Source organism: Monodon monoceros, unplaced genomic scaffold (genome assembly GCF_005190385.1).
Source record: "Monodon monoceros isolate NGI ecotype Baffin Bay Population unplaced genomic scaffold, NGI_Narwhal_1 Super_Scaffold_18, whole genome shotgun sequence".
In the NCBI taxonomy this organism is placed as follows: domain Eukaryota; kingdom Metazoa; phylum Chordata; class Mammalia; order Artiodactyla; family Monodontidae; genus Monodon; species Monodon monoceros.
In genome coordinates this window covers 134,831,263-134,903,351 of record NW_021703774.1, presented here as the reverse complement: position 1 = coordinate 134,903,351, position 72,089 = coordinate 134,831,263, and the positions used below count along the sequence as shown (strand labels likewise).

Below are 72,089 nucleotides of genomic sequence, written 5' to 3'. Positions count from 1 at the left end.
AGCAAAGACTCAGATGTATAAAACAGTATGTGCATATGGCGGGGAACAGTAAGTAGCTTGTATTTTCAGAGTGTTCATTCAACAATTATTTCTTAAACACCTACTTTGTGGCAGGAACTGGTTACAGGAGTAACCAAGGCAGACCCATTTCTTTCTTGCTGTATTAGTTTACGAGGGCTGCCATAACAAGGTACCATAGACTGGATGGCTTGAAAACAAAAATTATTTCTTGGGGTTCTGGAGGCTAGAAGTCTGGGATGGAAGTGTTGGCAGGATTGGTTTCTTCTGCGGCCTCTCTCCTTGGCTAGTGATGGCCATTTTCTCACTGTCTTCCTATGGTCTTCTCTCTGTATGTGTCTCTGCCCTAATCTCCCCCTCTTATATGGATACCAGTCATATTGCATTAGGGCCCACCGTAATGATCTTGTTTTAACTTAATTGCCTCTTTCAGAATCCTATCTCCAAATACAGTCACATTCAGAAGTACTGGCGGTTAGAACTTCAGCATATGAATTTGGGGGCACACAGTTTAGCTCATAACACTCTCAGGGGGTTTACATTCTAATGTGTGTTGGGTTTGAGGGGCAAAAAATGACTATACCAATAAACAAACTTTAGATAATTTTAGGTAATGATAAGTACTGTGAAGAAAGTAAAAACAAGATAACAGCATAGAAATTGACCATTCATCATTATATATCTGTATATTATAGCAAATATGTAAATATTTGTTTTTTTCAGCAATGTTGTTGGAAGACCTTTTCTGAGCCAGGATTTGGGTTTGTTGCGGGGGATCAAAAGTTCCCTCAGACATGATCCTTGCCCTTAAGCAGTTCACAGTGTAGTAGCAGAAACCTATGTGCACACAAGAAAACATAGGAGACCGCATAGTGGGAGCTTAGTGGTTCATCACTAACGCTCGAGCTGTTTCAGCTGGGCGAGAAGGGGTGGTGGTGGTGGGATACTCACTGGCATCATGTGGGAATGCCAGGGCCTTTAGGCTCCACCCAATGGGGAAAATCCATTTCCATCTTGGGTCCCAGGGATAAATTTCTTTTGTCACCAAAGGGAGTAGAATAAAACATTCTCTGATGATGGCAACCCAGGCTCAAGGTGGGGTGTCCTGACTCTTCTCTGCACCCAAGGCCAGGTAGACATAGAAGGCCAGGTCAGGGAGGACTGGCCAAGTACCAGCTGGGTTAATTCATCATTAGCAGTAGGCATTTACTCTGGGCACCATGGTGGATAAAGGCTTGTGTTTACAGTGAACCTTGAACAAGCTCTGAAGCAGAGACTGAAAACACAGATCCCCTAGGAAGTGGCTGTGTCAGCCCAGATCACTAGACAAGAGCAGTAAGGGGAACTTAAGTTCTCCTAAGGAGAATTGCAGAAAGCAGGTGGTACAAGGGGAGGAGGCCATGGGGGTCAAACCGAGCCTGGGGAGGAAGCTCACTGATTCCCTAAGGAGGAGGAGCAAAGCCTCCATCAGTTGTTCAGGCTGGTGACGCACCAAGTTTAAAGTGCCTCAGAATCTCTTGGAGATGATGGAGCCGCACTTGGCAGCATTCAGTAGGGGGTGTCTGCGTGGAACCCGGGAACCATCATTTTGAACAAGCTGCCCACCCCCCCATGTTTAGGATGTAGGTAGGTGGATTGCTGACCACACTATGAGGAATTCTGAATTATTAAATACAAAAAGGACTTAAATTAACTGTATGATAAATTTTATATAGTGTTCTATGAGTAGTTTAGTCATTCTCACTTTAGTCTTTTAGGGCACAAAAGTCCCTAGTTAAAGCAGCTGTGCAAATTTTGTGATATATAAATATGTGCCCATACCAGGTAGACCTTGCCTGACAATCTCAGTTACTATTCTCCTGCCTGGAGTGGGCAAAATCAGATTTAAGTTCCCGTTCAGACTGCTGACTTGTGGGGTGCCCGAGGAGCAGACCAGGGGTGACATGACCATGTTGCTAAAGTTCCCAAAACAACTGGAAGAGAGAGGGAGGAGACAGTGTATGTTGTTTCAATATGATTGCTCATAACATTTATTGAGTGCACGCTATGTGCCAGACACTTGAATTCCCCCAGAAGCAGACACTCCTGAAATGAAGACTTGTAAGGCAAGCAGTTTAATTGGGTAATGATCCTAAGAAACACCCACAGGGAAGTGAACAGGAAAGGGAAGGAAACCAGTAAGGAGTTACTGTGGACAGCTGGAGCCGTCTCACTGGGGTCCTCTGGGGTAGGGGGACCAACTAACCCACTTTACCTGGGGTCAAGAGGTTTGCTGAGGTGAGGGGCTTTCAGTGCAAAATCCAGGGAAGTCCCAGGTAAATCCAGATGCACTGGTCACCCAATCTGGGAGTCAGCGTATCCCACATGCCTAAGTTATCCGGACTTAGGTGAGGAAACTGAACTATTTTTTATCCGCCGACTTACCATCTGATTGGTCAGGGATGATGCAGTTTCTCGATTCCCAACCTAGAAAGGCAGTTTTTCCTTTACGGCTCCTGAGAAGTCGCGAGAGCTGAGTAAACCAGCCTGCTGACTGGTGCAGACACCAGAGTGGTTCTCACATTGCACCACTGCCCACCTTTGCTTGCCTTGCTTTGCTTTTTCTTCACTCTCGCTGTCTGGGCTTCACTTCCCGAGTAAAGCAACAACACTGTACGTAATCCTTGCCTCAGGCTCTGCTTTCTAGAGAAGTTGGTCTAATTTGGCTGAATTATGGGAGACCTGAGTTCAAGTCTCAGTTACTTGGCTGACTTGCTCCGTCACTTTGGATAGTTAATTTTTCTCTTCTGGACCTCAGTTTTCCTACCTCCAAATGAGGAGTTGGAACTATGTGATCTCTGAGGTCCTTCCCAGTCCTCATGTTCTCTGATCTTATAAGGTTCCCCTAAAAGAGCCTTGTGAGTTCCCTGCTAAGCACTAAGCTGCAAACTCATTTCAACTCAGTCATATTTTTTCCCCATCACTGTTAATGCATCTTGGTTTCCTGGGCAATTTTTATTTAAAAGAAAAAAGGAGAGCAGGAGAGAGAAAGTTTGGAAACTCATAGCCCCTATGCCCCAAGGAGGTTTTCCTAAAACAATCTCTCTCTCTCTCTCTCTTTTTTTTTTTTTTTTTTGGTGGGGGCAGGGGAAGACTTACTTTGCAAGGAAATTCAGTCATTCTAAAATGGCCTTTGAAACCAAAGACTATGGAAAAGTTGAAGGAAAAGCACAAAGTGATTGGGGATAAATAGTTCCATATGAGTTACTGGATATAATATTCCTCCTTGTACGACTCAGTGCTGGGTGAAAGCAGACACTGCATGCTTGGTGTGTGCTAACAGACGTGTGTTTAGGTTTAATGGGATTTTAGAAGGGTCAAGAATTCCCCCAAAGAGTACTTGCGCCACTCTGCTCCCTGAGGGTCACGAGAAGCCACTCAAAATCTCACCTCCTTTTTGTTGCCAGGCCTTAAAGGTTTTATTCACTTCTTTCTATGGTAAGCAATTTGGAAAAGTCAGAGGGTGGACAATAATAATGATAATAATAAGTAATAATATTAATAATAATATAATCAATACTGTTTATCGAATGTGTTGTGCATTAACTCATTTGGGTTTCACAAAGTGAGAAGTTCAGTAACTTGTCCAAAGTCACATGGTGGTGGAGGGGAAAGTGAACTTGGATCTGTTAGGCCCCAAAGTCTGTGCTGTGGTCACCTGTGAAATGTGAAGTGGGGCTGTGAATTGGGCAGTGGATTGGACCAGAGCCTTTTAGGTAGCTTCCAATTTGATGTTTGCTTCTTTGGGTAGTAGAGAATTAAACAGCTATTACGGGCCAGGCCTTGTGGTTGCAAAGAGGAATCAAATATATCTCTGGACTTCTGGGAGCTGACACTCTAATAAGGAAGATAAGGTTTGTCACAGATGGGTCATTTATATTTTAGACACAGATAATTACCATCCAGCAGACAGGGGTGAATGAAAGGCCAGGGACAATTACAAGGAATACTGAGAGGCAGCATGCTGCATTGGCAAGAGCCTTGGCTCTGGGGTTAGATCATGGTTAGAAATCTGGTTCTACTATTTCCTAGCTGTGTGACCTCTAGCAAGTTACTTAACCTCTCTGGGCCTCAGGCTTAAGAAAGTTATATTGTTTGAACAGGACTTTGAAGTTTGTACAAGATTTGAGCATATGGAAATATAAAGGAAAGAAACACATTAAAACTAATAGAGTTGTAAGATTATGAGTGATTTCTTTAAACATTTTTTTCTATGTAGGGGGACAAAAAACACACACAAAAACAACGGCAAGTATTTATGAATTCTAGGGTTGGCAGGCAGAATTGATTTTAATTTTGGAGGGAGGTTTCTTTATTGTTTAGGAGGAACATTGAAATAGGCTTTTGATTTTGGAGCAGCATGGCCAGAAGCTAGTCTGGAAGGAGAGCTTGAAGCAAAGGGAGTGGGTGGTAAATTGTTCTGCGTTATCAGCTAGAAGGTGCCGTTTTCCTGGGTACAGGGCAACATCATGATGGTGCCTGTAGTAGAGAGTGACTATTGTTTGAGAAATCAAACAATTTCCTTTCCTATTGGGCACAAGTTGTCCTGTGTTTCCCAGCCTTTTTTGCAATGAGACACGGCCACATGTTCCATCTAATGGAATAAGGGTGGAAGTTTCACATGCCACTTGCAGGACTGGCCACAAAAATCTTCCTCACATGATTCCTTCTCTTGCCCTGTCTGCAGACTGGATGTTGATGCCCAGGGCAAACTGGCAACCACACAGAGAAGACGGCAGATCCTCTGAGCCTGAGTCCCTGAATGACTCTGTGGTGCATAGCTCCATGGGCCCCTGCCCTCTCCCTGACTGGACTTTGTAAGGGTAGATGGAAGTATCCTTTTAAGCCTGTGGAATGTCAGAGTTTTGCTCTAAAAGTAGATAGTGTTATCTCAACTAGTATAATAACATATTTTGGGCATCTCCAGCAGTGCCCAGAGGGAGAGGATTGGGGCTCTGGAACCCAGAGAAGAGGAGGTGAGAGGGAGTTCTCTATTATGAAGTTAGCCCAGACAGAGCAAAATGATGCCCTGCTTTGGCTGAGGATGGAGGTCCATTATGTTGGCTAAGGATGTTGGTCTTCGGAGTCAGCGTCAACTGGGATTCATTTTTCCATTTTGCTTTCCTGTTTTGTAGTGCCCTTGTAGTCCCCTCAGGACTTGAGTAGAGTTGGTCAAACACTAAGTTCTAGTGTCACCTGTGCTTTTGGGAATTAAGAGAAGATCAATGTCTAGGTGTGGGAAGACCAGGGAAGATGCAATGTCAGCTTGGGAAAGCTCGAATGGGCAGAATTGAATGGTAGAGAAGTTTGGAGCAGAGGTCTGGAGAGAGAGGTGGCTACCAAGAGAGGAAAAGCTATCCTGGATCCTCAGAGGTACCTGGTGGTGATGTGGGTGGAGTTTGCTTTTGCCCCTACAATTACTCAAGTTGAGGTTTTTACTGTGTTATGGCTGCTTAGATTCTGAAGGGGCTCTTTAGATATCTCTTTACTGGGGAACTCTGGGATACTTGAGCTGCTTGTATTTTTAAAGTTTTCTTCAATGATTATTATTTTTTATAAAGGGGAAAAAAAAACATGCTGAAAGAACATAAAAGAAAGCAATGAAAATGAAAGGATCTAGCATCCAGCATTAGGTCTAACAGTATGTGCTCAGTCAGTGGTGGCCTCCTCTATTCTAATGTTCATCATCAATTTATTATTTTTTATTTTTTTGAAGTATAGTTGATTTACAATATTGTATTAGTTTCTGGCGTACAACAAAATGATTCAGTTATAGATAGATATATATATATATATACACACATTCTTTTTCATCTTCTTTTCCATTATGGTCTATCACAGGATATTTAATATACTTCCCTGTGCTATACAGTAGGACCTTGTTGTTTATCCATTCTATATATAATAGTTTGCATCTGCTAATCCCAAACTCCCAATCCATTCCTCTCCCACCCCCCTCCCTCTTGGCAACCACAAGTCTCTTCTCTAAAAATATGGAACATTTCATGAATTTGTGCGTTATCCTTGTGCAGGGGCCGTTCTAATCTTCTCTGTATCGTTCCAATTTTAGTACATGTGCTGCCGAAGCGGACACCATCATCAGTTAAATCATAACTTCTTGGAAGGAGGAACCTGGCACTATTTTACTTGATTATTGTTGTCCATTGATCATCAGATACATTCTGATTTTAGAAACATTGACATGTGAAAAAGTGTGCCTCTGGGACTTAAGAAAGTAACCCAGGATAGTGATCTGCTTCCTGGTGTTATAGCCACTAATTCTCCTGGGGTGGAGAAGGTTTCCCCAATGGTTGCTCTGAAATAGTTAATGTAATAAAAATCCAACTGTTTAGATCAAATCACTGTCTTTGCTCTTGTGTTTAGAGTAAACACCAGTTTATTTATCACCAGTGCTTGAGTCGTGATTTATCAGCAGAGCTTGTATGGGTTCCTGGAAGTGGTATGATCCTGGTCTTGTTCACATACTCCGGTTCCTTACTTCCCCCCAAGAGGCAGGATCTGGGCTGGCATGGCAGATTTCCCTGAAAAACAAAGGGGCCCAGATAATCTCTTGTTCTGATGTCACATGATGTGAACTGGACACCAGCAACTTGGCCTGAACTTAGCTGAAATGGTGGAGGGTGGAACTCAAAACCAGCAGAGGCAGCATCTCATGAGGACCTACTGTGTGCCATGGTGTGAGGTGCTTACTTTTGTGGTCTTATTTAATCCTTGCAACAACTCTATGGGATGGTACCATGAGTATCCCATGTCGCACAGTTAGGAAAGCCAACATTCAGAGAGGTTAAGTCACTTGTACACAAGGTGACGTGGTTAGGGACAAACCCTGGTTATTCTAATTCCAGAGCCAATGCCCTTGACCACTTGTCCATGAAAGACATTGGAAATAGCTGGATATGTGCTGCCCAGAGATAAGAAAAGTCTCAGAGGGGATGTAATTGCTGTCTTCAAATCTCTGGGAGGCAGAGCGATGAACTAAAAAGATTACAGGGCCGGAGAGACTGGAAGCATCCCTAGAGGCACGCAGCTAATAAATGGTAGAGCCAGAATTGTAACCAGGGCTGTTTTAAGATTTATTTCTGCATCCATAAAAAGGAAAAGAACAACTACTTCAGCGAGTTGCTGGAGGATTAAATGAAGCAACATTTGGAAACTATATAGGCCTGACACTTAGTAAGTGCTCAGTAAATGTTTAATTCCCACCTCACCCATTTCCTTTTTCCCAAAAGAATTGATGTGTGGAAGAAGAATTTTGTTATGTGGTCCCCACAGTCTAAAAAGTAGAGGTTTCAGAGAGTCAGGGTGAATTTTCAGTTCAATTCAACAAGTGTTTATTAGACACCTACTAAATGTCAGACCTTGAACTGGGCATGCAGATGACTGGGGATTCAGAGACAAGACGTGGGCCCTGCCCTCAAGGAGTTTCCAGCCTACATTGGAGGCTAAGATGAGCTAGGCCTCAATGAGCATTGTAGAGTATTTCTCATTCTGTGAGAGTACCACAGTGGGGCAAGCAGCATGGGGAGGTAGTTTCCTGGGTTCTGGAGGTACATATGCAGTGGCTGGATAAACAGTTGGCCGTCAGGGAGCTCCTGCCACCAAAGGCTCCAGCCGACATACATCACTGACTGATCATGCCATGCTCTTCTGCTGGGCCTAGACAGGTCCCCAGAAGCCTTTTCGATAATCTCTTTTAAGCAGCTTGAGGCAGGGGGCACGGGCCTGAGAGGCAACTTGAGTGTCAATCCTGCTCTAGAATAGGTGCCCAGTGGAGGCTGGTGTATGAAGACCCCACTGAGGGCACTAGTTGCTGGGGAGATGGAAACGTGAATAGCAAGTGCTCTGAGCGTGGATGCCCCTCCAACTAGAGACAAAAAGGACTTGCTCCCTCGCTTTATTCAGGTCTCTGCTCAAGTGTCACCTCCTCAGAGAAGTCCTCCCTGACTGCCCCTCCCTGCCACTCTCTGTCCCCATCTCACATGCTTTTTCATGTGTTCCCCAATCTAATGAATGGGTTGCCTGATTGACTGTTTAACTAGAATCATCAGTTCCATAGGGCAGGGGGCTTATCTGTTTAGTTCACTGTGGACTGTCTGGCACATTTGTGAAAACTGGGAAATCCAAACCCACTTCCCTGCTGTGTTGGGAGGATTAAATGAGGTAACATTTTGAAAACGTATAGTTCCTGACACGTAGTAAGTAGATGCTCAATAATTGCAGATTCATTCCCTTTTCTCTTTTCCTTAAGAGACTATTCTGAGTCTCGACCAGGTTTTCTATTACTGAATGAATAAGTGTGCCTCAGTTTCCTTATCTTTATTTTATTTATTTTTTAACATTTCTATCATAGTATCGTTGCTTTACAATGGTGTGTTAGTTTCTGCTGTATCACAAAGTGAATCAGCTATATATACATATTTCCCCATATCCCCTCCCTCTTGCGTCTCCCTCCCACCCTCCCTACCCCACCCCTCTAGGTGGTCACAAAGCACCAACATCTACCTCATGGTTATGGTAAAGATGAACTAAGATGAAGAGTGGAAGGCTTTAGCACAGGACAGCACTCCCAGAACACGGTGAGTTCTCAGTCAAGGTGAACAATGGGAGGTGTGGGGCTGTGGGACGCGAGGCAGGAAGCTGTTCAGCTCTGCTTCAAGGGAAGAGGGGAGTTGGGAACAGTGACTCTGATGAATCCCCGCCTGTCCCCAGTGTCAACATGGGTCTTAAAGCACCATAAGTGAATGATATACAAGTGATGGAATGAATCCGATTCAGGAGCAAACTGTAGTTCTCACCCAGGGCTCCTGGGCAGATTCTGAGTTCCAAAATTCAAATTGTGGGACGTCCCTGGCGGTCCAGCGGTTAAGACTCCGCACTTCCACTGCCGGGGGCGCAGGTTCGATCCCTGGTCAGGGAAATAAGATCCCACATGCCGTGTGGGGCGGCCAAAAAAAAAAAAATATATATATATTTGAATCGTCACTTTCCACAGCTTAGTGACCACTGACTAGGCCCTGGGACTAGCTGCTCTGCCTTGTCCCCTGCTTCCCAGACAGAGAGGTTCTGTCCGCTGAGAACCAGATGCAGAAATGTAAACTAAGAGGCTCAGTGCACTGAAGTGGTGACGGCGGAGCCAGGAACGGGGGCGGGGGGTGGGAGCATGTGCCAACCCTCGGCTGACACGTGACCTTGAGGCTGCTGGGACCACACACATGCTTCCCGGGTATTGCCTGAAAACTGGGAGGGGCGCAGGGGGAAAGAGCAATGACCTGAGGGACAGGAAAACAGAGGATTACGGTACGGTTTGATCAGGGCTCCAGATGACGTGGGTGGCGTGGAGTAGGGACCGCGTCCCTGCCGGTCCTAGTCATTGGCACTACGTTCGGCTCCATGTGGCTCAGGCAGGGGGGCTGCTTGCCCTTCCTGAAGGGCGCCTTCAGCCTCAACCCTGAGGCTGGGCTTCTTGTCTGTCTGCTTTGAGTTTGTGAGCTCTTTGGGGAGAGGCCCTGTGTTTTCTCTCTGTGGTCCCTGCGACAACTTCCATGGGGTCGTGCAGGCCCGGGATAGGCCTCCCTCTCCCTTTTTAAGTGCATCCCTCACTGCTCCGCATCCTGTGCCCCGAATGTCAACTAACCAGACCACCGTTGAGTCCCAGGCAGCAGTCCATCCGGGCGTTTCCTTGTCTGGTGTAGCCTCGTGGAAAGAGTGTGAGCTTTGGAGCCGGAGAGACCCGTTCCCATGCCTGTCGAGCCCTCACCTGTAAAACGGGGAGGCGCTCTCGCAGGGTTGCTGTAGACAGTAATCATGCTGTATCTAGATCAGCCGAACTTAGTCTTCACTACGTCTTAGTAATTATTATTGCTTTAAGTAAAATATCAATTTTTATTTAAAACTAAAGTAAATCCTTCAGTATATTAAGCGTGACATTCAAGTTCAAAAAACACATGGCAATCACGACATGCAAAGCAATCTAGAAAAGGTTTTGTAAAAGCCTGAAATGTTCAGCATCCCACAGGTAGAGCGTTTGGGCACAGTATCTGGTGCCGAGCACAGCCCCTAAAGGCTCTGTCACCGGAGCAGACACACGGGGACGTGCCACAGAATACCGACACTGCAGTTTGTCCTCTTTCCGAGTCCCTTTTAAAGGCCTTGGCTGTTGTGCAGGGGCTGCAGGGCTGTCCCAGGCTCCTAGTCTCCAGGCCCCAAAGATGAAGGTGTGACTCGTCTCAGCTGTCTCACCTCAGCCCCTGTGGAAGCGAATGGTGACGTGATGAACTGGAAGCAACACCATCTTTGTTCCGTTGGGGCCACGTGCCACCCGGATTTTCACTGTGGACGCTATTATTTTCAGCACTGTTTTCTTCAATGTGGTTATCTGTGCGCCTGGATGGGACATTAGGAATTCTTTTAGACATCAGTTTGTCTGCTGTGTTTATCCCATAATCAGAGTAAAATTGATTAGTTGAAAGACTGTGTTCCTTGTGACTGTTCCTCACCCACCTGGGGTCCTCGGGGTTGGGGGACGCTGGGAGCCGTGGACACCAGCCGCTCGCTGGGCTGCCGTGGCTGTGTAGGCCATGGAGCAGCATGGGGCAGTGGGTGTGGGCAGTGATTCTGGGTCACCCCCTTGTCTGTGTTGTGCTGAAGCGGAAGCTGTTCAAAATCTGCATCTGGGAGGGTTGTACTAACAGCCACTGGAACCCAGGAAAACCTCTCTGTGCTTCTCTGAGCCCCACCAATGACTGTTAGCCGCGAGGTTTAGCATTTGACAAACATGTACTGACCTCCGCGCAAAAAGGTCAATTTCTGTTCCAGGAACTGCCTCTCATAAGTTCCCCTTCAATGCCTTTTCCCACAAAATCCCCACGGCCTTGGACTAGCCATCTGCTTTCTCGGTTTCTGTAGAAGTACTACCCATCCTTTAAGATCCAGATGTCACCTCTTCTTGGTAGATGGGTGGTCTCTTCTCTTGCTCTCTTAGCACCCTGGGTGCTTGTTCAGTGTGGGAGTGTCCATATTTATGAAGTTCTTTAAAACAAGGGTCTAATACTATGCCTGGTTTGTAGCATTCCCCCCTTGCCTGGAGTGTTCTCCTTCCCTCCACCCCACCCCTATTCACTGGATTCATGCCTCCTCAGTCTTCAGGTCTCAGCTGTACCATCACTTAATCCAGGAAGCCTTTCTTGACCCCATAGATTAGATGAGACCACCCTCCCCTGTGCCCCCCTCAGCACTCTACCCCTCCCCCGCCGTCATAGCACTTCTCACCATGCTCCACAATGGTCTGTTAAATTCTCTCTCCTCCCCGCTGGGAAGTCAGTCCTGGGCAGACAGAAAACCTGCTTGTCTGGTTTACTGCTATATTCTTAGTGCTATCCAGTGGCCCTCCAGGCTCACCGGAAGCACACGGAGTGAATATTGGACAAGCGAATGAGAAAGTCTGGGTTTAGGTCCCAGGGCTGCCCCTCAGCGGTGTGACCTTGGAAAATGCTTTGAACCACCATTTCTTCTTTGCTGAAGGGATCGGTCATCTCCCAAATCCCTTTCAGCTCGCTTGGACACCCTGCTCTCTTGTGCCCTATTTCACCTGCTGTCTGCAGCTCACGTTCTGGTCCATCCTGAGTGAGTTATGCCCGGAGAACTTCAGGCACTCGCTCACTCGAAGGATTTTACATTCTTTGGAGGAGCTTTCACTCTTCAAATATTATCTTTCTGATGTGGTTCTTGGCAGCGTCATAGATTCCTCCAGCTCACGTGGGTCAGGTCCCTCCATGTGCACAGGCACCTTACCTACTCCCTCAGTTCCTGGCAGTCTTGGCCTCGAGCATTCCCATCAGCGGCCCCAGAAGAGGGTTGGAGCTGCCAGGCCTGGGATGGAGTGTGCTGGGATTCTCATGCAGCCAAGAGGAGGGGAAGCTGTGACTCAGTACTTGTGAAATGTTAACTTGTGGGGTGAGTAAGACCAGACTGCGGCTGTGTGTCTTGGGAAGTGGTGAGTCTAGTTAATTGGAATTGGAGTCAGAAGGCCAAGGTCAGTTCCTGTCACTGCCGCTCCCACTTCCTAACTTTGTCCTCATTAACATGGAATCCCTCTCCTTTCTGAGCCCCAGCTTTTAATCTGTAAAGTGGCTACCTTAACACCCAGCCTCCTCACCCCAGCATGGTTTAGAAGTGTGGAGGGGACACATTTTCATTTTCATGGAATACCTACTATGCGACACGCACTCTACATCTGTTATTTAATTGAATCCTCAGAAGAATTCCATGCCGTTGAGAAATCAGCTCTGGATTTCTTTACAGCAGCAGCATGCCCCCACTCTGTGTTGGAACATTCTTTTCCACCTGGAATATCTTTGCACCTGAGGTTACTAGATGAGGATTCGCTGGTCACACATTTGTTTAATCCCAGTTTCCCCCAAATCAAACAAGACTGCCCAGAGCATTTTCTGGAGCAATGTGTACCTTTGGGATTTTAAGGGAAAGGCTCCAGCCACCCCAGAACACAGCACAGCAGCCTGGAATTGGGCTCCCCGATGCCTGAGTTGTTAGGGCAATGGTCTCTTCAGACAGGACCTCCCAGTCAGCCATGCCTAGTGTCCCCACTTGTGGAATTTTCCTTTCCATCCCTGAGACTCTGAGTTCTGCATGTGTGGAGGTCTCCGTGTCCAAGGGAGATGTTCTTTTATCACGGTGCTCAACAATGGGTCGCTGAGGCTGGAAGCTGAACCACCACCCAGATATTTTCAGTCTCCTTCATGCCCTTGATGAACAGGCAAAAAAGGAAGTTACGGTACTTTTAGGGGGTTAATCCTGATGACCAAGGGGAAATAGGGTTGCTGCTAATGAAATTGAGTAGGGAGGAGTTTATCTGGAATTAAGAAGTTCCTCTGTGGGGCCTTCTACATTTTTTTTTTTTTTTTAAAATTCTGAGGTGTTAAAAAAAAAAAAAAAGAAGGCCACTAAGTCTCTATACGGTAAGACCACCAGTGGCTCAGATCCTTCAGGAATGAGCATTCGATTTGGATCACTCCACAAAGTCAAGATTTCTGACCAGTGGAGATGCTGCCTGAGAGCAGAAAAAACGCAATATTTAACTCTCTCTTTCTCCTTCACTCTTTCTAACTAGGGTTTCATGACGAGTTACTGAAGATATCTGTAAGATTTTTTTTTTTTTTTTTTGCGGTACGCGGGCCTCTCACTGTTGCGGCCTCTCCCGTTGTGGAGCACAGGCTCCGGACGCGCAGGCTCAGCAGCCATGGCTCACGGGCCCAGCCGCTCCGCGACATGTGGGATCCTCCCAGACCGGGGCACGAACCCGTGTACCGAACCCGTGTCCCCTGCATCGGCAGGCGGACTCTCAACCACTGCGCCACCAGGGAAGCCCTGGGCATCATTCTTAAACTGTCCTTGAACTTGTCCTCTGCTGTCCCAACATCTTTGAAATAAACTTCTCTTCTATTTAATCAGCCAGGATCAGCTTCTGATTCTTGCAGCGAGAAAGTCTGAGATACAGAAATTGAAATGATAGTAGTAGTAGTAATATAATAACAATAATAAAAAGAAAACCTTTATCGAGCACCTGCTGTATGCTAGGCACCATATTATATGCTAGGCACCATACTATATGCTAGGAATGCATTATTCCATCTCCTCCTTTCAACAATCCTACATGTTTGGTATATTTTTACTTCTTTGTTTGGTTTTGTTTTTAGTAGCAGAGGTAACCAAAGCTTAGAGAGATTTCAAAATTTGTCCAAAGTCACAGATGAGGAATTTATGTCCACGAAGCTTGAAAGACGGTAGGAAATAAGCCAAGACTACAAAAGAATGTTTTAGGCTTTGTTATGGGAAAATTTAAAACATGCACAAAAAGAGAGAATAGTGTAACAAACCTCTGTGCACCCATCACCCCAGTTTCAGCAAATCATCAATATATACAAGAATATAATATGCTTTATACTATTAGTTTCAGTATAAATGAGCTAACTATATTGAGTTTTCTTGAATGTCATGAGGTTTAAGAGTTTGGAGTTTGAGTTGACTATATATAGGAACAACATTAATTAAAATTTATAGTAAGTTTTCTAACTATATAAAATTTAAAATATATGTCAAAATATCATTAAAAATTAAAAGGCAAACAATAGACTGTGAAATTTATTTGCCACAGATGTGATACTTAAAAAAACATCTTTATTATATAAAGAGATCATGCATAGTGATACAAAAATTATGAAATATAGCAGAAAGTGGGTCAAAGGTGTAAACACATTTCCTAGAAAAAGAACCAATGACAGCTATCAAGATTACTAGTAATCAAAGCAATGAAAATAAAGAAAAGGTGTTTTCACCTTTTTTTTCATAAAATGAAAAATTTTAAAAATGGATATTCACATTCTGCTGAAAGGATGGTGATTTAGTATAATCCTATTGGAAATTATTTGACAAAATGTATTATGAGCTTAAAGAAATTTATATCCTTTTTTAAAATTTAATTTATTTTTTACACAGCAGATTCTTATTAGTTATCTATTATATACATATTAGTGTATACATGTCAATCCCAATCTCCCTATTCATCAACCCGATCCCCCCGACCCCCGCTTTCCCCCCTCAGTGTCCATACATTTGTTCTCTACATCTGTGTCTCTATTTCTGCCTTGCAAACTGGTTCATCTGTACCATTTTTCTAGATTCTACATACGTGCGTTAATATACGATATTTGTTTTTCTCTTTCTGACTTACTTCACTCTGTATGACAGTCTCTAGGTCCATCCACGTCTCTACAAATGACCCAAGTTCATTCCTTTTTATGGCTGAGTAATACTCCATTGTACATATGTACCACATCTTCTTTATCCATTTGTCTGTCGATGGGCATTTAGGTTGCTTCCATGACCTGCCTATTGTAAATAGTGCTACAATGAACATTGGGTGGGGTGTATGGTTTTGAATTATGTATTTCTCTGGGTATATGCCCAGTAATGGGATTGCTGTGTCATATGGTAATTCTCTTTTCAGTTTTTTAAGGAAGCTCCATACTGTCCTCCATAGTGGCTGTATCAATTTACATTCCCACCAGCAGTGCAAGAGGGTTCCCTTTTCTCCACACCCTCTCCAGCATTTGTTGTTTGTAGCTTTTCTGATGATGCCCATTCTAACCAATATGAGGTGATACCTCATTGTAGTTGTGATTTGCATTTCTCTAATAATTAGTGATGTTGAGCAGCTTTTCATGTGCCTCTTGGCCATCTGTATGTCTTCCTTGCAGAGATGTCTATTAGGCCTTCTGCTCATTTTTTGATTGGGTTGTTTGTTTTTTTAATATTGAGCTGTGTGAGCTGTTTATATACTTTGGAGATTAATCCTTTGTCCACTGACTCATTTGCAAACATTTTCTCCCATTCAGAGCATTGTCTTTGCGTCTTGTTTGTAGTTTCCTTTGCTGTGCAAAAGCTTTTAAGTTTCATTAGGTCCCACTTGTTTATTTTTGTTTTTATTTCCATTCCACTCTAGGAGGTGGGTCAAAGAAGATCTTGCTGTGATTTATGTCATGGAGTGTTCTGCCTATGTTTTCCTCAAAGAGTTTTATGGTGTCTGGCCTTATATTTAGGTCTTGAATCCATTTTGAGTTTATTTTTGTGTCTGGTGTTAGGGAGTGTTCTAATTCCATTCTTTTACATGTAGCTGTCCAGTCTTCCCAGCACCACTTATTGAAGAGGCTATCTTTTCTCCATTGTGTATCGTTGCCTCCTTTGTCATAGATTAGTTGACCATAGGTGTGTGGGTTTGTCTCTGGGGTTTCTATGCTGTTGCAATGATCTATATTTCTGTCTTTGTGTCAGTACCATATTGTCTTGATTACTGTAGCTTTGCAGTATAGTCTGAAGTCAGGGAGTCTGATTCCTCCAGCTCCTTTTTTTTTCCCTCTAGATTGCTTTGGCTATTTGGGGTCTTTTGTGTCTCCATACAAATTTTAAAATAGTTTGTTCTGTTTTGTAAAAAATGCTATTGGTAATTTGATTGGGATTGCATTGAATCTGTAGATTGCTTTGGGCAGTATAGTCATTTTCACAGTACCAGTTCTTCCAATCCAAGAACATGGTATATCTCTCCATCCATTTGTGTCATCTGATCTCTTTCATCAGTGTCTTATAGTTTTCTGAGTACAAGTCTTTTACCTCCTTAGGTAGGTTTATTCCTAGGTATTTTATTCTTATTGTTGCAATGGTGAATGGGATTGTTTCCTTAATTTCTCTTTCTGATCTGTTAGTGCATAGGAATGCAAGAGATTTCTGTGCATTAATTTTGTATCCTGCAACTTTACCAAATTCACTGATTAGCTCTAGTAGCTTTCTGGTAGTATCTTTAGGATTCTCTATGTATAGTATCATGTCATCTGCAAACAGTGACTGTTTTACTTCTTTTCCAATTTGTATTCCTTTTGTTTCTTTTTCTTCTCTGATTGCTGTGGCTAGGTCTTCCAAAACTATGTTGAGTAAGAGTGGTGAGAGTGGACATCCTTGTCTTGTTCCTGATCTTAGTGGAAATGCTTTCAGTGTTTCACCATTGAGAATGATGTTTGCTGTGGGTTTGTCGTATATGGCCTTTATGATGTTGAGGTAGGTTCCGAGAATAATGTTTGCTGTGGGTTTGTCATATATGGCCTTTATGATGTTGAGGTAGGTTCCCTCTATACCCACTTTCTGGAGAGTTTTTATCATAAATCGGTGTTGAATTTTGTCAAAAGCTTTTTCTGCATCTATTGAGATGACCATATGGTTTTTATTCCTTATTTGTTAATATGGTATATCACATTGATTGATTTGTGTATATTGAAGAATCCTTGCATCCCTGGGATAAATCCCACTTGATCATGGTGTATGATCCTTTTAATATTTTGTTGGATTCTGTTTGCTAGTATTTTGCTGAGGATTTTTGCATCTATATTCATAAGTGATATTGGTCTGTAATTTTCATTTTTGTAGTATCTCTGTCTGGTTTCGGTATCAGGGTGATGGTGGCCTCATAGAATGAGTTTGAGAGTGTTCCTTCCTCTGCAATTTTTTGGAAGAGTTTGAGAAGGATGGGTGTTAGCTCTTCTGAAATGTTTGATAGAATTCCCCTGTGAAGCCATCTGATCCTGGACTTTCGTTTGTTGGAAGATTTTTAATTACAGTTTCAATTTCATTACTTGTGATTGGTCCGTTCGTATTTTCTATTTCTTCCTGGTTCAGTCTTGGAAGGTTATACCTTTCTAAGAATTTGTCCATTTCTTCCAGGTTGTCCATCTTATTAGCATAGAGTTGCTTGTAGTAGTTTCTTAGGATGCTTTGTATTTCTGCGGTGTCTGTTGTAACTTCTCCTTTTTCATTTCTAATTGGATTGATTTGAGTCCTCTCCCTCTTTTTCTTGATGAGTCTGGCTAATGGTTTATCAATTTTGTTTATCTTCTCAAAGAACCAGCTTTTAGTTTTATTGATCTTTGTTATTGTTTTCTTTGTTTCTATTTCATTTATTTCTGCTCTGCTCTTTATGATTTCTTTCCTTCAACTAACTTTGGGTTTTGTTTGTTCTTCTTTCTCTCATTCCCTTAGGTGTAATATTAGATTGTTTATTTGAGATTTTTCTTGTTTCTTGAGGTAGGATTGTACTGCTATAAACTTTCCTCTTAGAACTGCTTTTGATGCATCCTGTAGGATTTGGATCATTGTGTTTTTGTTGTCATTTGTCTCTAGGTATTTTTTGATTTACTCTTTGAATTCTTCAGTGATCTCTTGGTTATTTAGTAACATATTGTTTAGCCTCCATGTTTTTGTGTTTTTTATGGGTTTTTTTTTGCCTGTAATTGATTTCTAATCTCATAGCATTGTTGTTGAAAAGATGCTTGATATGATTTCAGTTTTCTTAAATTTACCAAGGCTTGATTTGTGATCCAGGATGTGATCTATCCTGAAGAATGTTCCATGTGCACCTAAAATGAAAGTGTAATCTGCTGTTTTCAGATGGAATGTCCTATAAATATCCATTAAATCAATCTGTTCTATTGTGTCATTTAAAGCTTGTACTTCCTTATTAATTTACTGTCTGGATGATCTGTATATTGGTATAAGTGAGGTGTTAAAGTCCCTCAGTATTACTGTGTTACTGTCAATTTCCTCTTTCATGGCTATTAGCATTTGCCTTATGTATTGAGGTGCTCCTATGTTGGGTGCATATATATTTATAATTGTTGTACCTTCTTCTTGGATTGATCCCTTGATCATTACATAGTGTCCTTCCTTGTCTCTTGTAACATTCTTTATTTTAAAGTCTATTTTATCTGATATGAGTATTGCTACTCCAGCTTTCTTTTGATTTCCATTTGCATGGAATATCGTTTTCCATCCCCTCACTTTCAGTCTGTATGTGTCCCTGGGTCTGAAGTGGGTCTCTTGTAGACAGCATACATATGGGTCTTGTTTTTGTATCCATTCAGTTAGCCTGTGTCTTTTGGTTGGGGCCTTTAATCCATTCACATTTAGGGTAATTATCAATATATATGTTCCTATTACCATTTTCTTAATTGTTTTGTGTTTGTTTTTGTAGGTCCTTTTCTTCTCTTTTGTTTCCCACTTAGTGACGTTCGTTTAGCATTTGTTGTAGAGCTGGTTTGGTGGTGCTGAATTCTCTTAGCTTTTGCTTGTCTATAAAGCTTTTGATTTCTCCATCGAATCTGAATGAGATCCTTGCCAGGTAGAGTAATGTTGGTTGTAGATTCTTCCCTTTCATCATTTTAAATATATCATGCCACTTTCTCTGGCTTGAAGAGTTTCTGCTGAGAAATCAGCTGTTAACCTTATGAGAGCTCCCTTGCATGTTATTTGTCATTTTTCCTTTGTTGTTTTTAATAATTCTTCTATGTCTTTAATTTTTGTCAGTTTGATTACTATGTGTCTCGGCCTGTTTCTCCTTGGGTTTATCCTGCCTGGGATGCTCTGAGCTTCCTGGACTTGGGTGGCTATTTCCTTTCCCATGTTAGGGAAGTTTTCAACTATATCTCTTCAAATATTTTCTCTGGTCCTTTCTCTCTCTCTTCTCCTTCTGGGACCCCTATAATGTGAATATTGGTGCATTTAATGTTGCCCCAGAGGTCTCTTAGGCTATCTTCATTTCTTTACATTCTTTTTTCTTTATTCTGTTCCATGGCAGTGGATTTCACCATTCTGTCTTCCAGGTCACTTTTCCATTCTTCTGCCTCAGTTATTCTGCCATTGATTCCTTCTAGTGTATTTTTCATTGCTGTTATTGTATTGTTCATCTCTGTTTGTTTGTTCTTTAATTCTTCTAGGTCTTTGTTAAACATTTCTTGCACCTTCTCGAAATTTGCCTCCATTCTTTTTCTGAAGTCCTGGATCATCTTCACTATCACTCTTCTGAGTTCTTTTTCTGGAAGGTTGCCTATCTCCACTTCATTTAGTTGTTTTTCTGGGGTTTTGTCTTGTTCTTTCATCTGATACATAGTCTTGTGCTTTTCATTTTGTCTATCTTTCTATGAATGTGGTTTTTGTTCCACAGGCTGCAGTATTGTAGTTCCTCTTGCTTCTGCTGTTTGCCCTGTGGTGGATGAGGCTATCTAAGAGGCTTGTGCAAGCTTCCTGATGGGGGGACTGGTGGTGGGTAGAGCTGGGTGTTACTCTGGTGGGCAGAGCTCAGTAAAACTTTAATCCACTTGACTGCTGATGGGTGGGTCTGGGTTCCCTCCTTGTTGGTTGTTTGGCTTGAGGTGACCCAGCACTGGAGCCTACCTGGCTCTTTAGTGGGGCTAATGGCAGACTGTGGGAGGGCTCACGCCAAGGAGTACTTCCCAGAACTTCTGCTGCCAGTGTCCCTGTCCCCACCATGATCCACAGCCACCCCCTGCCTCTGCAGGAGACCCTCGAACACTAGCAGGTAGGTCCAGTTCAGTCTCCCGTGGGGTCATTGCTCCCTCTCCTGAGTCCTGATGCACACACTACTTTGTGCGTGCCCTCCAAGAGTGGAGTCTCCACTTACCCTGGTCATGTTGAAGTCCCGCAATCAAATCCCGCCAGCCTTCAAAGTCTGATTCTCTAGGAATTCTTCCTCCCATTGCCGGACCCCCAGGCTGGGAAGCCTGACATGGGGCTCAGAACCTTCACTCCAGTGGGTGGACTTCTGTGGTATAAGTGTCCTCCAGTTTGTGAATCACCCACCCAGTGGCCTTGGGATTTGATTTTATTGTGATTGCGCCCCTCCTACCATCTCACTGCAGCTTCTCCCCTGTCCTTGGATGTGGGCCATCTGTTTGGTGCGTTCCACTCTCCTCCTGTCGATGATTGTTCAGCAGTTAGCTGTGATTCTGGTGCTCTCCAGAAGTTTATATCCTTTGATCCAAAAATTCCACCTTGAGAATCTTCTAAGGAATTATGAGAGGTATAAAAAGATTTTTATGCAAAGAATTTCATTGCAGCATGAACTATAAGAGCAAAAATATTGGGGGAAAACCCTCAAAAGCCTAACAGTAAGAGAATTGTTGTGTAAATTATGGTGTAAACATAGAAGAAATATTACAGAACCATTTCCTGTGGAAAATGGTCATATATGTAAAGTATGGTTTTATTTATGTAAATTTTATCTTTTTCTTACACACACACACACATACACACACACACGCAGAAAAAAAATAATTGGATAAAAATATACCAGCATGTTAACAGTAGTTATCACTAGATTGTGGGGTTGTGGATTAAAGAAAAAAAGTTCTTTTTGTGCTTTCTGTGTTTTCTACTTTTTTCATGAGGAATGTGTATTCCCCTTTAGAATTAGAAAAGAAACTTAATAAAAAGTTGACTTAAAAGAACGTTATCCAGCAAAAATCTTTATAACTTTACCACTGTGAACCTTGTGAGCTGTGTAAATTGTTGTTTATTTTTATTATTATTATTATTTTTGCGATACGTGGGCCTCTTACTGTTGTGGCCTCTCCCATTGCGGAGCACAGGCTCCTGACGCGCAGGCTCAGCGGCCATGGCTCACGGGCCCAGCCGCTCCACGGCATGTGGGTTCTTCCCGGACCGGGGCACGGACCCGTGTCCCCTGCATCGGCAGGTGGACTCTCAACCACTGCTCCACCAGGGAAGCCCTGTTGTTTATTTTTAATACTACTAATAATTATGGAGTGCTTACTTTATGCAATAATACTGATAATAGCAATTGTTCAGTCCTCACTATGTGAAAGGCACTTAAACACTTTTATTTATGATATCAATTGCTACCTGTAAAACAGACTTATACTAAGGATTATAATCCTTCCCATTATATAGATGAGAAAACTGAGACTCCTAATGGATAAGCAACTTGCTCAGAGTCACAGAGCTTTCAGTGGTGGAGCCAGGGCTTGAGCTAGGTTTGTTTGACACCAGGACCCCTGTGCTTCTCCACTAGAAGTTCACTGGTGGAGCCACTTCCCTCCTGGACAGCATGAGATATCTCACAGGACAGCTCTTCCAAGGTGAGCCTGCATCATAAGGCCGCATGGGTCACAGCCTTGGGTTGGCTCAACACTGAGTCCAACCTCCTTTGATTGTTAGAGTCAGCTGGCAGTCAGAGGACTGATTTGAAGAGAAAATCCAATTTTCCTTGAGGTTGAGGAAAACAGGCTTTTCTTCCTATTTTATTCAATGAAAATGGAGAAAACCCACAAGAGAGCTGAAGCAGTACCTGCTGATCTTTTCCTAAACAGCAGCCTCTGTTATCCATTTTCTTGGCCTCCATGTCTGACCCAAACCCTGCAGATGGACAGTCTTTTCCTTTAGAAACACTGGTATCTTCAATTAGGTTACAGCCAAGGCCTCCAGTTCTGTAAGCCTTCTCTGCCTCCTTCCATGGCAGTCCACGTCTCTGTGATGCTCTGTGAAGGGTTAATATTTAACTCGCACACGGTGACCTGCTGTCTTTCATTTTCCAGGTCTTAAAAGGGAGCAGTGTTTGGCTGGGTCCCTTTGGTTTCCAAGACCTGCCTAGACCTTGCAGGGTTGTGGTGAGGATTAGTGATAGTGGTAGAAAGCCCATTATTCTGTAGCCTCCATGAAGACAGGGTAATGCTTGCCTTGTCCCCATAGGGATCTCCATTTTTTGGCCTGGCACCCTGCACATAGCACGTATAGCAGATCTTTGATGAGTAACGGTATGAATGAATGAACAGAGCACACCGCGTGGAAGAGCCCGGGCACTCACCAACCCCTAGCCACGATACACTGTTGGCCCGCCCCTCTCTGACCCTTAGTCTGCACATCTGTATGACAAAGGATTTGCGTAGTTGGTCCCAAGGGTGCCTTCCAGACCTGACATCTGTGCCTGTGTCTATATACTCCTGCAGTGAGCTGGGACTTGGGGTGGAAAGACGATCTTCCCAGCATGTGCCCAGAATTATTTGATGTGTTCTCCATGTGAGAATAGGAGCCTGTGGACCCTCCCAGGGTTCATTCCACCCGCTTTGTACCCGATCTGGGCCTCTCTTGCATGGCAGTCTGCAACATCTGTCAGAAACACTTGTGCCAGGATGACTCTTGCCTCAAGTATGTCCTTGGAAAGCCCTCACGATACGGAGCCTGCTGGGAGTTTATGTAACTGGACGAGTGGCCAGGAGAGCATGCGCAAAGGGCTCTGTGACCCTTCAGGGTGACTCAGCTACAAGCTGTACATAGTGTGCAAACTCCAGAGGAGAGAGCACCTTGGGGACAGGGGCAGGAAATTCTGCCTCTACTTTATATATGTATTTTTTGATGGTTATTCCCCTTTTTACTCTAAAAAGGAAGGGCTTGAGGTAGCTGACCCAAACATAAAAAGTATGAGAAATAAAAGAGTGAAAAATTAATGAGGAAATTAGGATGAAGGAAAAATAAGGTTTTCTGGGGAGGTCCTCTGTCTGCCCCTCCAGATCCACTCTCCATCCTTCTCCAACCTGCTCTCTGCTCTGGGGTTTGACCTACATCTAGATCCTCTTTGGGTTTGGTCATGGAGACAGCCAGCAGGAGATCAGAAAGTGAGAGGGGTCCCTTCAGGCAGGTTGCATCCTTCCATGGGGAACACGAATCCTCTCAAGGTGACCTTCCCAACAAAACTCTCTGCCTCTAGACAGGTAACTGCTCTGTCCCTTGGGAGGAGGGGTGAGAAACCCCCCTGTTACTGGCCCCTGGTCACTGTGTACTTCCCCTACCTCCAGCTCACACCTCTGTAAGTAGTCCCACTGTAAATAAAGCCTGCTTGAATTACACTCATTTCAGTGCACCATCTGTTTCCTGTTAGGACTCTGACTGATACCTAAGGGTAGGAAGAAAGTGAGAGGCAGTCAGAAATAATGCTCATAAATTAAATACAAATCATAGTGCCCTGTACATGTGCTCCCCTCCAAAGGTACATCTGTGCATGTGTGGCACATTTGACTCTGACCTTCCCAGTGACCAAAACAACAGAACCATAGGAGGAGACCTCAAGTCTTATCTCTTCCGCTTGCCAGAGCCTGAAGGCTCTTCCTAGATACAACTCTCACCGTCACTCCCATTACCTTGTGTTGTGGATTGAGTTTTGTTCCCCCAAAAGGTAGGTTCAAGTCCTAAGCCCTTGTGCCTGTGAATGGGACCTTACTTGGAAGAGGGTCTTTGTAGATGTAATCACATTAAAAGGAGGGCTCACCCTAATCCCATGACTGGTGTCCATATAGGAAGAGGGAACTTTGGACACAGAGACACACACAGTGCGACATCATGTGAAGATGGAGGGAGAGGTGGGGGTGATGTACGACCACCAGAAACTAGGATGGGGAACTGGGACAGATTCTCCCTCAGAGGCTCCAGAAGGAACAACCCTGTTGACAGGGTTGACACCTTGATTTCAGATTTCTAGCTTCTAAACTATGAGAGAATAAGCTGCTGTTTTCAGCCACCATGTTTGTGGTTCATTCATGATGGTAGGCCTAAGAAAACTCATATGTTTTGATCTGGTACCAAGGCTCTTCGTGGTCTGGCCTCACCTACCTTTCTAGATTCATCTGCCACCACTCACCAGCTTACTGTTTAGCTCTGGTTCTCATATATGCATAGCCTTTCATATTTCCAAGCCTTTGGCTATATTCTTATTGCTGCCTGGAATGCCTTTTCTACTTTACTGGACTTGGCTAAATTTTTTTCACTCTGAGACATTTACCTCAGGCATTACTTTCTCCAGGTGACCTCCCCTGTGTCTCCCAGCTGTGTTGGGCCCACCTCCTTTGGGCTCCCACATCATTGTAACAGATGATTTGGCATTTGTTGCCCTCTCTAGATGATAACCTCCTTAAGGGCAAGGTTCTGTTTACCTCTGCATCTCCAGGGTCTAGAACAGTGCCTGGTACATAGTAGATGCCCTATCAATGTTTCTAGAACTGTACAGTTCCTTAACATGACATTGTTCTGGTACTTGCTATAAGACAGGTACTTTTCTAGGTATTTTGTGTTCTTTTCATTGGATAAAGAGAAGTGGATAAAGAAATTGAGTGTTGGAGAGTGTGACGGTTAATTTTATGTGTCCATTTGGCTAGGCTATGTGCCTGTTTGCTTGGTCAAAAATCAGTCTAGATGTAATAAAGGTGTTTTTTTTTAAAGATGTGATTAACATTTGAATCAGTTGACTTTGAGTAAAGCAGATTACCCTCCATAATGTGGATGGGCCTCATCCAATTAGTTGAAGGCCTCAAAAGAAAAGACTGAGGTCCCCTGAGGAAGGAGGAATTCTGCCTCCAGACTGTTTTTGGACTCAAATGCAGCATCAACTTTTAACTGACTTTCCAGCCTGCCAACCTGCCCTACAGATTGTATGCTTGCCAGCCTCCACTGTCATGTGGACCACTTCTTTAGACTAGATCTCTCTCTTTTTCCACATGTATCCTATTGGCTCTGTTTCTCTGGAGAACCCTGGCTAATAGAGAGAGGATATTTTCTGAGCTTATGTGCGTACATGTAGTTGAACTGGGATTGAAATTAGGTCTGACACTGCAGCCTAGGCTCTTCCATTCCAATCTGCTGCCTCTTTACACTGGACATTTAGAGGGGGTCCTGATGAGGGATGATCTGAATACTGTATTGTTGTCCCTAACAAATCTATCTTGAGCAATCAGCTTGGGGCCTTGCATGGAGTATGTTGATCAAATGAGTCGTGTGTTTACTAAATCTCATTTTGCTTTTGCTCAGCAAGCAGAAATGTTTATTCCTTTAAAAAACACAACTGCTAAGTGAGGCAATATAAATGGGAACCCAGTCCTTTAAAGTGGCTGAGATGTTCATTGGCAGAACATTAAAAATGAGAGATGTTGGTTTTAGCTCTCAACAACGATGCCATTTTTCATCTCTGTGTCATATTGTGTCTACGCAGCTTGGAAATGATGGCAGCACCCAAATATCCATTCCTGTCTGTATGGAAGCCTTCCTTCCAGGGAACGTGCATTCCAGGAGTGGACCTGTATGAGGCCAAGGCAATGAGAAAGGCAGCCTAGGGAACTACCCTTTATTGAGAAGTTAACATTTCTATTTTACCTTAAGTCTTACTACCCTTTAAACTTGTTCTTTTTTCTTTTTGCAAATGGTGAAGTTGGGGCTCAGAGCGGAGCAGTAGCTTGCTATGTTCGAGAAACATATTCAAGAGATATTTGTGAGCACTTACTATGTGTCAGGCACTGGGCTGAGTGCTGAGAATTCAGTGGTGGATAAGAATGATAGACCTTGGTCCTTCTGAAATTAACAGCCTACTGAGGCAGAAAGGGATGAAACAGATGAAAGTAACACATCCAAGCAGTGTGACTCTGTGTGGCTAATGGCAGAGCTGGGATTCGAACCTGAGTATGAAAACCTTCAAATCGCAGACTTGTCTTGTTTCTCTTTTCTTGCTTTGGTAATGTCCTTGTTTTACAGTGCTCCTTATTCTGGTGCCTTCTTAGGCTACTGTCACTAAAAAATTTCTGTTCAATCCAGCAGATCTTAATAAACTGATTTGCTTCTTTTCAGTCATAGGGGGTTTTTGGAGAGTGAAGGGTTAAGGTCCTAGCTCCACTTCATACAAACTGTGTGACCTTGGACAAGTCCCATGAACCCCCTAAGTTTCATTTTCCTCAACTGTAATATGAAGTTGATGCGAGGCTCAGCTGAGAGCATGAATGGGAAAGGGCTTTGTAAACATTAAGAAGCTCTCCAAAGCCTGGAGATTATTAAGAACAAACAAACAAACAAACAAACACCTGTCTAAACCTTCTCAGCAAATAGCTGGGCATTATTCAAAATAGTTTGAGGGTGGTAGCCAGGGTGAGGTTTCTCTTTGCATAATATATTCAGCAAATACTTTAAGCAAATTAATAGCCAAATAAGATTGGAAAAAATAAATATAAGGATTTACAGTCTGTATAAAATTTAAGCTAGTTTTCAAGTCTTTCAAACCTCTTTTAGTTATAGTGAGCATTTCCTTACAACGTGTTCATTACAAAAACACTTTACTTAACCAAGTAGAGGGAAAAAAAGCAAGCATTAGGTATCTCGTCCACTAGACTGAAAACAGGGAGCTCTGCATTTTAAATTAGCCAAACCAAACTTCTCTCTCCTTTTCTTTTAGATGAGAGAGTCGTTGCTTATAAACTTTGCTCCCTCGACAACAGCTCCATCCTGAAGAATCTATGCTGTGCACTGCATGACAAGTATAAATACCTAGGACATAGCCAGGCCTTTATTTTCTAGGGGGGTTGCTCTTTTAATTTATTTCCTGACTTGTTTGGGGTCATTATCTGACAGCTTACAGTGTAGTCTCTACCTTCAAAAATTTCAGCTAAACCATGACTTGTTTTCCCTGTTGCCCTGGGTTCTACAGATCATAATGCCTGGCACAGAGTTCAATAAGTGATAGCTACTTTTAAAATAATAATAATAATTACTATTGCTATTATTACTACTGTTATTATATCTTTGCATACATATTTTTGTAATGAATATGTGGAAATTGGAAGCAGGCCAAAAAAAACCTTGTGAGTAGAAAACAAATTTAAAAATTGTGTGTCTTTTTAGACCCTCATCCCAGCCTGTTTTTCCTTTGTTACACAGAGTTCTAACATGCTTAGCATTTAGGTTATACATAGCAGATTAGAAGTGATGGAATCTTTCTGTAAGGAAAGAAAAAAGTGTGCCTATTTCTATCTGCCAGATACTGAAGGGTTATCGGTGTTCTCTTGCTACTGAGGGTAGAATCGGAACTGGGTTCTGAGTTTGACTCTTGGGTCCGCCTCTTACTGGCAAAGTGTGATTTGGGGCTGCATGTCACTAATCTCTTTTATTTCAAAAAATAAAATAAGATAATGATATAAAAAAATAATATCACCAATTTTATGGTGATGATGAGATCCATTCCGTATACTTACTAATAAGGAGAATAGCTAGTGTTTGCCCAGCCCTTTGTATTGCATGTGGCCTTCATCTACCTGGTTACTGTAAATCCCCTAAGAGCCCTGAGCAGTCAGGGTTTGTATTTCCTCTTGACCAGTGAGCAAAAGCAGACCTGGGAGTGAGTGATGCCTCTCTGGCTACACCACTAGTTAACAGCACGGCTGGGACTAGAGCCCAGCTCTCCTTCCTTCCACCTACTCTGTTGCTCTTAAGTGTAGTTATTACCATCATCAAATACAGTAGAATATGGCTTTAGCAAGGGTATTTCCAGCCTCCATTTCCCAAGACTCTTCAATTTGTTTGATGCATTTGAGTTAACAAGTGCCTATTCGGTGCCTAATACATCAGGGCCCATGAGGAGGTGGGGTGATGCGTGTGGAAGAGGGTACAAAGCACCCAGATCTAGTGGTACATGAGGACATTAAAAGAAAATTTTAAAAAATTCAAATGGCTTTTATAATGTAGGATTATAACAAAGTAAACAGGGATAAGACTCATCTATTTCCCAAGATCTGCTTATACAAAATTAAGTTATTTTGTTATTTGGTTTTGGAGACTAAAGAGGCGAGGCCATATTCTGGTGGCCAGGGTAGGGTTTTCTTTTGAAGAGTATAATTGATTCCATTGTCAGTCATTCCGGGAATTGTTAATTCTAGGGCAGAACTTGAGTGAAATTTTGTACTGGGTCAAGAAGATTTTGGCTCCAGAATTGAGCTGGGAACGGAGGATTGAGACAATTGTGATGGTGGTGTGAACAAGAATGGGGGAGTATATTAAGATGAATAATGGACCCCCCAAGATGTCAGCTCCAAATCCCTCCAACCTGTAGATGTTATCTTATTTGGAAAAAGAGTCTTTGCAGCCGGGATTGAATTAAGACCCTTGCGATGGGGAGATTATCCGGGATTATCAGGGTGGTCCTAAATTCAATAACATGTATTCTTTTAAGAGAGGCAGAGGGAGATTTGAGGACAGACAGAAAGAAGGAGGCAGTGTGATTTGGGAGACAGAGATTGGAGTGATGCAGCCACACATCAAGGAGTGCCAACAGCCATGAGAAGCTGAAAGAGACCAGGAACACGTTCTTCCCTAGAGCCTCTAGAGTGAACATGGCCCTGCCTACACCTCGATATTGGTCCAGTGACACTGACTTTGGACTTTTGGCATCCAGAACTGTGAGAGAATACATTACTGCGGTTCCAAAGCCACAAAGTTTACAGCAGCCCCACGAAACTAATACGGGGCTTAGAGGGTAGTCAGCTGCCCTTGGCCATGTGGAGGACGCACATCTGCAGCATCCCAAACCTCCAACTTCACTGCTGGCAATAATGGCAGTTGCAGCATTGGTGCAAGTGGTCCACAGAGGTGAGCTGATCTTGGAGCAGCCAGTATCCACTGCAGCCTCAAGTGGGAGTATGTGAATCCCAGGGCCATTAGCAAGGGATGAAAGGAACTAGGACTCCTCTTGGACTGTGAGGAGAGCCAGGCCTTTGCAAAGGCGGGTGGCGGCATCAGTGTTCACCACAGGTGGAGAGCAGGGACTGCGGGGCTGCTTCAGCTTGGAGGTAGAAGAATGTCTAATGGCAAGGGCAGGCCCGTGCTGCACACCTGCAGGCCCTGGAGCAGGAGTTCATGTGGAACGTGTATACCATATGTCTAAATATTTAAAAGTTATAAATCAACTCAATAAGCTATTAAGCAATATATTTTGAAAATATATTTTGAAATTAAAACAACATGCTAAATGATAGTTTTTGAATGCTGTCTTAAAGCTACATTTAAAATGTAGTCTTTAAGTGAGTGAAAGTTTGGCAAAGTATAAAATATGACTGAATTTAATTATTATTGAATATATCTGAGTGTTCTGTTGATGAGCCAAAAATGTTTGGATGAGTGACAAAACTGAGACATACATAATTCATGAAGTTTGATGTCATTATTCCATAAATAATTTTCTTGCCTCCATTTCTGCAAAATTAGCAATTATGCTTTTTTATCTTCATTATGTAATGCCCTTCTTTATCTCTGTTAACATTCCTTGCTTGGAAGTCTGCTCTGTGTGAAATTAATATAGCTATTCTTGCTTTCTTTTGATGGCATGATTTAAAAATGCACAAAATATGTAAAAAAAAAGTTAGAGAAGGAAAACAAATGAAATGAGGCCAATGATCATTTTGCTTTCTGCCTGGAGGTACTTTTCAGACTACGATATAGGGATGAGAATTTTAGTCAGATCATAACAGTTCTCCCCGAATTCAGGAGTCAGAGATCAGAGTTCGGGGAGGTGGGCTTTGCTGGAATTTGCAGAGCAGAGTACCAGAGAGGAAGGAAGTACACAGAGAGAAAGCTCCAGGTATCTGCATAGGTTTCTCTTGAGTCTACTTTGAATATGAAGCTGCACATGCATAGGGAGAAACTGCAGCCAAGATAAGAAGGACTGAGGAGCTGTAGGCAGGACGATTCCTAAATCTCTCCTAGCGTTGAGAGAGATTTGCAGCCAGAGTAGAGAGACCTCATTGAATACCTAAGGCATTGAGTAAATGACAGAAGGATCATCCCTTGTGAGAAGTCCTACATGAGCCCTAAATTAAAGGCTTCTCTATAAAGCTTAAGTACATTCTTGAAAGGATCAGGCTGATCCCTAAGTCATTTAGCTGCCTACCAGAACAAAGTCTGAAACTCCTAATAGGAAGACAACAAAGCCCGGCACACAACAATGTCCAGGATACAATTAGAGATTATTAGACAGGTTAAGAAGTAGGAAAATGAGATAGTAATAAAAAAAGAAAACTCAGCCAATACAGACAGACCCAGAAATGACAGATAATGGAATTAGCAGATAAGAACTTTATAATAGCTATAATTATGTTCAAGTATTTAAAGGAAAAACATGGACACGATAAATATTGAAATGGAAGATATTTAAAAAACAGTGAAATAGAACTCTTATAGATGAAAAATATGATTTTAAACAAAAAAATTCATATCTAGTGGGATAACACAGGTTGGACGTTATAGACGATAACATCACTGAAGCAATAAATTATCTGCATTCGTCTACTTGGGCTGCCATAACAAAATACCACAGACTGAGTGGCTTAAACAACAGAAATTTATTTTCTCATGGTTCTGGAGGCTAGAAGTCCAAGATCAAGGTGACTTCAGGGTTGGTTTTGGCTAAGACTGCTCTTCCTGGTTTGTAGATAGCTGCTTTCTTACTGTATCCTTGCATGTCCTCTTCTCCGTGTGTACATACAGGGAGTGGGGGGAGAGAGAGAGAGAGATCTTTGGTGTCTCTTCCTCTTCTTGTAAGAATACCAGTACTGTTGGATTAGTACCACTCCTTATGACCTGATTTAACTTAATTACCTCACTAAAAGCCTTGTCTCCAAATAAGTCATATTAGGTGTTAGGCCTTCTTCATATACATTTTAAGGGGACACAATTCAGTCTACAACAGTATCCAAACTGAAGCACAGAGAGAAGAAAATACTTAAAAGGAAAAGACAGAGCCTCTGTGACCCATGAGGTATTAACCTTAGGAGATGCTGGATAAAGAATATACGGGAACTCTCTGTAGTATTTTTACAATTATTCTGTAAATCTAAAATTATCTCAAAATAAAAAGTTAAAAATAAATTTCCCCACAGAACAAAAATAACAGCAAAAACATCTTAATGCCCAGATGGCTTCACTGGTAAATTCTACCAAACATTTAAGAAAGAAATAATATCAGTCTTACACAAAGTCTTTTTAGAGAAAAAGGGAATACTCTCCAACCCACTTTATGAGCCTAACGTTACCCTGACAGTAAAACCAGCCATAGATATTACAAGAAAGGAAAATCCAGTACTAACTTCCCTTATGAATACAGATGCAAAATACTAGTGAAAAATTAGCAAATCACGTCCAGCATATATCCTGTGTTTATCCCAGGAATACAAATTTGGTTTAACATCTGAATTTAGTTAATGTAATACAGGATATTAATAAAATAAAGGAGAAAAGAATATGATCATTTCAATAGACACGGAAAAAGCATTTGACAACATTCAGCATCTATTCATGATAAAACTTCTCAGCAAACTAGGAACAGAAGGAAACTTTCCTAACCTGATAAAGGTCATTAACAATAAAACCTCCAGCTGACCCCTCATACTTGAGGCTGAGAATGAATACTTTCCCCTTACTGTCAAGGATGTCCATTTTCACCGGTTGTATTCAGTATTGTACTAGAGATCCTGGAAAGTGCATAAAATAAGGGGAAAAAAGGCCCTTAGATTGGAAAGGAAGAAGTAAAACTGATTTCATTTCTGGATGACATGATCATACACGTAGAAAATCCCATGAAAACTACAAAAAAGATACTAGAACTAAGTGAATTTAGCAAGGTCATTGGATACAAGTTCAATATACCAAAAATCAATTGTACTTCTGTACAGAGCAAGAAACAATTGAAAATGAAATAAAAAAACAATGTAATTTAAAGTAGCATCAAAAACTATGAAGTAGGGTAAGTTTATTTAGATATGTGAAAACTGCAAAACACTGGTGAGAGAAATTAAGACCTAAATCAGTAGTGTGATATACTATACTCAAGAATCAGGAACATTATTTTCAAGATGCCAGTTCTCTCCCAAATTAATCTATAGATGTAATGAAACACCCCCTCCCCCCAAAAAAAACTCCAGAAGGCTTTTTGTAGAGATTGACAAGATTATTCTAAAACTTACATGGAAATGCAAAAGACCTAAAATAGCCAAAACACTTGAAAAGAACAAAGTTGGTGGAGTTGCCATAACTTGATACCGCGATTTACTATATAACTACAGTAATCACGACAGGGTGGTATTGGTGCAAAGATAGATATGTAGGTTAATGAAACACAGTAGAGTCCAGAACGAGAAACACAAATAGAGGGGCAATTGCTTTTTGACCAAGGTGCCAAGACAATCTGGGAAAAGATAGTGTTCACAACAAATGGTGCTAAAACTGGATATCCGTTTGAAAAATATGAACTCTGATTCTTACCTCCCACACCATGTACAAAAATTAACTAGAAACTGATCATAGATCTAAATGTGAAAACTAAAACTATAGAAAAAATGGTGATCTTGGGAACAGAACAAAATTTCTTAGGACATAAGATTACAAATCATAAAAGAAAATAATTGATATATTTTTCTTCATCAAAAGTAAAAATTCTGCTCTTCAAGGTAAAATATTAAAATGAAAACTTAAGCCACAGGCTGGGAGATATATCATAAAAATTAGTATCAAGAATATATAGAGAAATTCTTTTTTTTGGGGGACCATGCTGAGCAGCTTGCAGGATCTTGTTCCCAGACCAGGGGTTCAACCCAGGCCGTCAGCAGTGAAACTGAGGAGTCCTAACCACTGGACCACCAGGGAATTCCCAAGAATACCTAGAGAACTTCTACAGTCAATAATAAGAAGACAAACAATGCAGCAAAAATCAGGCAAAAGATTTGAACAGACACTGTATGAGCAAAGATAAGTGAACAACCAATAATCACATGAAAATATGTTTGATATCATCAGTAGGAAATTAGAAAAATTTAAATTACAATGCAGTTCCATTATATACCCATCAGAATGGTTAAAATTAAAAAGACTGATCATACTTAGAGTTGGGGAGGTGTGGAGCTACCAGAAGTCTCATAGATTGCTGGTGGGCATATAAATGGTATAGTGGTATAGACGGTTCAGCAATTTCTTATTAAGTTAATCATACTCTAACCATACAACCCAGCTATTCTTCTCTTAGGCATTTATCTGAGAGGAATGAAAACGTACACATGAACCAACGTTCACAACATTTTTATTCACAACAGTTCCGAACCAGAAACAACGCAAATGTTCATCAACAAGTGAATGGATAAGCAAATTGTATATCCATGCAATGAAATACTTGTCAGCAAAAAAGGAAACGAATTACTGATACATGCAGCAAATGGATGCACCTCAAAAGGTGAGTGAGAGTAGAAATACTGAGTGAAAAGAAGGCAGATGCCAAAGACTACGTACTATATAATTCCACTTATATGCAAGTCTAGAGCAGGCATCACTAGTCTATAATGACACAGAGTAGATCAATCAGTAGTTGTCTAGGGCCAGGGCTAGTGCGTGGGAGTTAAGATTGACAGGAAAGGCACCTGAGGGAACTTTCTGGGGTGATAGAAATGTTTTCTATCTTGATTGTGTTGGTGGTTACACCTGTGTATGCATTTGTCACAACTCATCTGTTTATTTAAAATAGGTGCATTTTAAGGTAAGTTGTGTCCTGATAAAATTGCTTTAAAATTACAAGAAATTATATCTAAGCACTTGAATGCCATTAGTTTGCATTCCTGACTTGTGTTAGAGAGAGAATTGGTAGGTCAAATATAATATGTGTTTCATCAGGATCTTACAACTCTGATTGCTAATAGGCTAGATCTTAAATGTTCTCACCATAAAAAGGAAATGATACTTATATGAAGTGACAGGGGTGTTAGCTAACACTACCGTGGTAATTATATTGCAGTATGTAAATGTATCAAATCTGTTGTACATCTTAAACTTATACAATGTTATATGTCAATTATATCTTAATTAAAAAAAATCTTACTACTTTGAGCAGGTCTTGAAAATACTGAGTATAATCTTTGAATTGCTCTAAAGAATGATAACTGGTATCAGCCAGTTGAGCCCGAATCTTCTAGTAATAAATTAAATTGTGTACCAAGAATACTTGTGGATTCTGGCTGTATACCCTTTCCTTCACTCACCATGTTAGCATCTTTATCATAGGCTTACCCTCAACAATTTTTAAAATCAATGCCTAAAACTTAAGGTGATTTTTTTCCAGTTCTTTATTAAATCAAAATCTGTATGTTTTAGAAGAGCTGTGACATGAATCTAATATCATTAATTTCAATTTGTTTTCCAGTTGTTCCACATGACTTTTATACCTGCTACAAAGTAGTTATATTGAACAATATTATTTAATATTATAATATTTATGTTATTTAAAATTTAAAAAATAAAATGTCTTCCCTCTTTATTCCTCATTAAGTTCAAAATTTCATGTTGAATTCTTCATCCTGCAGAGCTATCATCTGTCCCATTATTTAAAAAATAATTTTGCAAGTTCTGCTATTATAGCAGCAAATGTCAAAATCATTTTAACTAAATCTAAATATTTTCCATTGTGGTCTATAACTATTGTGCTTTTAGTCCCATTTAAAGTATCATTCATTATATTTGAATAAATATTAGACATACAACACTATTCTTCAGAACATCAAGCCAATATTCAATATCACTTGATTTTTTGGATACTATGGAAATCTTGCCATTTTTTTAAGTTTTGTTTTTAGTTCTAGGAATTTCAAATTTTTTTTCCGCACTGTTTTCAATAAAAAAATTTGGCAGACTTTCTCTTTAAGTTTTTCTACTTCTTTATTCCTTTTAGCTTTTTTCTTTTCTGAATTTCACTTTCTATTTCTATCATGATCACAACTTTTATTCATTCTCAATGATCTAAAGGACTGAAAATAAAATGTAATTGTATTTAATGTATATATAATTTGAATATTCTCATTAATCAATGTAAAAGTAAAAACATATTCTTCATGTGTTGTTTTAAAAAGTTATCTTTTGTGGACTTCCCTGGTGGTGCAGTGGTTGAGAACCTGCCTGCCAATGCAGGGGACACGGGTTCGAGCCCTGGTCTGGGAAGATCCCACATGCCGCGGAGCAACTGGGCCCGTGAGCCACAATTACTGAGCCTGCGCGTCTGGAGCCTGTGCTCCGCAATAAGAGAGGCGGCGATAGTGAGAGGCCCGCGCACCGCAATGAAGAGTGGCCCCCGCTTGCCACAACTAGAGAAAGCCCTCTCACAGAAACGAAGACCCAACACAGCTATAAATAAATAAATTTTTTTAAAAAAGTTATCTTTTGTAAGATATTTAAATCAAAAGGTGAACTACAAATTGTATTTGATGAATATCAAAATTATAAAATATTTAAAGGTAAAATTTCATTTATTTTTTTGAAGTTTTAGTTAGAAATATTTATATATTTTAATGAAAATAAAACTATTAAAAAATCTAACAGTCATTGGCCATCTAGATACCGTTTTATAAGGAGTTATCACTTCACTCATGTTTCTTCTAGACCTTCATATAGTATATACTTTTCTGAGCAATTGAATTGTTTAATATTACAGAGTGTTCCTTAGCTACTGTAACTATTGTGTTCATTTGTAAATGCCTTTGAAATTATGAATTGGAATGTTAAAAAAAGAAGAGAATGAACACTCGGCACTACTGGAAACAATACTTTGCTATGCAAGAATCGATTGCATTTGTGCTATCTGAATGGAAGGATTTGACAGTTATGTGTCTTTTCTCCTATCTAGGCACTTCCACCCCTCAATTCTCTCTGCTCTCAGAAGCAGGGTTGTTTCCGATATTGGCAGCACAAATTCTAACAGCACTTGGGCCCGGTTGCTCATTGATTCAGGGACAGAGGGAAAGAGAGGGTGGCTTTTCCTGGATCCAGTACAGCGCTGGTCCAGGGACTGGCTGTGTGATGGGTGGCCCTGTGCCGGTTCTAAGCCCCAGTCCACAGTGTGTGTGTACGTGTGTGTGTGTGTGCATGCGTGTGTGTGAGTGTGTGTGTGTGTGAGTGATGTGTGGGGCCCTCTAACCTATAGACCCATGGCTGCATCCCTCTCACTGAGGACTAAAGGTGGTCCTGGGCAAGCCAGCCATCGAGGCCTCTTGAGGAGTACGCATGTGGGCTCTGCAGAACGGAAGTGTATAGAAATACAGAGAGCAGTAGGGCACCTTAAAAAAACCCCAATGAGATGATTTCTGAGTTCCTTGGTACCTCGGTGCTCAGCAGAGCTGTCTTTGCTCTGTTGAGTTCTCATCTAACTTGAACCAGAGAAATTTCATTTTTCATTTTTAATCAGTTTTCTATATTGGATTTTTGCCCATGATTTTGTTAGGAAACAAAAATTTCTTATACTAAAAAAAAAAAAAAAAAAAAAAAAGATAGGCAAAGTGATCTGGTCCAATTACCATCCCACACTCCCTTTCTAATTGGGAAGACTGAGGCCAGAGAAGGACAGTGACTGTCCAAGTTGACTGTCCAGTGAGCTTCAAGGTCCAGACCAGAAGCCAGGTGTCCAGACTCCCTGCATGTTCCGCTTCTTCCTGCCCCATGGAATCAATCAAGGATGGGATAAACAGCATATTATTGTGTTGATCTCAGAGAAGAATTTTATGATCTGTTCAGTCTCTTCCCAGAGTTGGCCTGGCCCTTAGCGGGCTAAAAGACATTGTGTCCCACCCTTAGGTTTTGGAGGCCATTGCTGAAATCAGAGATCTCATGTTCATATGCACTCTTGGCCGACTTATAATTTTTCCATTGCTTATAGAGTATGTGTTGAGAAAACAGCAGGCACCAAGTTTGAGCTCTATCCTATTCCCTTCCTGTCCATCTGTGGGTGTCTTCCTCTCCATCTTCATTCCATATTCATTCAAAATATTTATTAGCACCTGCTGTGGACCAGTTATCACAGTATAGCAGCTCAGGGACACGGTTGGCCTTTGTCTTTCTTTAACCTACTTCTCTGTCTTTGTTTCTTTGTTTTTCATTGTGTCTCTCATCTGCATATGTGTGTGCATCTCTCTGGTTATTTTTGGTCAATATCTCCCTTCTCTCTCTTTTCTTCTTCCTTCCTTCCTTCCTTCCTTCCTTCCTTCCTTCCTTCCTTCCTTCCTTCCTTCCTTCCTTCCTCCCTTCCTTCCTTCACCTTTCCCTCCTCCTCCTCCTTGTCTTGTATCGCTCTACATTTCTCTATTTTTATTCCCTTATTTCTCACTGCATTTGCTCTCTTTCTTTTTCTATTTAGCTTCTCTTACTTTTCCATTGTCTTTTGCTTCCTTCTCTGTTTGTTTCTCCTTTGTCTCTTCCTGCATCTCTGTGCTGCCATGTCTGTCTCCTCTCAGATTCTCTTTACAGACTGCGTGTGCACTTGTGCACAAAGTGGGAGGCTGCAAAGGCCTCTTGAATTTCTGCTCTTCACCCAAGTCCATGGGAGGACACTGAAGCCACCCCATTTGTTAAACAGATTTCACAAGATTTCCTCTTCTGATTATTTGGTTCTGTAAACACATTTTGATCCCACTGAAGAGGAGCTTTGGATCTCATTGGGGTTGTGCATTAGACAAGCAGGGGCCAGATTTTTTTTCAGGTTGTAAGGAGATCTGCCCTATCTTTAAATACTACATGCTATGAGAATAAGTCACTAGGCCCAGAGTAATCAAGGAGGGTTTCACAGAGATGATAATATTTGATCTGGGCCTTGAAGCATGAATAGGAGTTTTCCAGGAAGAAAAGGGTGAAGAGCATTCTTTGTAGAGGAAATGGCACAGAAGGATAAAGCAGTCTGGGAGATTGAGAACACAGTGTGTAAGAGGATGAGGCTGGAAAATTATGTTAGGACCCAAACCTGGGGGCTTTGAATGCTAGAATGAGGAATTTGGTCTTTTTCCTGATGGCCATGTGGGGTCTTGGGAGAGTTTTAAGCAGGAGTGTGGCAGAGTTAGTGTGGTAGATGGCAGGCAGGTGTTCAGACTAGAGGCCTGGAGAGCAGGGGGGAGATTGAGGCAGTGCTCCAGGTAAAAGAGGATGGGCCATGGTGATAATATTCCTTCTCATTACATCATGCTTTACCCTAAAATTTGGTTCCATCTACTCTGCTTACATGAGGGTTTGTATTCATTAAAAACTGTTAATGAACCTGAACTATGTACTCACTTTGTGAGGTGTTGGAGGTATGGAAATGACTAAGACATTATTAAGCTGGAGTCTCGAGGAGCTTACAATTGAGAGGAGATATAGACACATCGACACATTGACAGGTAATTTCTTCATAACCCTTTATGTGCAAGGATAGAGGAAATAACAGGGGGATGTGGTGGCTCAGGGGAGGAAACTAACAGTATGGGAGGAGGCCAGTCATGGTGGGCTTCCTGGAAGAACTGAAGCTTTAGCTGTTTGAATGGCAGGCCAGAGTTATGTAGAGCCATAGTTTTCCAAGTGTGGTCCTTAGCCTAGAAGCACCAGCATCACCTAGGAAATCGTGAGAAATGCAAATTCTTGGGGCCCATCCCAGACTGACAGAATCAGAAACTCTGGGTATGGGGACCCAGCCATCTGTGTTTTAACCAGTCTATTGATGTCTGCTGAAGTTTGAGAACCACTGCTCTAGGTAAGGGAGGGAGGAAGTTGCCTCAGGCCAAAGGAGCAGGTGTGCAAAAGCATTGAGATGGCAGATGGCTGGGTGGGAACATCATTCAGGGCCTGGAGGGCAGGGTCACTGTGTGGATGTACCGCAGAAGAGCCTGGAAGTCTGACTCAGACAGACAATGGAGGGATGTAGACTGTAGGGATGGGAAGCCACACAGACAGCTCAAGAGGAGGTAGGCATGGTCAGATTTCTCTTTAGAGTCAGTGTGAGCTGGGCATATGTAAAGCAGGCACTCCGTCAGCATCTGTTGACTGGACCCGGGAAGAGCTAGAATTGTCCCCTTCATCTGATGATGCCTGTGCTCCAGATCAGGGAGGGCAAACAAAGACTCATCTCTCGTGCCAGCTCTGGTCCATCGGTTGCAGCTGCCCGAGTGCTGTATTAAGAAGGATCCTGAGTCAAGTCTGGGATGTAGAGGAATGAAGTTTGTGACTAAGTAGCCAAGGTTGCCATGGACATGAGTTGTAGGGGGTGAGGATTTGTTGGCTCATATGCTCCATATTAAATTTGAATTGCTCTTGCCAGATAATTAACACAATGAAAATAAAAACACATGTTTTCCAGAACTCATTTGTACTCAGGAAACCCAGCCTTGCTCCCAGTCATTAGCAGCTAGAATCAATTCTAAATTATGGGGAGTAGAGTCACTGAGGGACATGGAATCCTCTCCTCTTCACACCCTCCACAATGTAAACTTCTCCTGTTTCATGACACAATGACTGAATTTCTACCGTTATGCTTTTTTTCAGAGTCAGGCGGCTCAGGTCCCTATAGAACCGAAGATGCTGCAGGAGAGGAGGAATCAGTTCATCAAGAACACATCATTCAAGGCAGAGCCAAGATGGCAGCATGGGAAGATGTGGAGTTCATGTCTCCCCACGATTAGGGCACCTGTCGGATGCTGGTGGGGGGGACCTCGACACCCAAGGAGATGGAAGGAACACCCAAACGAACCGGTAGGACATGGGGGGACTGAGGGGAGAGGAGAAATGAAGGCCAGACAGGACCAGTGCCCCTGAGGTCTGGCTCAGAAGGGGGAGGGGTTCCCATGCCAGGAGGGACCCTCAAGGGCTAGGATTGGGGGGAATGCACCAAGCGTTTCCCCTGCCCAATCGGCCCGGGAAGTCTGCTGGGCTCTTGGGCCAGGTCCTACGCCCTCAGAGGCCCCCTCCAGGCTGCGTGGGTCCTGGGGGTGTAGGAATGAGGCTGGGGGGAGAACAGGAGAGGCAGGCGGGAGGGGCCCTCCAGGACCAGAGGATTGGAAGAGGAGTGGAGGGCGTTTGCCCCGCCCACTTGGTCGCAGGAAGCCTGCTGGGCTCCCAGGTGGGGTACCCTGCCCTCTGAGACCAGAGGCACACCTGGGCCCTTTCTGTTCTGTTGAGCCTAAGCCCCACCCCTCACACCCCCAAGGGCCTTTTCCAGCCCTGTGGGTCCTAAGCATAGGCCCTGCTCCACCACTCAAACCCCGCTCCTGCCTAGGCCCTGCCCTCTACAGCCAAGGCCTTTTCCACCGTTTTTTTTTCTTTTTTACACCACCCCCCACCCTTTTTTTTTTCTTTTCTTCTCCTCTTTTTTACTATTGTAGTTTTGTTTTACCCTCCGCCTGTTGTTTCATCTATATTTTTATATTCTTTCTAACATATCTGTTAGTTTGCTAGTCTAATTTTATTTTTACTCTTTGTTATTGTTGTTCTTTTTTTTTTTCCTTTTTTTGCCACCCCATGCAGCTTGTGGTATCTTGGTTCATGAGCCAGGGGTCGGGCCGAAGCTCCTGTGGTGGGAGCTCTGAGTCTGAACCACTGGACTAACAGAGAACCTCAGACCCTAGGGAATATTCATTGGAGTGAGGACTCCCAGAGGTCCTCGTCTCAGCACCAAGACCCAGCTCTACCCAACAGCCTACAAACTCCAATGTTGGAAAACTCAGGCCAAAGAGCCAGTAAGACAGGAACACATCTCACCCATCAAAAAAAAAAAAAAAAAAATAGATGGCAAAAAAATATGTCACAGATGAAGGAGCAAGGTAAAAACCTACAAGGCCAAATAAATGAAGAGGGGGACCTTCACGATGGCAGAGGAGTAAGACGTGGAGATCACCGTACTCCCCACAAATACATCAAAAATACATCTACATGTGGAGCAACTCCTATAGAACACCTACTGAATGCTGGCAGAAGACCTCAGACTTCCCAAAAGATGCCCTCAGGCAACCTACACGCAGAGGCGGGGCCAAATACAAAGCTCAACCCCAAGAGCTGTGGGAACAAAGAAGAGAAAGGGAAATTTCTCCCAGCAGCCTCAGGAGCAGCGGATTAAATCTCCATAATCAACTTCATGCACCATGAATCTGTGGAATACCTGAGTAGACAGTCATCCCAAAATTGAGGTGGTGAACCTGGGGAGCAACTGTAGACGTGGGGTTTGCTTTCTGCATCTAATTTGTTTCTGGCTTTATGTTTATCTTAGTTTAGTATTTAGAGCTTATTATCATTGGTAGATTTGTTTATTGATTTGGTTGCTTTCTTCCTTTTTATATATATATATTTTTTCCTTTTTCTCTTTTTGTGAGTGTGTATGTATATGCTTCTTTGTGTGATTTTGTCTGTACAGCTTTGATTTGCCATTTGTCCTAGGGTTCTGTCTGTCCATTTTTTTTTTTTTTGTATAGTTTTTAGCACTTGTTAACATTAGTGGATTTGTTTTTTGGTTTGGTTGCTCTCTTCATTGTTTTTTTTATTTTTAAATTTTTAAAAATATTAAAAAAATTTTTTATTTTAATAACTTTATTTAATTTATTTTTTTCTTTCTTTCTTTCTTTTTTTCTCCCTTTTCTTCTCAGCTGAGTGGCTGAAATAGTCTTGGTGCTCTGGACAGGTGTCAGGCCTGAGCCTCTGAGGTGGGAGAGCAGAGTTCAGGACATTCGTCCACCAGAGACCTCCTGGCTCCATGTAATATCAAACGGCCAAAGCTCTCCCAGAGATCTCCATCTCAGTGCTAAGACCCAGCTCCACTCAACAACCAGCAAGCTACAGTGCTGTACACCCTATGCCAAACATCTAGCAAGACAGGAACACAACCCCACCCATTAGCAGAGAGGCTGCCTAAAATCATAATAAGTCCACAGACACCCCAAAACACACCACCGGACACAGTCCTGCCCACCAGAAAGACAAGATCCAGCCTCATCCACCAGAACACAGGCACCAGTCCCCTCCACCAGAAAGCCTACACAACCCACTGAACAAACCTTAGCCACTGGGGGCAGACACCAAAACAATAGGAACTACGAACCTGCAGCCTGAGAAAAGGAGACCCCAAACACAGTAAGATAAGCAAAATGAGAAGACAGAGAAACACACAGCAGATGAAGGAGCAAGGTAAACACCCACCAGACCAAACAAATGAAGAGGAAATAGGCAGACTACCTGAAAAAGAATTCAGAGTAATGATAGTAAAGATGATCCAAAATCTTGCAAATAGAATGGAGAAAATACAAGAAACGTTTAACAGGGACCTAGAAGAGCTAAAGAGCAAACAAACAATGAGGAACAACACAATAAATGAAATTAAAAATTCTCTGGAAGGAATCAATAGCAGAATAACTGAGACAGAAGAATGGATAAGTGACCTGGAGGATAAAATAGTGGAAATAACTACTGCAGAGCAGAATAAAGAAAAAAGAATGAAAAGAATTGAGGACACTGTCAGAGACCTCTGGGACAACATTAAACACGCCAACATTCAAATTATAGGGGTCCCAGAAGAAGAAGAGGAAAAGAAAGGGACTGAGGAAATATTTGAAGAGATTATAGTTGAAAGGGACTGAGAAAATATTTGAAGAGATTATAGTTGAAAACTTCCCTAATATGGGAAAGGAAATAGTCAATCAAGTCCAGGAAGCACAGAGAGTCCCATACAGGATAAATCCAAGGAGAAACATACCAAGACACATTTTAATCAACCTATCAAAAATTAAATACAAAGACAAACTATTGAAAGAGGCAAGGGAAAAGCAACAAATAACATAAAAGGGAATCCCCATAAGGTTAACAGCTGAACTTTCAGCAGAAACTCTGCAAGCCAGAAGGGAGCGGCAGGACATATTGAAAGTGATGAAAGGGAAAAACCTACAACCGAGATTACTCTACCCAGCAAGGATCTCATTCAGATTCAACGGAGAAATAAAAACTTTTACAGAGAAGCAAAAGCTAAGAGAATTCAGGGGAGAGAATTCAGAACCTAGGGGCAGGACAGGAATAAAGACGAAGACATAGAGAATGGACTTGGGGACACGGGGACTGGGAAGGGTAAGCTGGGACGAAGTGAGAGAGTGGCATGTTCCTATATACACTACCAAATGTAAAATAGATAGCTAGTGGGAAGCAGCCGCATAGCACAGGGAGATCAGCTCGGTGCTTTGTGACCACCTACAGGGGTGGGATAGGGAGGGTGGGAGGGAGACGCAAGAGGGAGGAGATATGGGGATATATGTACATGTGTAGCTGATTCACTTTGTTATAAAGCAGAAACTAACACACCATCGTAAAGCAATTATACTCCAATAAAGATGTTAGAAAAAAAAAAAGAACTGTAGTGTTACCTGCATTAAATTTATCTTATAGTCTAGCTTTCAAGAAAATGTGTGCTTAGGGATGTATTTCATAATAATATAGCTTCTAACTTGAAATGACATGACACTGAAAGACAACATTTTAAATATTAGATCTTAGACCATGTCCAACTTTTGCAGAGCTTACCTAGTATAAAAGCCCAACATAGTTTGATTGACTTTGTTTTACAGTCAGCTTATCTACCCTACTTTTTATTAACAAATGTCAATTTTCAAATTTTTCCTACTTATTATATCTAACAAAATCATAATATATGAGCTGTCACATCAAATCTCATTCTATGCATAGAAAAATAGACTGTGAGCAACTCCTTTGTCTATGCTATATAGTTACCAGATCAGTTAATCTTACCTTTCTAAATTGGAATTATATTTGAAATACAATTTCAATAAGCCATTGCTATCATCATCTTCAACCTTCAAATTCTCTTCTGAAAGAATAACTAGTATCTTCCCTCTTCCTTTTGATTTAATGCACAACTATAGCTTCGTTAACCAGTTTCAAAAAGTGAAGATTAATGGGTATTTATCTGATTAAAGAATATAAATATTTATTTTGAATGCAGATTTAATAATGTAATAATCTCTTATAGTGACTACCATCAAGTTACTTTCATTGAATAATCTATGGTCTGGACTTAAGTTGTTATTGCCTTCCTTGTTTCTGTTGTTGTTGAGGATGATGCTTTTTAAAATGAACCTTTCAGCAACTTGTAGGTATTTGAATATTGCAATGGTTTCTTTCTTATGTGTGAATACTCAGCATCTATTACAATGCCTGCTATTTAAAGGGAGTTCAGTACTTGCCCAAGAGATTTTATCAGTGCTTCTGAAAAATATTTCATATAGGCAGCTGCATGTAGATGCTGTATATTTATATCATCAGATTTTGTAGTATCTTAATTTCATAGACTGCATTTGGAAGCTAATTTCAATTACTATTTTTTATTTCCTAAATGATATCCTAAAGTGTAAATGTTTGAAAACTACATATTTCCAGAAATGGGAGTTTCCTTGCTTTATCTACTGGAAAATAGAAATTTGTTTTCTGATTTATTGGTGGTGTTGAGAATGGATAAGATATTTGTTTCTAACTTCTTAAGAAAAATGGCATCAAGATTTAACTGTAATAAACCTAATATTCCATATATGACCTCCTTGTAAGATCTATTACAATGAAATACACAATGATTTAATAAGTATATATTTAAAATTTAAAATATCAGATATATTTGTTAATCCTTGAAAAAAACGAATTCAAATTTATTTCTATGTTCTAGTACCTTCTTATATATTATCTCATAGCAAACTTGTACTTAAAAATATTAATTCAATTTTACAGTTTAGACAGTATACTTACCTTGCTTCCACTTGTTTGAAATCTGGATTTGAATTGTCATCTTTTCAGTTGTAAAATATACTTTTTCTTCACCACATAAAAAAAATAAAATAAAATAAAAAATAGGTGGAAGACCTAAATAGACATTTCACCAAAGAAGACATACAGATGGCCAAGAGGCACATGAAAAGCTGCTCAACATCACTAATTATTAGAGAAATGTAAATCAAAAGTACAATGAGGTATCACCTCATACCAGTTAGAATGGGCATCATCAGAAAATCTATGAACAACAAATGCTGGAGAGGGTGTGGAGGAAAGGGAACCCTCTTGCACTGTTGGTGGGAATGTAAATTGATACAGCTACTATGGAGAACAGTATGGAGGTTCCTTAAAAAACTGAAAATAGAACTACCATATGACTCAGCAATCCCACCACTGGGCATATACCCTGAGAAAACCATAACTCAAAAGGAGACATGTACCACAATGTTCATTGCAGCACTATTTACAATAGCCAGGACATGGAAGCAACCTAAATGTCCATCGACAGATGAATGGTTAAAGAAGATGTGGTACATATATACAATGGAATATTACTCAGCCATATAAAGAAATAAAGTTCAGTTATTTGTAGTGAGGTGGATGGACCTAGAGTCTGTCATACAGAGTGAAGTAAGTCAGAAAGGGAAAAACAAATACCATATGCTAATGCATATATATGGAATCTAAAAAAAAATGGTACTGATGAACCTAGTGGCATGGCAGGAATAAAAACGTAGACATAGAGAATGGACTTGAGGACATAGGAGGGGAGGGGAAAGCTGGGGCGAAGTGAGAGTAGCATCGACATATATACACTACAAATGTAAAATAGACAGCTAGTGGGAAGCAGCTGCATAGCACAGGGAGATCAGCTCGGTGCTTTACGACGTAGAGGGGTGGGATAGGGAGGGTGGGAGGGAGGCTCAAGAGGGTGGGGATATGGGGACATATGTATGCATATAGCTGATTCACTTTGCTGTACAACAGAAACTAAGATAGCATTGTGAAGCAATTATACTCCAATAAAGATTGTATTTTTTGTAAGAAAAAAAAAAGAACACATCATTCAGCTAACGGCATCAGTCAGTTACCTGACACATGCAGGACCCATAACTTATGAGGGGAAGGACATACACTGTTAATTAGGAAAATGCAATATATTTTTTCAGTACCCATGTTTTAATAGTTTCAACTGTTTTAAATGGAAAGTTTCCTCAAATATTTGATGTCATTGTCCTTTGAAAATAGTATACAGAAGATAATTAATCTTTAACTGCCCCTCCTTTTTGTTTTTGGATGGCCCACTATCAAGAATATTATATATTTTTTTATTTTTTATTTTTTTTTTTGCGGTACACGGGCCTCTCACTGTTGTGGCCTCTCCCGTTGCGGAGCATAGGCTCCGGACGTGCAGGCTCAGCGGCCGTGGCTCACAGGCCCAGCCGCTCCGTGGCATGTGGGATCTTCCCGGACCGGGGCACGAACCCGTATCCCCTGCATCGGCAGTCGGACTCTCAACCACTGCGCCACCAGGGAAGCCCAGGAATATTATTTTTACCGTGTCCTTCTTCCAGATGTATGGAGGGCTCATGGTGTCAGCACTGATGCTCCCAGGCCTCAGTACTTCTTTGAATATCTGTATTTTTAAACTCTTCTTTCTCCTGCCTTTTCCTCACTTTCTACTTGCCTTCATCCATTGGTGTCAGTGTTTCTGCCTTATGGAAAATGCAGTATTAAAGAAAGCTTTTCCATCCAAGTAGCCCTCACGTCACAGGGTTCTGAATGGGTGCCAGCTGGGGGGCTGGGAGCACAGCCCCAAAAGCCCTTCCTCTGGTGCAAGATGGATTTGAAGACTTGCATTTCATCTTTAAAGTGTATGCAATCAAATAGTATTTAACTTAGTTACCAGTAAGTGAAAAGGATGCCAGGTAGATGTCCAGTGTTTATCCTGTAACTTTGCACAGACACCCCCCCCCCGCCCCCACCAACCGCTCCAAAGTACACCACTGTGTCCTGGAGGATGTGTGTGTTACAGGTAGAAGAAATGGCTGTGGGAATGAGCAGGAGAAGCCCGTTGGACCAGCTGTGTGACCCTGGGTAAATAAGTTCACCTTTCTGAGTTTGGTTTCCTCATATGTATGTAGGAGAAAATAGAGGACAGGAAGAAATAAAATAAAGTGTGTAGCACAGTCCTTGACACACATTAGGCCCTCAGTAGATTTTAGTTAAATCCCCACATCAAAGAACCTGAGTCATGTTTACCACAGTATGAATTAATTAGTCTTAACACACAGTTAGCCTGGGGAGAATTGGACTATGGAAGGGTCGATTTGGATTTTGGGATAATCTCTGCCATTTACCCTCACTGTAAATTGCTGGGATCTTGCTGTGAGGATACAGAGGAAGGAGGGGTTCATTCCTACTGGGGAATCTTGGATGGGTCCAAGGAGATGACACTGGAGCTGGATTTTGCAGCGTGGGTAAATGTTCAACAGGCTCATTGTATGGTCAGGCCACACAGGATGGCTGTTCTCTTTCTCTCTGCTTCACCAGTGCCTGCCTCAGTGACACCCTACTCACCTGACTGACCTTCCTACATACTTGTCCCCGCCCCAGCTGGTGATTCTTCTAATCTTTAGATCAGAACATTTCCACCCTGAGGGGCGTGCCCCTCTGGGGCACCAGTAGAAACCAGTAGTTTCCCTGGTAACTAATGAGCCCACCTGATATCAATTCCCCTATAACTGGTAACCCGCCCCACCCCCGCCCCACCCCCGAATGAAGACTGCCGCCATGTCCTGCCCACCATCCACCGCGCTCTGTAGGGTGTCGCTCCAGGACCTTGCTTCAGACAGGTAAGCTCCCCCATCCATTAAACCATTGATGTCTCTGTCTCCGACTCCAGGCTCTTTCTTCGGTCTCAAGGATGGGCAAGTACAGGGCTTGCAGACCTGTGGGGTGCAGCCCAACATTCATGAGTGATGAACAATGAAATTTAGGACTGGACACACGCATCTGAGTGTGAGCCTGGAGGGCCTAGTCTATGTTAAGAAGTTTAATTTTTATTCAGTTGGCCATAGGGAGCTGTTGAAGACTTTGGAGCACAGAGGAGTGAGGTGAGGACTACAAGTGAAAAAGATCCTTAGAATATAAGCCTCCTGGGGACAGATCCTCCCGTACCCCATGTGATTCCTGCTCTAACCCCTGTGCCTACAACAGCATCTGGCACAGTTAAGTGTCCAATAGCTGATATTTGAGTGAATAAGTGATGGAATCACTCTGGTAGCAGGCGTTTGGGGTAGATTGGGGAGGGCCCAGAGGCAGGAGAACCCGTTCAGAGGCCACAAGCGCTTGTCCAAAGGGGTTGGCAGTGTGAAGGGTGAAGGAACAGCTGCAGGAGACTCTGGGAACATCTCCCTTCTGCCCTCAGCACCTCCTGTGGCGCACTGACCACTCTCTGAATTCAGGGAACACTTCAGGGCAGCATAATCCATCCCGACAGCCCTGGCCACATGTTCTTCCAGAGCCTCTGTTCCTCTCTGCTCCCCGTTCAGATTGGAACACAGTCCGGGCACGCTCTAGAGAGGAAATAGTTATTTGCATATGAACATGAAACAGCACTTTCTGAAGCTGCGAGCCGGGCGCAGCTGGTGCGAGCTGGGCTTGCTCACAATCGCAACCAGCTTGTTTTAATTTGGGGCTGGAGGATTGGGGTGGGACTCCATGTGCCAGCTTCCCAGCAGGAAGACACTCATATGCACACAAACACACACGCAAATGCAACAGGCCTGCAGTCCTGGCCAGCTTGGCTGAGGAGAGACTTCCTAGGGGATAGGAGAGGAAGGAAGGGAAAGGGTTATACAAATGCATTCTTCTCAAGCCCCAGGGGAGCAGCAGCTTTTGGATGTTCGATCCATTGGGATCCATCGGGAGTGCCCTGCTGGTCCTGGAGCCATCTCACAATGTTGAACACTTACTGTGCACTAAGCGTTTCGTCAGATGCTTTGCTTGAGGGTTTTCTGCAGAAGGCAGGTGGGGGGAATGCTGGAGGAAGAAGTAGGCTGGTTGCCAAGGCCTTATATTGTTTTGAAAAATGATAAATGAAAGTTGAAAAAGTCACTAGGTTGAGACTTCAAGGAGACTCCTTGGAAACTTGCTGCCCCAAGTGAGACATAGTTTTATCCTGCTGTATAATCCCTGAAAATCAAGGCTGGACACAAACGTAGAAACAAACATAAATGCAAATGGAACTGATTGTTTCTCCCGTTTCTTTCCCTCTTGCTTTTCTCTTTTCCACCCCTCTTTTTTTTGCGGTACGCGGGCCTCTCATTGTTGTGGCCTCTCGCGTTGCGGAGCACAGGCTCCAGACGCGCAGGCTTAGCAGCCATGGTTCACGGGCCCAGCCACTCCGCGGCATGTGGGATCCTCCCGGACCGGGGCACAAACCCGGGTCCCCTGCATCGGCAGGCGGACTCAACCACTGCGCCACCAGGGAAGCCCTTCCACCCCTCTTTAATCTCCTCTTTTGATGCCAACAGTCCAGACACTGTCTGCAGAGGTTTGCTTGTCCCGGGACCTCTCCCCACGGTCCCCCTGGTGGGTATTTGTCCACCAGCACAGAGGCAGGGGACTCTGGAGCCAATGGTGAAAGTTCTCAGGCTGCAAATGGACACAATGATGAGAAAGCCCTCTCATAGGGGAAGTGGGCAGCATGATATTCTGGAAATATCTCGGGCTTTAATATTTTGCAACGATGGATTTTAATCCTAGCTCTACAACGTAGGTAGAGAACTTAACTTTTCGTGCTCAATTTCACTACCAACCCTGTGAGTTGGGTGTAATGATCCCTCACCCAGAGTTGTTGCAGGAATAAACGGAGTTGATGTAACAATGGACTTACCTAACATATAACCATAAGAGCTAATACTTAGCTAACATTATTAGGCATGCTTTTCTGAGCACTTCAGTGAATTAACTCACTTGACTCTTGCAATAACCTTATGAAGGACAACAGTTATCCTCACTTCATAGGCCCAGGGAGGTTATACCATTTGTCCTAGTCAGCGGCAAAGGTGGGATTTGAACATAGGTAGTCTGACTCCAGAGCCAGTGCTCATCGCCGCTACTCTATGCTACCTTCTGGCACCATGGTGTACACAATAAGAGGTGCTCAGTGCTCCTTGTGTCCCCCTCCCCTAACTTCTTTCTTCAAGGAGCCAGGAGTCTTGCGGAAAGTTCTCTGGCAACATTGGAGCAGTTCTCTCTGTTAATTAGGTGTTTCATTTTACCGCCAGCCTTTTGTTTTCCCCCTGGAGATCTGGCAGTATTTCCAATAAATTGTGTTTCAAGGAAAGAAATAGAAAAAGACAGTGAGTGCCCCCCCCTCCCAGGTTGGAGACTGCAAGGTTTCTTTCGGCAGGGGAGAACAATTGGGCCATTGTCCGCAGTAATAGGACTTCCTGGGGAGGCAGCTGTTGGCCTTGCTCCCCGGTTTTATTTTAGCAATGATCAAATTAGAATCCCTTTTCCTCCCCTTCCCTTTGGTCAGTAGTATATTTTATTCTCACACGGACCATTCCTTATTCCCACAAAGGAGATTAAAATTTTGGTTCTGGATTTAGCATAGGGATGTGGCAAGCGCTTGCCTGCATCTAGAGTGGGACTAAATATTTTGCCAAACTTGCCTTTGCAGAACAAAGAGTTTCCTTTTGGTGAGCATGCTGGGATCTTCTTGGGCCCCATACTTGCATCTCAGAGAAAAACCTTAGCATTCAACTCTGGATTGATCAGCACTACTTATTTAGGCTTATGATGACCCTGGCCCAGAATGTTCAGTCCTTTTGCCCTCTGGTTGTGCATTTAACTCCTTCACCGGCTAAGAGCAAAGTGGAGAGTTGGGGGGTGGATGTCGGTGGTGGTGGAACTGGGCATGTCTTCAGAGTGACCCGAATTTGAGTTCCCATCCTACCACACATCAAATTCTGTGATGTTGGCCAAGTAGCTTAACTTCTCCCCTGTAGACAGTGGTCTTCTTCCCCACCTAGTCTACATCCCAGTTCCACGGAATGATTGGCACTCTTATGATGGCCCGAACCATTGCGTATGTGGTTCTCTATGGAGTTTCCCTTCTGGCCACTTGCTTCACTTTAACCAAATCTTCAAATCTCAGTTCAGACATTGCCTGGTTCATGGTAGGTGTTTAATGTATTTCTTTCTGTAGGAGATATTTGTTATTTTTCTTCGTTTTAATCCTCTTCTTCCTTCTCTGTCTTATCAATCTCTTTAAAAGGCAGAGTTGTCTCCCACTAGAGGAGCTGAAAAGATAAGACAATCTCTTCCACAGTTCCTTGCATCTAGTTTTTGCCAGCTGGACAAAATCACCTAGACTTTATTCAGAAGCTAGGGAGGAATTGGGGATACTGGGGATGACTGGTTGCGTAGTTGCAAGCTTCCTCATTTCTGCAACGGATTATAAGCCCATAATTGTAGTAAGAGCTTCCTTATTCCACTGCTAAATTCATGTTCCCTTTGCCTCATTCAGTACCTTACTTGGTCGTGGATCTTTACCTGACTGTGTGACCCTAACCTTCATTGCTAGAAGGTCTAAACCTGTAGTAGATCTGGATGTGTTGGGTTGCTATGGTCTTCCATTAACTTTACCACTAGTCCTGTTAATTCATGTTTTGCAGGAGCACCAACCAGCCAGGTGGTAGTGTTGGTTTCCAGTTCAATGAGCCATTGTTGTGTTCCCTGGTAGAAACTTTCCTTCCCTGGGAACTAAGACCTCTAAACCAGCAGAACCCCAAATCTGTAGGAATGGGAATAAAATTTTTGTGAATGGGTCATTCGAGTTAATGGTGAAAGAAGCTCCTCCCACTTCTTGGTTCTCACACCCAAGTGTTCCAGCTATGGGGAAATGGTATCAGACATGAACTGGAAGTTCAGAATGGGACCCCAACCCTTCAAGTGTTGTCATTTGGCAAGCACCATAAATGAGTCTTTAATAGGCCATTCAACCATTCTATCAGGCTCTCTGCTTTGAGTGATTAAGTTCATGATAAAACTCATGGTCATGAGCCCGTTGTCTTCCTCTTTTCTTTAAAATGAGTTCCTTGGTGAGAAGCAATGTTGTGTGGGTTTCCATGATATGGAGAATAAGGCATTCTTATGCCTATAGACAGAGGTGTTGTCAGAAACACTGTGGGCAGGGGAGTCAAATCCATATATTCATGTTGGTATCTGTTCTGGTGAGGATAAATCACTACCCCCCACATGATCAGACCAGGTGGCTGAATGCTCTCCCTGGAAATAATGCCATATCTGAGGCTCAGCAATGGTCTCTGCTCTTGATGGGTTGGACACATGCATGCGTTCTTTGACCAAAGTTGATCTGGCTACAGCACTACTCACCTCCATTCCTGCACCTGTGACCACCATGTTCATGAGCCCACTGAGCAAACATCAAGGTGGCTAGGGAAAGAAGCTACCTGTCCGCAGAACAGGATACCTTGACCATCTGATTATTGAGTATTCCTTTGCTATAGATAATATATTTTTTGTGAACATCTACACAGACCAAAATAGCCTCCTGTTCTGTGCTCATTCTGAGAGGTCCACCCTCAGAGCTCCTTGGTACTATCCTCTAATCTTGTTCTTTCCAAGACCTCGCCTACCTGGCCATCTTAATCACCCTGGGCTGCCTCAGTAAGTCCCTGATAACATAGTGTAAGCTCTGCAACTTGGTGGGAGGGGCATCTACTTTAGCTATTTGGATGCCACTTAGTTTAGGATCTAATTAATGGAGAACCTGGAGGTAAAGAACAGAAAGGATTGATTCTTATCCTTCTCCCTACCAGTTGAGTTTTCCATCCTAGCACTTGGGTTTTCAGAAAAGGCAGAAGGCCAAGCAGAAGGAAAGCTCTAGGCGGCTCAACAGGAAGAGAGGTGAGTCATTTATTTCTTGAGGAATTAGGTTCAGTAATGTCTCATTAATCTGGCTTCATCAGGAAATGAGCTGTGTCACCTAAGTCAATTTTCAAATAACCCTTTCATGAGCCAAATTTTGATTTAATAATTTTGAATGGAAGTCTTTCTAAACCAATTTCGGGCTTCTCTGCCTATTTCAGTGGAGGATCATGCCCATTTGCTAACCTTTTCTTGAGGGCATCAGGACCGTTAATTTACCAGGTTATAGTTTAGGAAAAATAAGGGGCTATTTGCCCAATGATAAATTTCCCCATCCTTCTTGTGAATTTTGATTTATTCTGTCTACTGTAATCATTTTATTCATTTTTAGGGGCTGTATGACAAGATAGATAAGAAAGGGCTCTGGAGTCAGAGCTGAGTTTGAAGTTTAGCTCTGCTGTTTATGGTCTCTGGGCTCCAGCGTCCTCATATGCAATACAGGTATAACTACCTTGGCTCTGATCATGTTTCTAGAAATTTCTACCCCTCAGGATCATGGTGAGGGTCGGATACACAACAAAAGGGAAGGCCCAATGCTGTGAAAGCGCCTAACACATTGAAGCTGCTTAATAATAAACATTACTTCCCAAGGAGTGGGTTTGCTTCTCGCTCTACAATTTTCTTACCATCTCAACGTGCTACGTCTAGACTGCAGAGGGTCACCTATGAGCTTCAAGGGCCTAGCACAAAGTTGGGCACAGTGTAGGGGTTGGGACATGTCTTTCTCTTCACCACAAAGAAGAATGCCAGCTCCTCAGGGGAAGTGAAGTTTCTCCTTGTGTAAGTTCTACAACCAGGTTTGCATGTGACGGTCTTGGGATATGTAGCAATTCTGTAGACTTTGGCTCTTCAAGTTTTTGGAATGCAACAGTCAAGCTCTACCTCCAACACCCTCCCCAAGGTTTTCTGTTTAAGAAGAAGTACAAATGTATCACTGCTCAACAGCGAAAAAGGAGAAAGAAGTCTCTTACTAAACTATTCACAAGCTCCCAGAGCTGTAAATAAAAACCTTGGAAATATCCCATGTCACTACACACACACACACACACACACACACACACACACACACACTGCCTTTCCCTCAGAACCATTCTGCCCTTTATGCAATTGGTAAGGCATGAACAGCAAGTGGGAAATTGGGAGTGAAGAGTGTTCCAGTTACATTGCTTTTTAAATATTAAGTTCCTAGAGCCAAGACCAAAGCCATGTATTGACAAGGGTAGGGCACATCTCTGACAGCAACTGCCTGCCAGGCTTCTAGAATACTGATTCATCTTCTTGTGCAATGAAGACCTCTCCAGAGAAAAAGGAAGTGGAGGGAAGGGAAGCGAAGGAGAGCTCTCGCTTATAAGCACTTAGTATGAGTCAGGCTGTCTAGATGCTGTTTCATTTAACGCTGAGAGTCATCCTGTGGGGTAGATATTATCATCCACTTCTTGCAGACTGCGTGAACAGTTTGAGGAGTTGAATAATTTTTCCAAGTTACAACAGCTGATATGTGAAGAATTTTATTTGGCGGGTGCTACAATATTAGGCTAGTCATATACCTTGAGATGCTCTCTCCAAATATCCCACCCCATCCTCTTCCCCAGAAGGCTAGAAAAATATGGAAACTCTGATGTAAGCTATTTAAAAAAATTTGGATGGAATCTCAAGCTTGGTATCCCAGAGTACAGGAATGACAGTTGTCATCTTTTCAAATATAGAGCACTTTACCATTTACAAAGATTTGTCCCTCTCCTCCCTTTCCCTCTTATCTCCTTTCTTTGACAGCAGCTCCATGCTGTATCTATCCCATGAGCTGTCTGGCTCCAGTTTTACCTTTAAAACGGGCATAATGACTTGTGCACTACGCATGAGAAGGTGTTTAGGAGAGCCAGTAACACATTAGCTCTGGTCCCTTTTTTATGTGCTCTTTTGGCACCTGCAGTTTAGTAAAGTTTTAACTAATAACACACAGTTACACAAATAGTTATTCATCTCTCCTGTGGAGATCTCCTAGGTCTTGCTTACCACTCCGTCTCCAGCTTTTATTTTATAGGGAACTTAGCTGCACAACTAGGACTTGAATCTGTGTGTAAGGATTGCTGCCAGGAGGTGGGTGGAAAATGGAAACAGTACTTTTAAGTGAATAAAAAACTGAAAAGTATACATTGTTTGAGTTCAACTGTATGATGCTAATGAAGGTCTGTGAACCCAGGTTGCAAAGCCGATGCCCGGGCAGGCTGCCCACACCTGTTCTAGGGGGCAGGGTTGGGAAGATTTGATGCTGACTCAACCGTCTTTAGTGTGGCTGGTAGGGCAGGGGAGTGTAAATAGCATGGTGCTTGGAGCCTGGGAGTCACATGAGCCATTCCCTCAAGTTTTGTCTCATTGGCACATTTCACTGGAATGCTTTCTATTTTCTCCACGTGACTAGAAACATTGAGAAACCTTGCTCTGAAGGAAATCCCTGGCGGTCAGAGGGCTTTGTCCTTGGCCCTTCCCATCCAAAAAAACTGTCTGATTATCCTTAATCAGGCTGTGATGGCCACATCTCTCTACGGACAAGCAGAGAAAATGCCCACTGGATGATTTTGAGGAGGCTAGGTTGACGGTCTAGCTAGATTTTGCCAAGGAATCTGGCAAATTCTCTTAGGATGTCTGTACAACATCTGTGGAATGCTCTTGATCTGGTAATTTAGCATCTCAGCTCCAGTAGGAAATGAGGCTAGTTTGGTGTGATTCCCTTTGTTGGATCGTCTTCCTTTTTATGCCACAGATACTGGCATGAGAATCTCCCCTTAAGTGTTCTGGGGATTGTTTGCAGACAGTTTAGCCACTAACAGGTATTAAGCGCCAGGTACTAGGTTGCTCCCATTCTCTAATGCTCCCAATGATCCTACCGGTGGGCACTGCTCTTGCTCCCATTTTGAAGATGGGAAAATAGAGTCTTAGAAATGTTTCAAGAGGTGTCAAGGTCTCACATGCACCTTCTAGCGTTGGACATTTATGTGGAAGATCCAGAGATGAAAACTGTCCTCCTGGAAGAGTGAGGGAAGGAAACTAGCGTTTCTTAGCAAACGTGTGCTGCACACCTGCTGAGTGTTTGACAAACTTCATTGTGTTGAAAGTTCACAGCACACCTAGGGGGCGGCACTGTTAGTATCTCCATTTTAGAGAGGGGAACCTGAAGCCGAGCGGTGAAGGAACTTGCCCATTGTCAAGGAGCTAGTGAGTGGGGGCAAGTTTGGAGCTCTGGTCGTGTGCGACAAAGCTTGTCCTTCTAGTCACTATGTAGAGCTGCCCCACAGCAAGTGTACAGGAGAAGCTGGGGTACCCGACTGAGGACCAGGGATGCTGAAGAACCTGGAAGACTGCAGGATGCAGGGTGGTGTGGCAGCCCAGGAACTCTGAGTGTCACGACCAGTCAGTGTCTGCAAGCTTCCTCCTATTATCCCCCTGCTGTTTCGGAGCTTTCAATTTTGTGTTCCTTCTCAGCTAAAAATAAGGTTTTGTTTGCACATAGGGGGAAGGACCTGGGACCCTCCTGAGAAAATCCACAGAGGAAACAGGACACAGAGTGGACTGCAAAGGCAGGAACGTCATTCCTCAGCTCTGAGAGGCTGGAAGCACGGAGCGGGAAATGGCACTTCCCCTGTGTTTTTATGTTTAGCTGGGGTTTAATTAATAACCAGCAAACAAGTCTATAATTAACTCAATTTCCCTTTTGGCCAGCCGAGGGAATCATAATAAAGCTCCTTTTTAAGTCCACGGTGTTGCTGGAAGGATGGGAGGGAAATTGGGCTTTCCAGCACTGCTTGCCCAATAATGAGGGCCCTACATCGCATTCCTGGCTCCCTCCCCCTGCAAACTGTATTATCGGTACCAGATGTTGCATTAAAAGAAGAATTACTATACTTCAGGGCTCAAATTATATGTGCCTGATTTATTGCCTGGCCTCAGTTTTAAATGCTACCTTGCAGAACGCTGATAAATGATAGCTGATCATTTTGTGGAGTGCCGAGGTTGTTGAAGATCTCAAGGGTAGGAAGGGGTTAACTCCTTCCAGGCTGGGACCATTTGGCTGGCCATTTCACTCTCCTTCTGAACATTTCAAATCTCCCCCCACCACCCAATCGAACACGTACCGTTTTGTTGTTTTTATTTTTCATCTCTAAAATGACATGCACAAGACTCTTGACTCCACGAGGCACCGTGTACATCAAAGATGAAGTACCAAATTTTAAGCATGGCTTTCAAGACCTGCCTCCAGCTTCCCTTTCCAGCCTCCCATTACTATATGCCTCTTCCCACATGCTCGGCCCCAAAGTCCCAAACAATCTGGCCGGTGCCTGCCTCACCAGCCTCATTTCTTGTCCCACTGCCACCCCGGCCTTCTTCCAGTTCCTTGAATGTCCTGACTCCTTCGCGCAGCAGGAACTTTGCATGTGCTTCTCCCTCTACCTGGAGCTCTTCCCCCTCCATCCTTCGTTTGGGCACCGTCTATCTCATCTCAGCACGAATGTCACCGTATGACCCCTGAAATTTATTAGATATCCCTTTCTATTCAGTCTCATGGTACCGTGTACATTTCCCTTCTAGCACTTTCCATAATGTATACTCATTTATCTATTTGTGTGATTATTTGCCTATTTCCCCTACCACATTATGAGCACCGTAAGGCCAGGGACTGCATCTGTTTATCGCTGTAATTCCAGAGCCTAATACAGAGCCAGGCACAGATGCACAACATTTTTTAATTGAATGAATGTCTAGGGGAATAAAGCTGCCTGCCCACCCCATTCCTCACCCTGCTCATCATCCTCCTTTTGGTTATTTCTGCTTCCAAAAGAATGTCTTCACCTATTTCTGGAACCACCTTGCCCTTATAAAATCTCCATCACTAGTTTTGTGTGACCTTGGGCAAGTTACTTGACCTCCCTGGGCCTCAGTTTCCCTCATACGCAACATGGCTGTAACAGTAGACTAGCTGCACCTGGTGGTTGTGCAGATTAAATGAGTCAGTGTATGAAGGCACTCCTGGCTCATGGGAGGTACCATGTAAAATGTTTAAAGGTTAGTGTTTTCTTGGTGAATATGCATGTCCTCTAACGTGACTTTAACTTGGGCCTTTGCTCTGGCTCTGCTTCCTCTAGCCACACCCTGTGGCTTTGACTCTGCCTTTCTCAGCATTCCTGGCCTCAGAGAGGGCATAGTTCAACCAAAGGGGCAGCTGACCCAGACTTGGGGAGGCTGCTCAAAGGAGTGGATGCCTGGTTCTTAGAAAATAGAGAGGACTTTGCCAGGTGCCGAACTGAGACAGAATATTCCAGGAAGAGGGAAAAGCATGAAGAAAGCCCAGAGAAGCTGGAGAACAAGGTGTTTTGGGACCACAGCTCACCAGGGTCCAGTGTGGTTGGAGTACAGAGTGCAGCTGGGTGCAGACGCAGAGGATCCCAGGCCTCAGAGGACTTTGCGTGTCATGCTAAGGAGTTCGAGTGTGCCCTGTAGCTTAGGAGCAGCAATTGACATTTTGGGGAGAAGAGAATTCCGTGGTCATCTCCAGATGTCATAAGAGGGCAATCTGGGCCAGCAGCAGGGGTCATGGTCATGTTAGACAGGAAGGGGAGCAGTGAATGCTTCAACTACATCCAACCCTGCTCAGTGTCTGCAGAGATGGGTCTGGGTTCCACATGGACCCGTGGGAGTCACCAACCTTTTAAAACCAAGGGTTTTAAAGATGTGCCAGTGCCCCAGGCATGGATGGAGCTTCCTTCCCCTCAATTCAATTCAGGTCTAATAGATCCCAGGGGGAGCTGCAGATTCATGAGTGAGCAAGCAAATGGAGAGGAAAGACGGTAGCTTTTGTTGACGTCTATCAAGTTTGTGAAGCTCTATAAGGAACCTTGCACATGCCTGGAATGAACATTTTCTCCTTCAATCCTCCCAACAATGCTGAGATGTAGGTATTGTGAACTCAGTGTTTATAGATGAGAAATCTGAGGCCTAGAGAGGCTTAGAAAATTTGTCCAGCTCGTACTGACAGAGTTTTAGATTGTTTACTCCCAAATTCTTGTCATTGCTACTTTACCTGGCTGTTTGCTTTACACAACACCAAGAAGAGCGATCCTTTGATACCTGTGTTATTGCTCTACTAAACTATAAGCCTGTTCGGTGCCCAGCACTGGGCATTTCACACATTAAGTTCTCAATCTGTATTTGCTGATTGCCCCAGTATCTTCTAAACCTACAACGACTCCATCAGTCACTAGAGGGCATGATGGATGTGCAATGTGGAGTGAAATTGAGTTACAGATGATTTAATTACTCAGCTAAATCCTCTTCCATCCATCCTTCCTTTCTTCTATGTATAGATCATTAACTTGTTCACAAAAAAATTATGAAATGCCTCAGATGTACAGTGTACTAGGCTAGGGACATAGGGGTTAAACCCTTCAAATTTCTCATTGTTTCTGGCAACTATGGAGGAAAGACCACCATGGGTTTAAATCATGAGAACCCATAGACAGCCCTTCATTTAGTCTTGGAGGCAAGGAGGACTTCTCTGAGAAGGTGATACCTGAGCTGGGTTTAAAAATGAGTTGAAATTTGCTAAGTGTAGAAGTGAGAGAGAAAGGTAGTCTAGGCGAGGAGTCAGCATAAGCAAAGGCCCAGGAAAAGAGGTGATAAGGTCTGGAGTCTACAAACAGATTGGGATGGAGAGATGTAACGGAAGACTGGAGGTGGGGCTGGAGACGTGGGCCATGAACGGCATCCTGAGGGCTGTTGGACTAGCTATGAGGTCTTCAGGAGAGTCCATGAAAGGTTTTAAGTGAGTTGGAGGTGAGAGAAAGAAGGGATTCTTTTATGGTCTGTTTTGTCTTTTAGAAAGATCACGTTGGTTGCAAAGTAGAAAATAAAAAACTGGGGATAAGAACAGTTTGAAGACTATATTAATCCAGACAAGAGATGATGGTGGCCTGAATTAAGGCAGCAGATATGAGGTGGGGAGAATTGGATGGATTTTAAGATTTAAACACATTTTAAGGAAGTAGAATTGATGGATCTTGTCGACTGTTAGAGATGAAGGAATCGATGATGATTCCCAGGTTTCTGGTTCGAGGGCCTAAATGGATGGAGGTGACATTCACGGGGGTGCAGAACATGGAAGGGAGGAGTGGAGTTTGGAGGAAAATGACAAATACAATTTTAAACATGCTGTGAACTGCCTCTGGTACCTCCGGGTGAAGATGTCCAGCAGGCAGCTCCATGCACGTGTTTGGTGCTTAGAGAAGGCTCTGGGTTGGAGAGACAGATTTTTGGAGGTATAAGCATATGGATGGTCTTTAGAGACATGGATTGGAATGAGTTCAAGCAGGATTAGTGTTTGAGGAAAGAAGAACTGAGACTTGGAGGAGGAGCCTCAGCCATAAAGGATCAAGATCTGAAAGGGTGGGAGAAATCTCTAGGATAATTACATCATTGAATCCCGGAGGGAGATCCTTTAGGAAGGTTGGGTTAACAGTGGCAAAAGATGCAAAGGTCAGGAAAAAGGACTAAGAGGTATCTACTGGTTTTAGCAAACAATATGGGAAGGGCAGTTTCTATGAAATGGTGGGTGTAGAAACCAAGATTCAGTGACTTGAGGTGTGATTCAGAGGTGAAGAAGTGCAGGCAGTGAGTGAAGATGCTATTATGGGAATCTTGGGTGTGAAGGAAAGGAAAGAAGTTAGGAAGTAACTCTCTAGGAATATGGAATCAAGTGGGGGTGGTTAAACTTAATAGAGAATCTTGACCACACTTATGAAATCACAGTGAGTCGAGAGGAAGAGGCTGAAGACAGAAGATGGAGAGCAGACATAAAGAAACTTATGGGTGGCAGGTAGATTGCAGTGGACGGAGGTGACGTTGGCCTGATGGTGGTCTTTTCGTCCCACGAAAATGCAAAAAGAGACTGTAAACCAGAGCGAGATGAGAGAATTCCCTCAGCCACACCTGTCTGAAGCTGAAAATTGGTCTTGGAATTCTGTTGCAAGTCTTTGTAGTTGTTTTGTCCACACATCTATCCATTCATTTAGTTTCTTATCACCTCCCACACTGGAATCTACCTATTCACTGGTCTGTCTGTGGCCCATCCACCTTGGCAGAGCTAGCTTCCATCCCTATGTGTAAGACCAATCATTCTGAGTTTATTATTTTTGTTCTCTTTGTAAAGTCTCCAGATAAAGATCCTTTCCAGGTATTGTTAGGGATTGAATAAATGAATCAATAAATGAATACATGAATGAATACCCACTCCAGATCTCTTTCAACCAACCATGACATATATTTATTAAGCAACTGCTATGTGCAAGGCAATGTGCTGGTGCTCAGGCCACAATAATGAACTAAATGGAGTTCATAGAGCTTATTGCTGGTTAGAGATACAGATCTGATAATAGGTGATCACACTACAAATGCATTTTGAGGGAAGGGGCATAATCTATACATAGGGGGCTGGAGATTGCTTCCTGGAGTGGGTGACTAAGCAGAAACTGAGCTTTCCAGGTTAATCCATGTTGACTACTATAGGCTGGTTTTTTATGAATAGAAAATCAGAGTATTTCTATCGGAATCTGCTACACTTATGAATGTATGAATGAACAAATGAATGATTGAATGAATAAATGTTTTTTCCAGCCTATTAACAATATTTATAGTCATCTATCTTTGAACTCTTGCTTCCCAGAAAGCATCAGCCTCCAGTAACCAGCTGCCCACTGTCAGGGGATTTTGTAAATAGTGAAATGCTATAATTCCAGTCTGTTCTTTTCTAACATCCGTACTTTTCTGGGGAAGAACTGTATGTTTCTTCTCATCTGACTGTAATAAGTATTTAAAGCAAGGCATTTGAACTTTGGATTTAGGGGACCTTTTTTCGGTTGAAGAAGCCAGCTTCTCCTCCAGGCCATTTAATTGACCTGAAGGCTTGTGTGAGCCCTATGAAAATAATTGTTGATGGAGGATGGCTTTGCTCAGAAATTGTGGAAATGACTGGGAGAGATAGACAGTTTTAGCCACTCGGCCCTGGTGTTTCGGACAGGCCACCCAGAAATCAATCCCCAGCAGAGGACACTCTTCTACTTTTGCAAATCTCCAGAGGAAGATGAACCTGCAGCTTTAACACACCTCCATCATGGTGATTAGAAATGATAAAATCAAGAAATGCTCTGGGATAGATTGGTAGATGTCTTGAGGATCTACAAGTACAGCTTTGCTAATAAAAATAATACTGGCTCCTGTTGATGGTGTCTACCATGTGTCAGCCTGGTGAGGTGACAGGCCATCTCTGTCCCTGTCTAAGGAAGCGAAGAAAAGACAGGGGGCAGTGCTGAATGGGGGATAGAGAAGGACTCAGCCAAGGTCATGTCCCCAGCCTGGCCTCCAGGGCCCTGGAGCTGCAGGGGACATTTTGAAATGCTCTGGCAAGACCCTATCATTCACTATGGGCTGAGCGGGAGAACATATTTTACTCAGCACAGAGAAAAGACTCTAAACAACCAAGAGTTATCAACCAATCAACAAAGGTCTTCTAAAGACTTACTGGGTGCTGTTTATCAGGGGTAATATATGAAAATTAGAAAACTAGAGAGAAAAAATATTACACAGAAGAACCTTAAGAATAATACTATCTTAAAAAATTAAATACTGCATTGTACAGTTCAAAATCAGGGACTATGGAGATTCAGAGAAGGTGGTGGTGCTGCAGGGTAAGATGCTTGTGAAAGGCCGTAAAAAAGAACAAAATTTTGCCATCTGCAGCAACGTGGATGGACTTGGAGGGCATTATGCTGGGTGAAATAAGTTAGACTGAGAAAGAAAAATACTATATGATATCACTTATTTGCGGAATCTAAAAAATACAACAAACTAACGAATATAACACAAAAGAAGTAGACTCACCGATATGGAGGACAAACTAGTGGTTACCGGTGGGGAGGGGGAAGGGGGAGGGTATTATAGGGGTGGGGGAGGGTGGGACAAACTATTGGGTGTAAGATAGGCTCAAGAATGTATTGTACAACACGGGGAAAATAGCCAATATTTTGTAATAACTGTCAGTGGAGTGAAACCTTTAAACATTGTATTAAAAAAAAAAAAAAAGCAAACGAAATTCTGCCTATCTTCCAAAAAAAAAAGACTCTTCTCAGGAGTCACCTTTTCTGAGAAGCCTTTCTGACGTCTCCTTCTCCCCTAGCCACTGTTCGGGTTCCCAGCCATGTGCTGTCATAGTGTGTAATACTTGCCTCCTGGTGTTTACCAGGCTGTTTACTTGCCCATTACAATAAACAGACTTGCTCCATCTAGATGAGCTCCAGGAAGTACAATATGGTGTTTGGAAGAGGTTGCGCAAATACCTAATTTCCCAGGCTCACTTTCCTTATTTGAAAACCTGGGATAACAATGGTTTCTATCTATTTATCTATCTACCTACCTATAAACTTATCAGTATTACTATGATCTTTTCTATTTGCTCCCAGATCCATTTTTTTTTACATCTTTATTGGAGTATAATTGCTTTACAATGGTGTGTTAGTTTCTGCTTTATAACAAAGTGAATCAGTTATACATATACATATTTTCCCATATCTCTTCCCTCTTGCGTCTCTCTCCCTCCCACCCTCCCTATCCCACCCCTCTAGGTGGTCACAAAGCACCGAGCTGATCTCCCTGTGCTATGCGGCTGCTTCCCACTAGCTACCTACCCTACGTTTGGTAGTATATATATGTCCATGCCTCTCTCTCACTTTGTCACAGCTTACCCTTCCCGCTCCCTATATCCTCAAGTCCATTCTCTAGTAGGTCTGTGTCTTTATTCCTGTCTTACCCCTAGGTTCTTCGTGACATTTTTTTTTCTTAAATTCCATATATATGTGCTAGCATACGGTATTTATCTTTCTCTTTCTGACTTACTTCACTCTGTATGACAGACTCTAGATCTATCCACCTCATTACAAAGAGCTCAATTTCATTTCTTTTTATAGCTGAGTAATATTCCATTGTATATATGTGCCACATCTTCTTTATCCATTCATCCGATGATGGACACTTAGGTTGTTTCCATCTCCGGGTTATTGTAAATAGAGCTGCAATGAACATTTTGGTACATGACTCTTTTTGAATTATGGTTTTCTCAGGGTATATGCCCAGTAGTGGGATTGCTGGGTCATATGGTAGTTCTATTCCCAGATCCATTTTTGATTCTCTTTGTCTTGCTCTGGGATAAGGTTGACCCTTATGGACTGCATTACCTGGGCTCCCTTGACAGGCTTGGCTCACGGGAGGCCCTGGCAGGAGGTGGAGCAATAGGAAGAGAGAGGCCTGAGGTATTTCTTTGCTGCCCCAGCACCACATTCCTGGCCGTATTTTGTGGTTGACGTCCTGCATGGGAGCTGGTTTTCATAGCTTCACTAACACTGTCTCTGTCCCTCCCTGTCCCTCTAGCCCTTGTGGTGCTAACAGCTCTCTGCTGTTGCCAGTGTCTGAGGATTCTCGTCTGTTCCCTTATCTCTGCCCCTTATCTCTTCAACGGTCCTTTTACTAAAGTCTTTTTTGTTCTTTTCTGGACCATCTGTGGTGAACTTGGCTTCCCTGATGGATACAGTTTTCTCAGTAGGGCTGTTGTGTGTGGCTGCTAGTGGTCACTTGAGTTTTATTCTTTTCCTCCTACTTCAATCAGACTGGCTGAGAGTCTGTGGCCAGCTTAAGCCAAAGCCCTCCTACTCTCCGTGAGCCGTTTCTCCAGTCTGATGGGTGGTCCGTGCAGGTGTCTCACACATACTGATGGTCCCGGCCTCTGTGGTAAAGGAATGTCCCCAGGGCTGCCCCAGCTGGTAGAAGTACGGCCCCCTTTTCTAGAGGTTTTCCACCATACTCCCCTAACCCCAATTCTGATCTTCCTGCCATCTGGCTCCTTAGGGTGATCAAGGCCAAAGAGAAATGCAAACGTGTGTCCTCTTTCCTCTTTGGGCCGTGCCTTAGTCTGCTAGGGCAGCCATAACAGAATGTCACAGACTGGATGGTTTAAAGCACAGAAATTTACTTGTCACAGTTTGGGAGGCTGGAAATCTAAGATCAAGGTATCATTCAAGGTATCAATTGTTTTGGTTTCTCCTGAGGACTCTGTCCTTGGCTTGCAGATGGCTGCCTTTTTGCTGTGTCCTCACATGGTCTTTTCTCTGTCGCATGCCCTCCTGGTGTCTCTTCCTCTTCTAAGGACACCAGTCTAATCGGATTAGGGCCCCAACCTTATAGCCTTATTTAACCTTAATTACCTCTTTCAATGCTCTATCTCCCAAAAGAGTCATATTGAGGGTTAGGGCTTCAACATATGCATTTTGGGAGGACACATTTCAGCCCATAACAGGCAATGATGGAAAGCATGAAGAAGCAGACACACAAACTCAGACACTTTAGGCAGAGAAATGCCTTCTTTCTCCCTCTTTCCCTGAGGAAAGATGACTCTAACTTTATCAAAGCCCACAGATCTCCCCCAGGGCCAACTTTCCATCCTCCTGTGGTCTAGAGGGTAAGGCATGGGCTTCAAGCCAGATAGTCCTAGCTCTGCATTTACATGAGATGCAATCAGGTCAACTGCTTCCCTTCTCTGAGTCCCTATTTCCTCACTTGACTGGGTTGTTAATTAAATGACTTAAGGCATATGGAAGCTGTGAGCAAACTTCTACCCCTCTGAGGACATTTTGGGAAGAAACTTAAAAGGATCTCTTCCAACTGCCATTTTTCAGACAGTGTGTAATTCGTTGTTACTTCTTAATAATTTGCCGTTTTTCCAGACAGCCCACAACTCCTTCCCTACCAATAGGCGTACCTTATAACTGTAAGCCTAACTCTAGACACCTCGGCTTCTAGAGGCAGGTGTAACAGGTGTGTGGAAGGAAGTGGGCATGCTGACCTGGTGCTGGGGTCCCAGGGATGAATCAGGCAAGGTCCTCACCCCCAGGGAACCCCGGCATGGCTTTGGAAAATGGATGAGAAACCATGACGATGCGGTGAGGACAGTGTGGTGAGGGAGGGAGCGCACATAGGAACCAGTCTGGGCATGGATGGTTTTTGAGACAGGAGGGCTAGAGTGTCTGGGGAGGCTTTCTACAGAAGGTTTGGCTCCCCCTCTTTTTTTCAAGTGACAGTAGACTTTATTGGCCTGGGACTCGGACACACTGGGGACCCTCCTCCATGATGAGCGGTGAGGGTTGAAGATATAATCTGATGGTCACTTGTGGTAGAATCTTGGGTCCTGGCTGTGCTAGATAGTGGTGAGCCAAGGGCAGGGATGGCTGGTAGCTGAAAAGCCCAACTTTTCGGGCTGTTGCATCCACACAAGGGTCTGCGGGGAGAGGCAGGGAGTCCAGGGCTGGATGCAGAGCTTGGGGATGTGTGGGGCATGGGGAGGGTGAATCAGAGAAGCAGTCTTCTGTTAGCATCTCCCATATTCTTTTGCAAGGACAGGGCACCACCAGGCTAGGGGAACCCTGTCTGGGTGGGCTGAAAGTGGCCGTGCCTGGCGCGGGGCTGTGACTGTGGCTGAGATAGGCACTGCACTGCAGGAAAGGCTTAACATCGTGCTCTGAGCTGCTGAGTAGGACTACAGGTTAGCTGCTCGGGTCCATGGTGAGGTGGAGGCTGAAAGGTCCCATAAGCACCACCTGGGCTGCCTTGGAATTGTCCATGCTCTGGGCTCCCTTTGGAAGCAGCGGCTGAGCCCATGTAGTGCTGGGTCATAAGCATCTGGGGCCCAAACATCGGTTTGGCTCTGTCAGCTGTCATGAGGATGCCTGGGTGATTGTGTCCTCCAGCTGTCCCCCACTTGCTGAGGGTGTGAGTTCCTGGGTGACAGTCAGGCTCTGCTGGTGCACAGCTGATGTCAGAGTGGTCAGGTCATTCTGCTCCTTTTGCCTTTGTTTTTCTTCTTCATGTAGAACGTTCTTGAGCTGCAAGAAAACAGTGCTTTTCTTCCTGTTGGGCCAAAAGTTTCTCCTGAAATGTCAAGATTTGTCCCTTGGTCTCTTCCCATGACATTCTCTCTTCCATCTCCTTCTCCCTTCTCTCCTGTTCTTCCTTTATCTTCTGTTGCATCATCTTGTCCACCTCTTCTTCCTCTTGCTGCTTGTGCCCCTGCACAAGGGGCACAATGGGCTGGTGCAATGCCCTGGCCATGACATTGGAAAGCTTGGGGTGCTCCAGGAGCATGGGCAGGGTGCTGCCTGGGGTGTTTGGGCGGTGGGCACCCTGCTTGGTCACTGATCACCAGACTTAGGGTGGGCCCACCTTGTTTTTGCTTCCTCTGCAGCCTCCCTGGGGTTTTCTTTTTTTTCCCCACTCCCCAGAGGTATGGGAAACTGATCAGAATGAGTGGAGGACAGGACATTCCAGCAGAGAGAATTACAGGAAGGTGAGAAACTGCCCTTGAGTCGGAAGCAGAAGTGATGCTCTCAGACTTCCAGGAGTTTAGGGAAGATGTCTTGGGGTTAAATAAAGAGGACTCACGGGGACTGCGTTGAAGGAGGTGAGTGTGATGAAATGCCCCTGATGTGCCTGGGAGTGAAATGCCTATGGGTGTGCATGTAAACCAAGCACAACTTCTGGGGGCCTGGGTAGGATAATCTGGGAGTATGACAAGCTGGTGGGAGTCCACCTGGATCAGTCTGGACATCCTTACCCAGTGGCTCCAGACCTGCTATGCTCATTGTTCCCCTGGGCTGTTCTGGAGGCCAAATCTGTTGTAGATGTTGACTGCCATGTTTGTTGTGTCAGAGCCAGGGCCTGAGTGGGGTAGACCTCCTCTCCTCCTTACCTCACTTGAGCAAGCACCATCATTAACGTATGCTTTTCTTAAGAAATGTACTTATTACTAGTTATATAAGCAATAGGTTCATCCTAGAAAATTGGGAACATACAGAAAAATATACAAAGAAGGGAGTTAAAAACAATGTCCTGATATCAAAGAGATCTGATGTTAGAGATTGCAGAGACACTTAACATTTTGGTGTAACTTCTTCCAATGTAACTTTTTCTTTGTATGTGTACATTTACATGTACGTGCATAGAAACATACATGTTCGTGTGTTTAAGTCATACAACCTGCTTTACATCAAGCTGGCATAAAAAAATGGGGTGGTATTAGTAGTCATAACTTGTATTTTACTGGCTCCCCCAAACCCTCTTTTGTAAAGATCTCCTGAATTATTTCTGGGAAGTTCTAAGGAATTTCTCATATGAACTCAGGAACTACTCCTCTGTTTTCTTTACTTTCAGAATTGTGGTCCTTACAAAGATATTCACTCTGGAGGTCTCCAGGCCTCTGACTCTGCCTCGCTTTTGCTGCCAGGGCCCACCTTCAAAGCTTTTTCTAATGGGCACTGTTATGAATCTCATAGCTGCCATGTACTTTGGCCCCTCCTGGTGCCCTGGAGCCATCCTCCAGGTACAGAGCACAGCTGAGCTCTCCGGAGCCTGTAGGAAACCAAAGCTAAGCTGATATCCCTATAGAGGTGGGAGTCTCTGACCCTTTTGGCTTATACTTTGGGGGTGCAAACAGCCCTGCTTTAGGTCCTATGTAGCAATGTCTGCCAGAGCTTTTTATTGAAAACGGTTGTGATAAATAGGCTTGAAAGATGGCCACCATCAACTCCTCCCCTCCCTGCAAGCACCTGCTGCTCCTCACATCAAGAAGTGAAATCTAGTCCCCAACCCTTTGAATCTGGTCTGGTCCTTGTGACTTACTACCAACAGGATGCGTCCAAAAGCATGTTCTGGGACTTCTGGGACTAGGTGATAACAAGGCTTGACACTACCTGAGTCTCTTGGAATGCTCATTCTTGGGTTACTTCTTCCCAGAACCCACCACCATATGATGAGAAGCCATATAGAGGGTTCACATGTAGGTGCTCCAGTTGACAGCCCCATCTGAGGGCAGAGTCTGCACCAACCTCCAGGCATGTGAGTGCGCCATCTTGGATTCCCAAGGAGTCCAGCCTTCAGGTGACTCTAGCTAAACCCACCATTTTACCACAACCACACAGGAGACCCTGAGGGAGAACTGCCCAGTTAGCTCAAGGAACCATGAAGGAAAATGATAAATTGCTGTTTTAAGTCACTAAATTTCAGGGTAGTTTGCTACACAGTCACATAAGGTAAACAGCAGATTTTAGCTTCTCTCTTAGCTCAGATATATTCTGAGTTCCCCAGGAGCTGCGTGACAGACACCCTGCCTTCCCCAGAACAGCCCCCACCCAGCCTATGTATGAGGCTTTGTGTCTTGGTTAAACATGCCTGCCCAGCCCTTCCCTCCTGATGCTGACTACTCTCCCAGGACAATCCCACTGGACTCATCCCATCATTCCACCTGCCATTTCCAGAAATGCCTCAATCCCAGGGGTATAATATTGCTTAAGCTCTAGCTGGGAACTCTGTACACAGATGAGGAGTTTACTGTATATACAATTGTATTTATTAAATTCTTTTTACACTTAGTGTGGTATTGTGGTAACTTTCTAATGTCATTAAAAATTCTGCAGGATTAATATTCTGAATTGATATCATTAGTCATTCACCTGTTTTTGGAAAATTGCCCCCACCTCTTTTTTGCTTACATTGTAAAAAAGGCTGAGATGAATATCTTTGTCCATAAATCTTTACTCAGGTTCATCTTAAGGAAATAACTGAGTACTCAGCAGAGGGTATGACTTTTTAAAAATGATGCATAATGTCAAACCATTTTTCAGAGAGAGTGTACCAAGTTACCCACTGCCAGTCAATTTGATAGGCAGAAATGAGAATAATAATGCGAATAATATCAACTGAAAGATTGTTTTTACTCTTCCACATTTCTGCTGTAATCTTTCTTCTTCTTTAGCCATTATTAATTATCTACTATGTGCCAAGAAATCAGCTTGACCCAAGGAAGTGAAGAATTCGGTATATAACCCTGAGAGTGGACCATGTAGCTTGAGGAACAGAGTTGGTACCAAGAGGTAAGGAGAGCACCTGTCCTGAGCCCAGTTTGGACTTGTTCTTAGTCACCCTGGTGGATCCTCAGTACACTGGAGAGGGTGCTATGTGGCACTTCGGAAAGACAATGACTTTGGCATCAGATATGTCTATCTTCAAATGGGGGCTCTGACACTTACCAGTTATGTGACCTTGGACAAGTTATTTAAATCTCTTTAGCCTTAAATTCCTCAAGTGTAAAATGATAAAAAAAATGTGGTGTCCCTCGAAGTCTGTTGCTGGGATGAAAAGAATTAATAAAAAGATAATAAACGTAAGCATCTTACATTGGTATCCATTCAGTAATCATCAAAGCCTGTTCTACCTCATTATCTCTCAGCCTCTCTCTCTCCCTCCCTGTTATTGCTTCTGCCCAGCTTCATTCCCCTCATATCGTTTCTCAGCTCTTTTACAGTCACTGGCCCGTAACTAGTCCCCCAGTTCAATGTCTTTTCCCTCCAATCTGTTTGCCACAACACCTGTGACTGTCTTTCTAGAATTAAATCTAATCATGTTCCTACCTTACTTGAAATCCTTCAAGAGTTCCTTAATGTGATTGGGACCCGGCTCTTCCTAGCATTCCAGCCTCATCTCTTAACTTCTCTGCCTCATCACAGCCCGTAGCTTGGACCCACAGGGCTGCCTAGAGTCCCTGACACAGCCCTGTCTTCCCAGACCCTGGCACCTGTGAACACGCTGTTTCTTTATTTGGACCCTTTCCTTCTTCTCCTGTCCAGGTGGTTATCTCCTACTCATCCCTTAGAAATTAGCTGAGGTGAGACTTTGCCTTCCCTGACCCTTCAAGCTGGTCAGGTGGTCCCTCCTCAGGCTTCCCCATCATGGCACAAAGACAAGGAAGCACACGGTCCCCTCCCCCACCTTCCTTGTAGGCAGGAATGGCATCTTCATTCCTACATTCCTATTCAGAGCCTAGAACCGGGTTTCTCAACATCTACAAACTGACTATGACTGGCTGCATAGCTTGTCTAACCTAGTGCAAAATGAAAATACAGAGCCCCTAGGTTCAAAATTTACCAAGAATTTCAACATGGCAATGGCAGAGTATTAAGCCGAGTGCGGGCCCTTCTGAGAGCTGAGCCTTATTGATGGCACACATTGCTTGCCCAAGAAGCCACACCTACTATTGACATCTGGGGTCAGACAGTTGCTGTGGGGAATTGTCCTGTGCACTGTAAATGTTTAGCAGCATCCTTGGCCTCCACCCATTAGATGCCAGTAGCACTCTTCCCCAGCTGGGGAGAGTTGGGGGAACGACTGATAATGTTTCCAGATATTGCCAAATGCCTCCTGGGGGGACAGAATCACCCCTGGTTAGGAAGCAATGGCCTAGAAGATCATAGCCACTCAAGGCAGGCTCCTGTGCTCTGGAAGAGGTTAGGGCAAAAGTACTGCTGGGAACCAAACCAGCCTGAAGAAGGCTTCCTGGAGATGGGATGTCTCAGGGAGAGTCTCAAAGGATAAGTAGGGTCTGGATAAAACCTGCTACCTGGTCTAGTAAGCTGACTTAGCAAGAACACTGAGGGGTACTGGGGTGGGCAGGAGCATCTAATAAGGCAAGGAAGCCTTGCAGACCTCCAAATGAGTCACAGATCTGGTGGTTTCACATGAGTGGGCTGTGAGATTTATAATGAGAAAAGAACTTTGAAGTTCTTCCCTTGGAGTTTTTTTGGGGAGCCAAGAGCAAGGGAAGCCTTGAGGATCTCAGAGAACTGTGGGCCATAAAACCCTCGCTAGGCTTCCTTAAAAACAGGGGTCAGCCAACTGCCACCCTCGTTGCTTGCACCTGAGAACCATTGCTGATAGGCCTAATGGCTTGCACGTGTCCCTGCCTTGGCCAATGGAGCTGGTCCTGTGGCCTGTCTCCTCATCGCCCTCAGATTATCCCACCCCGTGGGCTCCTGGGAATGCTGTAAACAGGTCACCTCACTGGTGTTGCTGGGGAGAGGGTGGTGGGATGGAATGCTATGGCTTTGGGGGTACAGAACCTAGGTGGTGAAGGCAGTTCTTACGTCTTTGGGTGAACAGTGGGAAATAATACATCAGGTCAGATGTTCAGGAATACAGTGAGTCTGGACCTGGTTGGACGAAAGGACTCACATCTTCTATTGGTTAAGACCATCTAGTGCAACCGTGATGCTGGTCGGTAACCTCTGGTTCCCATCAAAACTGCTGTGTGGGGAAGGTGTTCTCCCAAGACG

At 43.3% G+C, this 72,089-nt stretch overlaps 1 long non-coding RNA gene, 1 other non-coding gene and 1 pseudogene across 2 annotated transcripts; 1 reads left to right on the top strand and 2 right to left on the bottom strand.

The window, feature by feature from the left end:
- Positions 1-6,044: 6,044 nt before the first annotated feature.
- Positions 6,045-6,149, bottom strand: LOC114900065. Its single transcript, XR_003794692.1, has one exon. It is a non-coding gene; the product is annotated as a U6 spliceosomal RNA (small nuclear RNA).
- Positions 6,150-39,622: 33,473 nt separating this feature from the next.
- Positions 39,623-40,872, top strand: LOC114898148. The gene is made up of 2 exons (XR_003794289.1): positions 39,623-39,819; positions 40,591-40,872. It is a non-coding gene; the product is annotated as an uncharacterized LOC114898148 (long non-coding RNA).
- A 25,222-nt stretch (positions 40,873-66,094) lies between these two features.
- Positions 66,095-67,071, bottom strand: LOC114897746 (annotated as a pseudogene).
- Between the last annotated feature and the right edge of the window lie 5,018 nt (positions 67,072-72,089).